Here is a 60948-nt window from a genome sequence, read left to right on the forward strand (position 1 = left end):
AAAAACACTGGAAACACTTTCCAGAGGAGCGTCAAGCGATTCTCTTCTCACGGCTCCGAGCAGGAACTGACAGCAGATGGAGCCACCTGCCACCAAACCATCTGACATGAAGCTTTAAACCACCGACTGGTTTAAAACTGAGACTTCTGAGAGTCTGAAAAACAACATTTCTACCAAAACATGGATTTCCAGGTCTGCTCATGGCTTCTTTTTAAGGGGCAAGTGGGTAACACCTTCAGTCAGTCCCATGATGTGAAACGCATAGTAAGTCACTTTTGAATCATCAGCAAAAATACTGACATGAGATACATCAGGACTCCAGAAACATCTTCCTTTAGAAACACTTGATCTGAAGAAAAAGTAGCCTGATGGCACTGTGTGATGTAGCTTTGAGGAAGCTGTTCTGCCTTTAAATGACAGACCAGAGACATCATCTAGATCAATGGTTCCCAGCCTGGGGGTCCCGACCCCGACTGTGGGTCGCCAAAGCTGCACAGGGGGGTCATGATGTCTTCTTGATTTTAAGAGGTGTAAGAAAACAGTTCATGGAGCCCTCAGTAGAAAAGTACACAGTTAAAACAAGCAAAGAGCTAACGGCTAATGGCTGAGTGTCAGGGAGCAAAAAAACAAAAAAAAAAGCCCATCAAGTTCATACAAATGTTAAAAAAAAAAATACATACTACAAAGAAGTGTATAAAAAAATTCACAGGAAATCAGCCAAATCGCTCATTTTACACAAACTTCCTGCAGTTATTGTGTTCATTATTTGTGCTAACTGTACAGTTTATCATCTGTACTGTTATTGTTATGCATTGAACACAATATGAAAAAACATCCAGAAAACATGTCACTCAGTCAGGGATCGTCAGTTTACTCAGTGATAGAAAAGGACAAAGGTTGGGAACCACTGATCTGGATCATCTGCTGGTTCATCTGTTAGGAGCAGTGCTGATGCTGGATTTTTTGGCAAAGTTGGAAAGTTTCATCAGACAGTCTGTGAATGTTTTTATCCCATTTCTCCTTTTGGATTTGTTATGATTGCTTTTCCCAGAAAGTCTCGTCCTGCTGCGACCTCACTCTGACTTACTTTAGTCACCTCGGGCCCCGCCTGGCTCTTCTCAGATAGTGTCGGCGGTATCTTGACATTTGCGACACCTTTGCCGCTGTTACATTGATACCGAGACCCTTCGATCTGGCTGAAATGGCTTTGCCGTCCACAGATTCTTCCCATGATTCCCCTGGACACCGCTGGCGACAGCATCAGCATGACCACGGGCTCCAGGAAAACATTACAGGAGCTCGTCAGCATTGCGTACGTCCTCCACTCGACGTTTTCCTTCAACACAAACCCCACGATGTGCGAGGCGTTGTAGGGTGCATAGCACACCACAAACACGGCCAGGGTGGAGAGCGCCACAGCCAGGACTCTTCTCTTTCCCATAGGACGCAAATTTGAGTGCCATACCAGGGTAACGCAGCGCAGTGTGCAAAAAGACGTCACAATAAGAGGCAGAAGAAACAAGACGATGGCCATCTCTAGGCGCAGAGGCAGCAGAACAGCCAGCTGGGAGGCGTTGAAGTGGTCGTAGCAGACTACGGTGTCGCCATTAGTGGACACAAAGTGAGCTCCTCCTTCAGCCACCAGAGCAAAACCGAGGTGGAGGAGCACCAAGGCCCACAAGACAACACTGACGAAGCAGGAGAGTCGGGCACGGCGGTATCTCTTGTAGATGATGGGGAATGCGATGCTGAGGTAGCGCCCCACTGTCACGACGGTGAGGAACAGACAGCTGCCATACAGCGAGGAGAAGAGGAAGAAGCTGTAGACAATGCAGATGGCTGCTGGCAGCCTCCACTCCTGAAGCAAAGTCTCCATAACCTTGATGGGCAGCCAGGCCACAAGCACCAGGTTGGCTACGCACAGGTTGAGGGCGTAGACCACATTGGGCGTGGCGCCGCGCTTGCAGGCCTTGCGCACATACACGAAAAGGACCAGCAGGTTGGCGGGAAGGCCCAGCAGAAAGGTGAAGATGTAGATGGAGAGAGCGATGAAATCCTTGAAAGTCAAGTACATCTCTTCAGTTGAAGATGTGGATGCATGGAAGTCCAGTAAAGAGGTAGCACTGCCGCCAATCTACCATGACAGAGGTGAGTCTTACAAACCCAGGCTGAAAGGAAAGTCTGGATGGAAACAAGCAAACAAACTGCTTATTTGAGGAATAGTTAGGCTCTCGGTTCTCCTCGTGTCCTCTCCATTTCTAAACCGCATGTTTCAGAAGAATTCTCCTTTCGTGGCAGATTTTTCCTTTTCCAAGCTGCTGCAGTGGCAGGTTTGTCCCTCCGTCAGGTTCAGACTCAGCTCTGTGACACAGCCCACATCCCTGACAGCCAAACAAAAAAAAGAAAAAAGGAGGCGGTGGCCACGAAGGTGCTGATGCATGTGGGCACGAAGGAGGCGACATCATGACAGAGGTGCAGATAAGGAGACGCATCCACTCATGCAGAAGTAGGGGGGCATTTAGCAGGCACCAGGCTGCCTTAATTGCCCTCTCAGTGGAGGGCAACACACAGGTAGCATCTGGGCCCTTAAGTGAAATGGTTCAGAATAATTCAGCGTGCCAGGAAGCACATGGTCGTCCGCTTCCAGCCCAGGCTGTTTAAATGAACTGGCTGTAAAGTCATAAATGTGCTGAAGTTGATGGTCGATGTGAGGACGGGATGGGTTGGGCTTTGGCAAACGGTGACTTGTTTGTGGCGTGGAGGCGATTCTCACAGCTTTATGGTGGACATTGAGTTCTTTAGTGTGTGTATGTGTGAAAATGGGTGCGTATGCAAAAAGGCTTTGGCGAGGAAAATGGAGCAGAAAATCACTGTGACCATTTTATTGGAGCAGAAATAACATTTTTCCAAGAAAAGACCCGCGGCAGTTCAAAACATGGCTGCTAGCAGTTCGATTAGTCTATTGATCCGCTGTTTAAATGTGTGTAAAGTTACTCTTCTGATATCTTGAGATGAATGTTTGGAAAATAATGACTACATATTTTTTTAATTTATCAGCTGACGTGAATTGAACACAGCACAGCCTTCAGTCAGCTCTAACGTTTCGTCTTTCAAGGCCGTCAGGAGGTCACAGAGGGTATTTCCAAAATGAGGGTCACTTAATTACTCACAGGTGTCAATCACAAAAGCAAAGTATCAGTTATCTCAAGTATCGCTTTGCTCATGTTCTTATCTCCTACATTCAGAATTTAATGTATTTGCCAAAGTAGGAAGCCAGAACCAAACCCTTGAAACTAAAATAACCCTGAAAACAACCCAATGAGAGCCATGAGAGTGAACCAAAACACCAAATGTACAAACCAGACGGCTGAATAAAAAGTTAAACTCACTGTAAGGCTCTGTAAAGTTGAGGTGAGCTGCAGATTCAGCTGATAATTCGTCATCACTTCGACCCGTTCCTCATCGTCACATTGTCAAATCAAGTCTTTCTCTAGAGTGTCTCCACCTTTAAGGCAGGGGTGATTTCCCAGTCACACAATCTCAGCCTTGTAGCTCTCACTGTATTGTCCTTATGCGCCACAAATGGGTTTATTTTGATGGTCCATAATTTCGGCTTCAGCACTCATATTCAAGTTTCCTGGTCATTTCCAAAGAGGTTTCTTTGAAAGAACTAGATGATATGATACTGATAAACTGACCAGACACATTTTTCTGAACAGAAAGTTCATCTGGCTCTAAACCATCAGAGACGAGACAGACCAGACATTTCCTAAAAAGTCTTTCTCTCTCGTCCAAATCCTGCAGCATCTGACACAAACACACCCATCTGAAGACATCACAAGCGAGGCAGGTGAGAGTTGTGGGGGTTTATTATCTGTTTATCGAGTTTAGTGCCTGTTTACCTCAATTTTATCTAAACCGTGTAGACTGTATGAGTCAAAGTTCAGGTCATTATCGCCATCTTCATGCTCCAAACAGCATCAGTTGGTCAAACACCATGGCATGGCCAAACAAGCCATTAAAGCTATAAAAGGTCGATAAAAGCAATGACCTTACCAAACACGTGAGAACTTCCTCTTGTGAACAAAATTCTACAAAAAGATGAATAAATACGTTCAGGTGCCAGAAATGCTGACAAGACTAAAACCAGAGGAAACAAGTACATAACTCATACTGTAGACATATTTAGTACAATTAGGCACAACACAACTAAAAGCAGATTAACCACACACACACAGGGCAGGAGGTGATTTTTTTGCAACAGGAAGACAGTTCTTATTGAAATACACAAAACACAGGACAGCACTGTGCTGTTCAGCACCAATGGAGATGATTAATTATGGATGTCAGTTATAAGCAGAACATTTCAGTGCTTGATGATGGCTGCGGGTTTAAAAACATGAGGCTTAAAACGAATGAATCATCTCATACGTTTGATAACTTCCCCTCATAAACTGGATACGGTCGTCTCACTGAGCCAGCAGCTGCAGGTTGCTCCTCCCACTGGAGTTTGTGAGTGGGACCAGCGGCACCGGAGTCTTATCAGTGCAGGAGGTGGATGAGAGGCGGGCGCGGGTGCTCAGGCTCCGTTGTTCCAGAGACAGAGCTTCCTGTTTCCTGGACAGATCCTGCAGCATGCGCGAGTGATGGAGCCTCATCTTCTGCAGAGAGTGCCTGAGTGAGGGTGAGACGTGAGAAACATGCATTACTTCTGTGGCTTCTTATCAGTACATCCACAGTACAAAGAAAGCATCCCTAAAAGGGTTTTTTCTTCTTTGTTGTAGAGATTCAGATATTTAAGCCCCTTGCTCCCTGATGCATGTTACTGTCCAAATGTGCTTCCCTGTCCTGTATGTGTGTACTTTTTTGCGTAAACACAAATGTGGTACAGTATTAGTTCCACTTGGTGATCATAGGAACATAACTCCAACTCACTGTGCCTCAGAAAGCTTCTGTTCCAGGGCCATGATTGTGGACTCCAGCTGATGGACTTCATTAATGAGGCCGTGCTGCACCTGGAAACAGACAGGAAGGAAAGGAAGCCTCTGAATGTTTTTAAAACATTAAACCAACATTAACCCTCATGACCTACCCTGACCTAACTACTGCTAATATTTATTTAAACCTCGTCTCTGCACAGGTCCATGCCAGGTCTGTTGGTCCTGTTCTCCAGCCTGGTGTGAGCCAGTTTCAGGAAGGCCGTCTTCGCCTGCAGGTCTGCATCCAGCCCGTGGATGTCGCTCTCCATTTCTGCCATTTCATCCTCAGTCTGAAGAGAGTCAGAAACACTTGACTGTAAACAATAATCTCTTGCCCTGTAGGAGAAAGTCTGGATTAAGACCTCTTTGAGTCGCCGTGCGCTGAAGACTAAAACTGTAAGAAAAGGTAAATGTCTGACACTGCAAGATATTAGATATCTTACATTATTAATCTGCCACTCCAGCTCATTGCGGGCCTGCTCTTCATGGTGATTACGCTTACGGAGAGCAAACTCTGTGGCCCTGCGCTGAGTGTCCAACTCATTCTGCAGCTAAGAAATACAGAATAGAAAAAGAATTCATTGCAAACGTGCCATATTTCACACTGCTAAACATAAAGGAAATGAGACGAAGCTTGGTGTGCCAAAGAGGGAAATATGAATCGAACTTATCCTTTAAGATTGTTTGATTTGTTTTCATATTGTGTTTCAGTCAGTCCTGAGCTAAATGACTGTATGAAAGTAGTTTGGTTGTTGTATTGTTGGGATTTGTCATAAAGGACAATACAACGAGGGCAAAAGGGACTTATCTGCACATTATGTACCATATGTTTGCACTACACATGCTATATAGTCAATGCTACAAATACTATACACGCAGGTGAAGTTGCATCATACACACCTGGGCTCTGGTGAGGCTCATGTCCTCCCGCATTTGCTGGGACACCTGCATGGCCTGCTGGGCTTGAGCCACATTATACTGGCTGAACTGGACCCACTCCTGTGGGGTGGAGGAACTATAACAATGACACCATTTGTGCATGTTACTTAACGAGGCATGAATGAACCAGGAAAACTGAAAAAGGAGACATTATTCTAGCGTATTCTGTTTGTAGGATGACACCATCGTTTCTGCTGTTGACCAGAGTTTTAGCGAAATGTTTACCGTGTACCATTTTTCTGTTATTTCATGCCCACCCTCATCCCAAGATTACCCCGATGGTATGCGAGTTGGGTTGATCTTCAGGGAGATCTCGGGTGACTTAATTGTAAGTGAGAGGCAGGACATATCAATGTCCAGGGCGTCCATCTTGTCTTGGAGGTCGGCAGTCAGGTGCTGCCGAGCTTCCTGCAGAAGGCTGGGAGCACGGACAAAGACAGGTGGTCAGAAGAAAACAGAAAACAGTACTTTGGCGATTTTCACACCACGCCAATCGCACCCTTACCACAGTTGCTCAAAGGCCTCGTCTATGTGCTGCTGCAGAACTTGCTGCACTTTTTCAATTAGTGCCACTTCTTTTTTCAGCTGCTCGTCCACGGGGTCAATGACAAGCTCGTACCCGCGCCGTCCGTCCCTCAGTGTCAAGCATTCACTACTGACCTCCAGCGGAACGGCAGTCGCAGCCAGGGCCTGCTCGGTTTGCTCCTTAGACTGTCCCAACACACATAAAGGCAAAGGTCACGCAGATATAAAAGTGCATATGAGTCTCACACTTAAAAAAGGCTTCTGTACTATTATGAACAAAAAAAAATCTCAGTTGTTTCAGAGGTTTTTGGACAAATCACCAGAGTCAGAGCCTCCATTTCTTTATCCACTTTCTGTGCACAGGTTTCTAACGTCTCTTTCCACCGGGCAACATCCCAGGCCCGATCACTCAACCTGCGAGAGGTGTCCCTTTCATCCCAGGTTGTCTACAGAGATAAGTGCAAGAATATAACTAAGAGGACAATGATAAAATGTGGAAGTGTAAAGGAATGTGTGCACGATGGAAGGGGGCATCCTCACAAACCAGAACCCACCTCACAGTTGGTCTTGTCGCGCAGTGACCTCCCTTCCTGCCGGATCACATTAGAAACATCTCGCTCATGTTGTGCTGTGGCGGACAGCTGGTGGTTGTTGCTGTACCACTCCGGCACACTGTGGCGCAGGCCAGGCTTTGCAGGAAGTGCAGACATCCTACTGCTGCAGCAACATGCAAACATCCCGATCACTGTGTTTGCCAAGTACAGCTAAATTGTTTTGGTGACACACTCGCAGAAGCATATTGGTACCCTTGAGTTTCAAAGTAAACACAGGCAGACATGGTACAAGTCCAACAGAGCTACTATAATATGAAGTACTAAGAGGCAGTGAGAGATGATGTAGCAGAATTTACATTAGCTTTCAATATACATTTAACACCCACCTGTTTTCAAATATTATTAACAACCGAGCATCCGAAGTCATGGTGCTACGTTCAAGGAAAGAGAAGCATTTGTCTCTTGACAGTAAAAATCTGAGCACATCATCATTTCCTCTGCGAAGTCTGAATGACCCAGACAACAAGGAAAGCTGATGAATGAGGGCGATGTTCAGAGAGCGGTGAAGGAAATGTTACATTCAATTAAGTGCTATACTTTGAGTATTTCCATTTTGTACTTGTGTGCCACTACAGTTGTTCTAGGGGAAATATTCTATTATTTGGTCCACGATTTGGCGTCTATACAGCGGTCAGTAAGTTAATTTTCAGCTTTCACATAACATGTGATTAACTCAAAAATTCAAACATGCATGTTTCTAGAACTACCCTGCTGTGTATTAAGTATTTAGCACCACCTAGAATATCGCTTGCAAGAGTATAACTGAATACTGTATGACAGTAACTCTGTTTATGTGACTCAAAGATGGGGATAGCATTACCACACATGCACAGTTCATGTATATTTAACTACATATTGATGCGAATGCAGCATTTTAACTTAATGGGCTGTTAGATTTATATTAATATGACAGACATGAGGGAATCCCTTAAACCAGCAAATAACAATGGACATTTTGGAAATAAAATGGATGAACTGGAGAATATTAAGAACAACCAAACATGTTTCACCAGATCACAGCTGGAAACTGACCTCATGAAACGGCCGTCTTGTTTTCACCTTGCCGAAGGGACCATAAAGGCCGTTAAGTCTACGGTTAATTTACCCAAAAATCAAACTTCTCACGCGAGCAACTGCTGCTGTTTACAACGCTGAATCTGAAAAACAGCGACGAGTTTAAATGTCATTTAAAAGTTTGTTTCCGTTGAATTTTACTCACCAGAATTCTAGAACGTTCAGTTAACCGGCGCGTGCACGTCTATCTGGACCTATAGCAACAACTACTCGAGCCGTCTCCAGGCAACGTGACGACACGACGTTCGAGTGTAACTCCTTAATAATTAAAACGCTGAGGCAGCGTTCATGGCGTCTTTGCCACTTCGGACCTTTCTACGACTTCGTCAGCCTTCAGGGAACGTAAAGAAGGTAGAGAGACCTCTTATAATTACAGTTTGCTGGAGTGTCACACGGTATTATACGCAGTTTTTAAAAAGCAAAACTCCCAAAAAGGCATAATAAACACAAAAGTCTCATTTGACCTCCAAGGTGTCTGCTTGCTGCTCAGAGGCAACTTGAAACACACAAAACGCAGGCAACATCGGTGACCAACTCAGGTATAAACACTTCTGTTTTATTGTAGTATCAGAATTAGTCATGCCAGTGGTTGTATTTCCATGCTGTGGTGACTTTCAGTGTAGACAAAAGCCGGTTAGTTAGAACTATCGTCATCCAAACTCCCCTCAGCACATTCCTGACCAGGGTTGTTTTATGGTCGTCTGTCAGCAGCGATGGTTCCCAAAGTTTTAAAGAATTAAATACTGAAAAAAAAAAAGAAAAGAAAAAAAAAGCCACCTCAGGTGTCCACTAAAATGCAGCAGGACGAGTGGGCCGAACAGAGGCCGGTCTCAAACAAAGACCTCTCATGACTGAACCTCCAGTGCATTACACCAGTGACCTATTGAGCAGATATACAAACAAACCATATTTTAATGCCCGGTAAAAATGACTCACACGCTGAAAATCATCTCCATACTCTTATTTATCTGTACATTGCACCTAATGGGGACGTGACAGAGATCTAAGCTCTACATGTAAAGACTTCATTGAGTCTGGGAACCACTTGCCAGTGCACTATCCCATTTACCTGAGCTATGTTAACACCTAGATTCTCCAACAGGCTTCTATTAAGGCCTTGCACTAAAAATAAAACCTCCATGACTGTGCTATTGAAGCTGCTTTGTCAGAAAAAGTATTATAGTATTTGCGTTTACTGACATTGGACTGTGTTTATTAAGTTTGTGAGCTCTGCCTGGTGGTTGGAGTGTCAGTGTTAAGAGGCAGAAATTAAAAAGTTACCTCAACCTGCACACACACATACACACATACACACACACATACACACACACATACACACATGATCCACTAACAGTAAAACTATCCTCAGTAACAGCGATGAGCATCATCAGAGTATCTGATTTGCCCATTATTTGTTGCTGGATCAGGATCAGCTTTTCTTTTCCTTTCTGTGTACACATTTGTTAAAGACTAATAAATTAAAAGTAAATGGGAGCTATCATTTATGTCACATTTAGTTTCAAACACAGCAAATGTCAACAAAAAAAAAGGAACAAGCAGGCGTTTACGGTACAATAAAGAGGTGAAATCATTAAAAGTAAATTTTCTGCGGCAGGTTCATAATTTAAAATAAAAAGAAAGTTTGGTGCAAGCGTGGTGGTGCTGTGCAGAGGTCGTTTTCCTTGAAGCAGAGGCAAGAGGTTCAGTTAGCCACACAATTAACGGATTTCAGAGCGTTCAACCTTTGAACAGCTGGAGGCGGAGGAGGCATTTTCACTTTGCAGTCCTTCAGTGTTCTTCTCGAGCCCTGCATGTGTTTTGTGGTCCAATTTCAGATGGAAATTGTCTCTCATTGTTATTCCTTTCCTGGTATTGTTCAGGTGGGTGGGAGGATGCGACATTGTGTTTGTGATGTTACATGTGTCCAGTCCACAATCACTGTGGTGTTGCATCTCCGTTGACTTCTACACCATGCTGCTGTAGCTGTGCTCGAAGCAGTGCATTATCATTCTTCAGTTCTTCAATCTAGAAAAATAAAAACGTAACGTGACTCACAAAAAATGAATAAGAAACAAGCAATACAGTGAGCTCAGTTTCACCAACTTTCATCTCTGGAAGGTACAACAGTAGTTTAAGTCACTGTGTGTCTATGCGACTCAGACAGATACACAGCGGCCACTGTGGCCAAAAGGGGTAATTACAGTATACGAGCACATTGTATTTACTTATATTTCCCAAGATTCTTCAAGTTCTACAATGTTCATGTCTTATGAGATAGAAGGTAGCAATGGGAAAGATTTCTACATTCACGAGTGTGAGTAATGACTCAAGACAGATTACAAATACGACTTCCAGAAAAAAAGTCTCCTAAATGTAATTACAACCCTAATACCAAATGAATTGGGGAAGGAACAAACTGTGTTTATAGACAACAGTATTCCTTGTGCTGTTTTCAATGAAGTGTATGTTTAAAAGGACTAGCACGTCACCACATTCTGAGTCTGAGTGCACTTGAGGAATGATGTGGGAGGTTAACCTGTTGTCTAAGTAGCTCGTTGTCCATCTCGACTCGCTCCACCTCTTTGTAGCTCTCTTGCAGTCGCTGGTTGCTCTGACGCAGCTCTCGGATGTAGTCGCAGGCTTTGGACAGGATGCCTCCTTTACTCTGAGAAATGAAGCACGATGAGATGTTGAAAAACTTGTTAATAAGTGTCACTCACATAAATCTTTACTGAACCATTTCAGAGCAGTATCAGATTAATAAAGTGAAGCGCTGCCACAGAGCCTCACTTGAACTGAGGCTGACAGTCCTTAGCTGTGGTGTTTCAGTCTGACTTTCAGCATCAGTTATGCAAGCACACATTAGGTGGAAGGACGGCGTGTAGATGAAAGAGGCCTGATTCAAGTATGGAAGTGGTGGTTATGAGTCCGGATGAAACCCTGCTTCAACATGCAAACGAGCAATGTGATGACATGGAGGACAGAAAGCTCCTGTGACCTCATAAAACCTGATCTTTACCAGCAGATTTAACTGAATCATAAAGATGTGTGTTATCACAGAGATCTGACGCTACTGTACACGTTTTGAAAAATATAAGCATCTTTAGAGGATATGATCTCTGCACGGCACTCACCGCTCCAGTTCTGCTGTCTACGCTGCAGTCGGGGATGATTTTTGAAAGTGTGACGATCCAGTTGTTGATCTTGTCTCTTCTTCTTCTCTCCACTGCAAAAAAGAAATCGGTCATATATTCAGTTTTTTTTTTAAACAAGAAATATCTTCTAATCTGAAAACTTTGAGGTGCCTTATATACACATCAACTACAACCAGCGATGACAAACCTTCATTATGCTGCGCTCTTCGCCTCTCATCTCTGGGCGCCCGTGTACCCTCCACCTTCCTGTAAAGACACAGCAAAACAAATATTACAATGAAATCATGAATAAAATATCAGTCTTTCAATATTAACCACATCTGTGACACCTGAACTAGAACACGACTAACAAAATATATTTATCTATTCATTCTGGCTGGTTGATGAGGAGTTCCCACATGCACCGTTAGTCTTTATTAGCCTTGACTGCCTCGTCTGTTGAGGAGGTGCAGGCACAGCTGAACCTTCAGGTCCTCTGAAGGGTTTGTGGGATCCAGCCACTGAATCCAGATGTTTAATTCATTAGCCTTATTTATGCTAACAGGACTCAGGTTTAGTTAACAGCTTTCAGCTAGCAATATCTTCCTTCAGTCAACTTTTAATTCACCATACAACGAAGCTAATGATTGATCAGCGATCCACCAAACGTCTGTCTCTACAACACATGATGGGGCAGGGTGGGGGCGTATGTGAAAGTTCTTCTCACCAGTTTGTACTGCCATGCTGCAACATCTCGCTTTCACCAAGGTCTCTGGGGATGGCAGGTAAGTAGGACAGAGTGTGGTTTTCAGATGTTGGATGTTTTATATGATGGATTTTCGTTTTCTATCTTCATTTGTACACACAATTACAAAAGTGATCATTCCAAAAAGGGAAGGAAGAGATAAAGGACACCGATCCACTGTGAAGTTACAGGGAAAGGGGTGAGAGAATGTGGGGGTGAGAAGTCGGCCAAACACGTGGGGGGAGAGTTATGGTGATTTGGTATCTGCGGGGATGAACGTGTGGGAGCGGTTTGTTACACTCACGCAGTGTAGGTGTGTGTGCGGGGCGCGATGGTACGAGGGGCCGTCGTCTGCAGCACTTCGGGGGGGCTCATCATCACGTAAAACTGGCCTGGAATAGACGAACGAAGAAAAGCAAAGTTATCTTCAAATAGTTGTTTTATTTTCACTGACCAGGAATGTGATCAGGGTCAAAAGACGACAGGTGGCGCTTCTCCCTCCAGGTGATTTAGCAGCGAAGGCGAAGTCGATTTCTCACCTCCCGCTTGTGTGATCGTTGGGTCGGTGGTGGCCTGCACCGACACGGCCGTGGCCGTTCCATCGCTGACGGTGGCGGCAGGGAAATAAGCGAAACGTGTCTCTCCCCCCACCGTCTCGCCGCCAGGACTGCCCCCGTTGCTGAAAGGGTTCTGGATAACAGCCTGGAGGGGGTAGAGTCAGTCAGACCACAATGACGTGGACAGAAACACGTCCTTACACCTGCTTTAGTCTCACAGTGTGTTTACTCACCTGTGCCACGGCCTGCGGGGCTCCGGCGAACGCTGCAGTGGAGACGACGCTGACGGCTCCGGCCCCGTCAGCTGTGGCTTCTAACTGATCGTCTGTCACCTGAACCACACGATAGGTCACCTGGGGACGGAGCAGAGAGCGAGAGTTTCACAAAAGATCACGCTGGGGTTTGTTTTGAAGATGTTTGACAATGAATGCTCACCTGTCCTCCGCTGTTCTCTGTGCGGAACTGGTACTGAACATTGTGGTCGGCGAACGCAGCCTGCGGGACACCGGTGATGGTCACAGCAGTCTGCTCTTCCGACCCCACCGCCTCTCCTGCAACACAGAGGTCAACATGTGTCAAACCTGCGATGCTGCACCATAAAACCAGATGGGAGTGGATGCATTTCTGCACCAGAAACTAAACGTTCTTAAAACAAAACCTAAATCTGCATCACAGCTTTTACATTCGCATCACTTGTCAGGATTACAAGAAATGAGTCTCCCACCTTCCTGTAACTGCACCACCTCTTCTGTTTCCTGTTTGTCGTGACTGAAAACAAAAAGTGAACACCAATGAGTCAATTTCAAGTTAAATCAAACATACAAATTCCTCAGAAATAAGGTCATTAGATGTACATGTGAAGCGAGCTCTGACAACCAGCTGTGGGTGCAGGGCGCCCCCAGGTGAGGGGACGATGGATAAGACATAAATACAGTGATAAATATTTGACGTGAGGCTTGACAGGAATCATGTTTCCTGCAACTTCCAGGAGGAAAATTACAAATGCATGGGAATTTACAGTCCAGTTAGTGTTTTGATTGGCTGCACAAGGCGAGACAAACTTCACAAATAACTATAATCCTCAACAACGCCCCTCCAAATTTGATTTAAGCATTTTAATCCTAAAAGTGTTGCATCAGGCAGAGAAACAGCGGAGTGAAGTCAGATGTTGCAATTAAAACTGGTCACAAATTGCTGCTGTGCATTCCTCTTTCTCGCCATGTAAATAAAACAGTAATCGTGATGTTACATTTGTGAAAAAGGCGCTCAAATTCTGCTGAAAACGTCTTTACGGGTGCCCAAACGCATCACCGCCGCATGCCGCACAGCCCCTGCTTCATCCAGGGGCTAAAAACGAAACAATACACACATATTAAAAGTATCTGGAGCACGCAGGTTATTAACGGAGCAATGCGCTGCAAGGAGAAGAAGGTTTTAGGCCGTGGTGGGAGCCATGGCTGAGCAGGAAGCGGCCAGCAGCCTCTCACCTCGCCGAGCTGTCCAGACTCTGCTCCAGCATATCCATGAAGCTTTTGCGGGTGTAAAACGCCGATATTCAACGACACTGATTTACGGAGATGGAAGCGCTGATCACGGGGACAAACACACGGGTCATGTGAGGAAGACAGTCCAGGACACGTGAGGCACCGACCGGGCAAGGAGCTAAAATGGAGGCCGCAGCCGAGCAGGAGCCGTCTGCGTCTGTGCGGAAACCAGAAAAAATGAAAGCGTCTCCGGGTGTTTGCGCGGCCTCGCGGCGGCGGTGGAGCTCCAGTACGGGGGTTTAGATCGTTAAACTATTTTAGATTCGCTCCTGGATTCACGGATGGGCGATTATTTCCTTTTTAATGTCGCTGGGAGTGTTTTTGTCCTTGGTTTCCTTGTTGTTGCTCCGCTGCGCACAGCTGCTGTTTATCCGCGCAAAGCTGCGGGCTGCAACATGCGCTCAATAAGATACGGAGTGGACTCGTTTGCACTCTTTGTTACGCGGTGAAATTAGTGTTTTTATTCGTCTTAACTGTCGCTTTGACAGCGTAAGAGATCAGATTTTGTCACCTAGTATTCACGTGACTCCTCGGGTGCGAAGAGTTTGTTGGCCAGAAGCTGATTTTCGCTCTGTTCTCGCGTTATTTTTGCCTTAAATCTCACATATGGATGAATTGTTTATTTGGAGATTCTGAGACAGGTGGATATATGTTTTCCAGGCATTCACATTCGGCTGTACAGTATTTATCTGACACAAAACTGACAATCAGCTCCCCAGCGGCGCTTTTTTCAGGTCCCCTGCCCAGGTGACCACAGAGATCCAATACGGGTTTTCCCTCAAACCACATGACAAAAACTGCCGTGTGGTGCCATAAACCTGCTCTCAGCGCTCACACGTTTCTCATAAATCAGCTTTATGTCACGTTTAGCTGCTAAGTACCAATTTTCTCTTCAAAAGGAGACGACAGATCGAGTTGGAGAGCAGAGAGGAGGAGATCATGTCGTCTTTCTTCTTTCTGTCTATCGCTCCATCAAACCCGGCGATGGCGCGTCTGTCAGAGCGCGTGATGTCCTCAGCAGAGACAAACCACCAAAGCACGACTCACATCAAAACGTCTGCCCTTCAAATGTTTCATCAAAACCGTAGATTCATCGTGTTTTTTATCTAACATCCGTGTTCTCTTTTATGACAAGATATAACTTAATTGATCCCACGCCGATGAAATCAGGGTGTTACAGACAGCAAGCAATGACAGCGAGAGTAAAAACGAGACGAGGAAAGAACAATAAAGGCTATAAAAAGGGATGGAAATATAAAAATCAACTATATATATGAACATTACAGTCAAAAGGAATATAAATAATATTGCTAATGGAAAACTTTGAACTGCATGTGGTTTGATGTGGATAATAAAACAATGTTTTGTACTATTGCACACTACTTGTGTTTATTTCCTTATTCCTTTATTACATTGAATTGGCTGCAGTGACCTGCAGAGTCACACTGCTGAGCTGCTGAAATGCACTCAAAAAGCTTTGCAATGATTAATTAATCAATCACTGTCCAGAAGAGTTTGGGAGACGCACAAAGCGATTTGCCCAGCAGAAAACAACAGGAAGCAGTCGTTTACACACAGAGACTTCATGCAGCTTCACGGCCCTCAGAGCTTCATATGAAACAGAGTGAAGCAGTAAACAAGAACCTAATAGACTGCAGACATCAGTGCACCTTAAACACATCCAGATATGATGGTTTCCAACCTGTGGGTCAGGATCCCTCAAGGGGTCACAAGATAAGATGATTAAAGGGCAAAGACAGAACATGTGAATTTAATGTTACTGATATCTGACTGTTCTCTGTCTTCTCCCTTTAACCTCCTCTGGTCTATGAAAAGCTTCGTATAGAACAACATATGCTGCAGTGGTGCCCTTCTGGGTGTGTAATCACAGTGTCGCAGGTTTGAGTCCAGACCTCATTTCCTGTATGTTTCCTCAGAATAAAGAAAAACTAATCAATCAGTCATGTCCACACTGAGCACAAACCCTGTGACAAGGGCTCACAAGCACATACTGGCCTCATTTTAAGGGGCTGCAACCGAGTTTGGGAACCTCTGAGACACACACTCAAAAACAAACGTCCAGCAGGACCCAACATATCCAGTAATTGTAATAATTAAATGTGTTGTTGACTGTCAATAAGAAGGTATTGATTGACTGATATCAGTCAGTCAGTTGTAAAAGCTTTAAAAGTCCCTGTAAGCATGTGTGCAAAAGAAAACTGAACTGTTGGACAAGCTGATGGAAATGTGGAGTAAATACATTTTTGAAACTTAACTGATGTTTTAAAACCCTTAAACATGCAGTGTCCCTCTTTTATTTCGCATTTCTTTGCTCGCCTGCAGACCACTTTGATTTAAATTGACTAAAAATCAATAACAGGTTGTAAAAGAAAACCAGTGATACATAACCGGGGTCTGCTGGAGCATGGGGAAGATTTTTTTCTTGGCTGTCCTACTAACAACCCAGATTCCCAAAAAAGTTGGGATGCTCTGAAACATAAATAAATACAGAATTCAATCATTTCCAAATGGTTTCCAAGTGTTCCTGAGCCCATGTACTAATATCCTTCATCCAATCATGTGTTCACAACGTGGTGAACCTTTGCCCATCCTCGCTTGTGAACGACTGAGCCTTTCCAGGATCCCCCTTTCATACCTAATCATGATACTATCACCTGTTACCAATGAGCCTGTTTACCTGTGGAATGTTCCAAACAGGTGTTTTTGGATCATCCCACAACTTTCCCAGTCTGTAGTTGCTCCTGTCCCAACGTGTTTGAAACGTGTTGCTGCATCAGATTCAGAATAATCTACAAAAACCAATGAAGTTGATGAGGTAAAACATTACATATGTTGTATTTGTACTGTTTTCAATGGAGTTTATGTCAGAGAGGATTAGCAAATGATCACATTTAACCAACTTTTTTGCGTTGAATAAGGCAGCTGAGCATCATGGGGTGGTTAATCAAAGCTGACAGAAGTGTGAATGAAACGCATTCCTGAAACTAAAGCACCCTTTTAGACTTTTCTCATTGACAACTTAAAAAGTCAAGAGTCAGTAGCCCGAGCATAAGACGAGGCTTAAAGCTCTGGAAACTCCAGTTCTGTGTTTAGGGGTTAAAACAATCTGAAACCTCTTATATAACTTGTTCGTTTTAACTTCATGGAGAAGTATCAGAAGTGTGGTTTGAGTCAAACAAACTCAACTCTCGGGCAATAGATCTGCTTAAAATTATCCCTTGTATGTATCACATGGCATTGTGAGTTTCTCTGAGTGGAGAGTGACTCATTCATTCAGACTGCACACCCTTCACAGAGGGAGAGAGACAGAGAGAAAGAGAGAGAGAGAGAGAGAGAGAGAGAGACGAACAACCACCTACCAAGTGCCAAACTTGAGGCCAACCTCTATCCTCTCCTCCCATCTCATTCTTTCCTATATGGGCACTCTCAGATGGATTTGCAGACAGCGCAGTTACAGACTGAACAGTGCTGGAGAACTAAGAGGGACACTCCGACCTCAAGGTAACAAAGAAAATTAACAGAGAAGTCTTCAAATATCGTCGGAGCAGCGTTTTTCTCCTCGTCCGACCAGCTTTGAAACGGTAAATCTTCCCATTGCAGTTGGCATCTTTTGTGCTGGGACATTTCTTTGATTTTCGGGTGGAGTCCATAACCCCTCCCATGTCTTTTGATTAATTATACTTTGTCTTTTGTGTGTTTTATGTCTTTGTGCTTAAAAGAGTTGGAAAACTCTGCGGAATTATGTTTAATTTCCATTCTAAACATGCATTTATGACTTTTTTTTAGAGACACGGAAGTTCACAGATCCACTCTTTTCCTTAAAAGAAAAATCTAATTTCATGGATAAATTAGCTGCCATTTGAACTGGACTTGTTCCAATAATAACAAAGTTAAATGTAGATTTGTAGAAAGACAACTTCCTCCATCCTTTAAAGTTTACATTACAGTACAATGGCAGTCTTTGTATACGTGCATCAGAATTAAAAAATCCTGTCCAGTTATTGTGTATGAAAAACCTTTGGTATAATTAAGTTGATAATCTGTTTTTGGAAAGATTTCAGCATAATGGCGACGCCCAAAAACACTCCCCGAGGTGCACACACACCCCTATCCCCGAACCGCATCACGCGGCTCCAGGAGAAGGAGGACCTGTCCAACCTCAACGACCGGCTGGCCGTCTACATCGACAAGGTGCGCTTTCTGGAGGCGGAGAACTCCGGCCTGCGTCTGCGCATCACAGAGTCAGAGACCGAGGTCAGCCGGGAGCTGACGGGCCTGAAGGCCGCTTATGAGACCGAGCTGGCCGATGCCCGTCAGACTCTGGACTCTGTGGCCAAAGAGCGAGCACGCCTGCAGCTGGAGCTGGGCAAGCTGCGAGAGGACTACAAGGAGCTGAAAGCAAGGTGGGCTGCAGCACATCACTCAGGTCCAAATCTAAATCTGACAGCGTTTTATGTAGTGCCCTCTGTGTGTGCAGGGGTGGAGAAAAAAGGAGGAATTTATTCAAACAGTCAGAAACTACATTGATTAGGATGGGGTGGGGGGTGTGTTTTAAAGGGGTCTCAGCATGTTTGAGGCCCTGAATTCCTTAGAAGCACCGATGTATGTTTGTGAAATCACAGTTAAAGTCAGACTCTATGAAATAATGTTCATAATACTCCTTTTAGGAATGAAAACTGAGTTCATGGGCAACAAAACCCACCTTTATGCAACTTAACACACACACAGCAGTTTTACTGTTGCATCTTCATGTGGTCTGATAGGATCAGCATGGTGGCTAATGTTAGCAAACTAGATAGTTAATGCTGTGTTACTGGCATTGCTGAGTCCCGCCTTTATGACTCTTCTCTGCTTGTTCTATTGTTACACAACTTTATAGCCTATACTATTATCCCTTAATGATCACTTGTGGTCACAGTGGCTGCTGTTCAGCTACAGTAACAACAGAGTCTAGTCAGAATTACCAAACCCTCTGGGAGAATAACGCATAACGCAGCAAAAACTGTTGCTTCCTCTGCAGGACTCTGAAGGTTTTTGTGTCAAAAATAAAACAAATCAGCCTGGTATGCCCTTTAGGAGAAATGAAAAGACTCTACTGATCCCAGCATTTTGTCTGATGATCATGGGAAGAAACAGCTGGCCTGCAGACTTCTGAAATCCCCCTTTTCACTCACATCTTTCTCACTTAAATGCATCCACTGGTCCATTAAAGCATGAGTGCCGGGACTTTGTGATTGTAGTGTTAATATGTAAAACCTTCCTGCACGTGTATCCACAGCAGCAAAACACACACTCACTCATTAGCTCTTCGTAGCTGATGCTTGTGTAACTTACACCGTGGCCCTGCTGCCGGGGGCCACTCCCTAGCTTCAGCATACCCTCCTCATTGCTCACTGACGTTGGACAGCTACGCCGACTCCTTCCCATGCTGCCACATCCAGAGCCTGATGACTAACTCTTTCCCCAGCTTCTCCTCCTTCACCAAAGTAACCATTATGCACACAATACGTGGCAGTGTTTAGAGCGCTCCACTCTTGCCTCCGTAATTTTTCCATAAATATTGAGGCGAAGGCAGCCGTGTGTTTGGCAAAGCCAAGCCGTTGCCATGGCAGTGTCTCAGCTAAACACCAACGGCTGTGGTTTGTGGCTACCAGATACACGGGACTGGACGCAGATCATTGTGGCCTGTGAGTCATATGCACCGAGGTCTTTTCCCTGCTTATATTTCATCCAGGCTACATCCTTATTCAAAAATAGCTCATACTTGTTTCATTAGACTGTGTGGAGGAAACTGTAGTAATTCAGTTTCCACTTGGTTCTCGAGTTACAAAGCAAATGTGGACGTCTGTCCCTCCTCTGTTCGCTGGAATGTCCCCCATCAGTGCTGAAAACCTTACATCTGACATTCTTTTTGTCTTTACAGGAACACCAAAAAGGAGTCGGACTTGGCTGGAGCGCTGCAGAGGCTCAAAGACCTGGAGGCTCTGCTGAACTCCAAGGATGCGTCCTTGACTACGGCTCTGGGAGAGAAGCGTAACCTCGAAGTGGAAAACAGGGACCTGAAGGCGCAGATTGCCAAGGTAACTCAAAGCCGCACTCAGTTTAAAGCTCAGTGGAAACACATCTGGGGTTCATCTTAATGCAGTTACTCTACGAGCTCTGAGTCTGTCTCTCGTGATCCTCTGTGTTTTCACTGGGTGATGATAAATGTCAGCTTATCAAAGACCCAGTTACCCTATTTGTGCCCTCACTGCTCGCTATTTATGTAGTTTTCCGGGGGGGGGGGTTGAAAGGGCCTCACATGCCCGGGCTTACATAACTTAACTGAGTGAAAATAAAAGATAAAAATTCTTGGATTCAGTGTGTGTGTGAGTAAATGAAGAATCTCTTCGCTGACTCTTTCTGTCATGGCTGCTTGAGCTCAGACATTTCGATTAAAAAGCAGCCTCCACGCTCTCCTGCCCTATGTTCACTGCATGTTTCTGCACTCTGCGGCATCTTTATGTGAATGTTTGTGCATTGCTTTTCACTAATATTTTACTTCCTATTGTGCTTTCTTAGCTGGACACCAGTTTGGGAGATGCCAGGAAGCAGCTGCAGGATGAGATGCTGAGGAGGGTGGATGGAGAGAATCGCATCCAGACCCTCAAAGAGGAGCTGGAGTTTCAGAAAAACCTCCACTCTGAGGTCAGACTCCCGGAGAAAAGCATCTTTCTCCGCTTTGTTTTTTTCCTCTTGTCACGTCAGCGCCTGCCCATCATCTCAACAAACACGTATTTATAGCTGATGATTTGGGGAATTCTCCAACAGGAACTGCGGGAGATAAAGCGGCGCCATGAGTCTCGCATGGTTGAGTTGGACAATGGCCACCAGCAGGACTTTGAAAGCAAGCTGGCGGAGGCGCTGATGGAGATGCGGAACCAGCACGAACTGCAGATCAAAATGTACAAGGATGAGATCGAGAAGGCCTACAATGCCAAGGTAGACCGTCACTTTCATGTTGCTGTAAGGTACAAAAACTGTTTGATGCATCAAACTGTTGGTCGGACAGTTTTCATTTGCAGCAGTTTCTCAACCGCTTAATAATAAAGCAAAAGGAGGTTCTGAATGCAGAGTTGTTTGATAATCATATTCCTTTTCTCCCTTGTTGTTTGCTTCTGTCAGCTGGAAAATGCTCGTCAGTCAGCGGACAGGAGCAGCCACCTGGTTGGAGCCGCACACGAGGAGCTCCAGCAGACACGAATCCGCCTGGAGTCCCTGTCGGCTCAGCTCAGCCAGCTGCAGAAACAGGTGATCTGACATGAGCGGCTCACATTCAGGTCTCTGACGCCAGAGGCTCGTACTCATAACGTGCATCATTGTGAATATGTGCCTTTTAAGATTTATAGCAAAAAGGGGCATTACGTGACATTTTTTCACTTTCTGTGCAAGAGAGAAAACTCACTTAAATGTTTTCTGAATATTCGAAACATAAGATTGGTTTATACATTTAGAGAAATTAAGATTTAACAAAATTCATATCCTCTATGAAATGCAAAAGCTAAAAGATCAGCTGTGTAATGTTTTCACATTTCAATTGGATTTTCCTGTTTGCTTTTCATTTTCTTAGAACAAATAAACACTTTCCACCCTCTTTTGGTTGAGCTTAAATAAACCCACATACAGCATAACAGTCATCATGTGGCCAGCGTGCCACTAAACCCTCACCTTCACCCACAATTATGTCAATATTTACGTTGTAGTTGTACTCTGTGTGGTTAGCACTCAGCCAGCTGTGATCAGCCCCTCTTGTTACACTCCTCTGGTGTTTTAAGACTCTAACTTTGACAATAACGGTGTGGTCCTTCTATCTGATCCAGCTGGCGGCCCGCGAGGCGAAGGTGAGGGACCTGGAGGACGCCCTGTCTCGGGAGCGCGACACCACCCGTCGCCTGCTGGGAGAGAAAGAAAGAGAAATGGCCGAGATGAGGCAGCAAATGCAGCAGCAGCTGGATGAGTACCAGGAGCTCCTGGACATCAAGCTGGCTCTGGATATGGAGATATGTGCTTACAGGAAGCTGCTGGAGGGAGAGGAGCAGAGGTGTGCCGTGCACGGGCTCACAATGAGTTCATTCAACAGCTGCTGGAAACCACGAGCCTCCCACATCTTTTCTTACTCCCAGTGAATAAATGCCATCATGTTTGTCCCTGCAGGCTGCGTCTCTCCCCCAGCCCCCCGCCCACCAAAGTGACAGGAAGTCGCTCCTCTGCTTCAGCCACTCGGTCGATGAACTACAGCAGTCAGAGCTCCTCTGCCAAGAGGCGCCGCCCCAACGACACCGACAGCGAGGCCTCGAGCTTTGCAGGTGGAGCTGTGGCCCGCACTCGCATCACCCAGCAGGCGTCAGCCAGCGGACGGGTCACCGTGGACGAGGTGGACCTGGATGGGAAATATGTCAGACTCAGCAACAAAGCAGATGAGGTAAGAGGGTGAACTAACGTGGCAGGATGATTAAATGTTATCTGAGAAAAGCTGCGATGGAAACAAACTGCTCTTCCTACTGTGTGATTGGTCAACAGGAGCACGCTGAATACAGCTCTCACCTTCATTTGAAGCCACAGACACAAAGTTGACTCATGCAGCCTGATTATTAATTCACCATCTGCTGAGGGAGAATATTACTTTAATGGTTTGACACTATAAAAAATGCTTTTTATCCAACTGTCAGGATCAAAACTTGGGGAACTGGCAGGTGAAGCGGCAGGTGGGATCTGGCATTGCCATCGTCTTCAAGTTCCCGGTGAAATTCACCTTGAAGGCCGGCCAGAGGGTCACGGTAAGCAGCGCCTTTCCTCAGCAGGATCACAACAAGCACAGTGATGAACACAGTTACTGACAGCTCACCCTACTTGTACCTTTGCATGGCTGACAGATCTGGGCCTCTGGTGCTGGTGGAACCCACAGTCCCCCCTCTGACCTGGTCTGGAAGACTCAGCCCTCATGGGGCACTGGAGACATGTTCCAGACCACCCTGATCAGTGCCAACGGAGAGGTATTTTAGATTTACCACTCAAACTTATCTGATAGACACTTCATTTAAACCTAAAGGGCTATTATTATATTGAGATTTATTATAGCCACGGTGTTCATGTAAAGTTCAATGTAAGCTTTAAAGTTCACAAATGGGCAATAAAAAAAATGTGTAAACATTATAATACTTTTTCTTCCAGGAAATGGCAATGAGGAAGGTCACCCGCACACAGCTTGAGGAAGAAGATGATGACATGGTGAGAGAACTTGTATTGATAACATATACAGTATATGTGTGTATGCATAACACAGATGATTTTGATGATAAAGGAGTTAAAGTCCACTGAATTAGACCCACAACACCTGAAGAACCAGTGAATGCTGTTATGACGCACACACAAATCATCTTGTCACATGATCCAATAGAGACTCAACATTGGCTGACATCAACATCATCATTTCATATCAGTATATAACAAAAATAACATCTACAGAGAAACAGCTGCTGTAATGTTTTCTGCTGATCAGCTCATCGTTTAGTGAACAGTTCGGTGTCCCCCGAAGGCACCTCTGATTTAAAGTAAACTAACCTTCTGTAAGTGTTCCACTGTGGGCCCTCAGAGTCATCACCACAGGATTATAACAATCAAACATGAGTGAGCTCTCATGAAATGCTCTAACATTAACACTGACTCTTTGCCTCAGCAGGTGGCTCACAGCACCTGCGGGGACAGCGAGTACAACCTGAGGAGCCGGACGGTGGTCTGCGGCTCCTGCGGACTCCCCTCAGACAAATCCAGCAACTGCTCCGTGACCTCAGCCTCCCGCTCCTTCCGCAGCGGAGGCATCTCCGAGGGTCTACTGCCGCACTCCTACGTGTTCAGCACCAGCACTCCTCGCAAGGTGGGCCCCGCAGCACCTGCGGCTGACGCAGGACTTCCTGTTAAACATGGATTTTGAGTAGATTTGTGTGTAACTAATAGCAACTTCATCCATCTGTCCTCTTAGGCTGGAACCAGAATGGAGAGCTGTCCGATTATGTGAGCGCCTGGAGCATCGCTGAAACACTTCATCTCCTCACGTAGTTTTCAGTTATTAGTCCTTTAGCCACCAGTTGTAGTTATGAAGTTCAGTTCATGTACTTTGGAGTAATTTTCAAGATATTTTAGGCAATAAAACTTTATACTGCTTTTTTATAATGTACATAGGCATGCTAATGAAATATTTTCTTGAATTCATTGTGATTAAAGCAGCCGACTTTGTTTGTATCTGTGACATTAAGGGTTGGAGATGTCTTCCAGGCTTTGACCTAGTAGTAAATTATGAGTCTACCAGCAACTGTAACAGCTTAAAACAACTGTTTGGGCTAATTTATTCTAAAAAGTTGGTGATATCCACAGCTGCTGTTGCTGGAAGATAAAATCATACAAAATAAATCTGATTTGTGTTACACTCTGGAAACATACTGACGCAGCAGGGTTGCAGTAAATCCACTATTGTTCACTTATTTTGAAAAAAAAAAAAAAAAAAAAAAAATTCATCTTGAACAGAACTTGTCTCTGGACTTAAATGAATTGACCCAAACCTTGCTACAGACCCAAAGAATATTGTGTATTTTTTACTGATATCAATAAACATGTTTTCAGAATTCTGCCTCATGTGTCTTGATGTGATAGTACACACACACACACACACACACACACACACACACACACACGTTTTACCTTTGCACAGTAATATTTTAATGGATAAGCAATCCTAATTGATTAATTTATATAATTGATTGAATATAACTATAAATAGTCTTTTGTCCTCTAAAGATCTGAGATGACAGAAAGCAGATATATGTTTTGAGAACAACAACAACAATAATAATAATCATAATAACAATAAAAATAATATCATACACTGAAAGGGGACGTTCTATATAATAGGCACCTTTTTGATATTTTAAGTGCATTTTGATAAAGAAATAACCCTTTTACTAAAGTAGCAAGTACTCAGCACTTCTACCTTTGTACCTGGACTATTTTACGGTGTAGTATTTCTACTTTTACATAAGTGGTCTCCCACTACTGTCCATATTCATGATAATAACAGCACTCATAACATATTCCATTATCCACTATGGTACATAGATCGTGCTTTTATTTTGAAATTGGAGCGGTGTTGTTGTTTTTCAAACCCGGAAGTGGTGACACCGTCGGCTCAGGGTGCTTCTGCTCGGCTCTTGTCTTCTGTTAGTATATTATTGCTGTGTAAGTTGTGTCGCTGCTTTGTTTCAAAGGACAAACGTGCATGTGAAGTTGTTTTCAGGAAAAGCTTGTTAACGTGTGGTGAGTTTCATTAATACTTTGTCACGAAGTCGAGCAAAGTCAAGCTAAATAGCAAGTTTAGCTAGCAACTCACAACCATTAAACCCAGCCTGTGGACTGGAGCTGAACTGGAACTTTCTGTGTCAAATCCTCCGTTTACTCACTGTAAAAACAAACCTCTCGAACTCACAATCTCGACTTTTACTGACATATTCATACAGATGAAGTTAGCTTGTTGCTTTCTGCTAAAGTTACTAAATATAACTGAGCAGCTGGATGATGACTAATCAATCGATCGACTGATCTTTTCGGCAGTAGCTCAGACAAAATACTTTGACTTTGAGCTCTGGGAAACAGGAAATAGAAACTTTCAAATATTTTCTGAATCCTGATGAATCAATTAATGAAAAAATAATTAACAGCTGAGTGCAGTAATTAGTCGCAGCCCTGCCTGATGTGATCATTTCAGTCCAGAGTGATTCTGATCACTCAGTCCTAATTAAAAGCTCAGACTCAAGCATTAACGTGCGAAGTTAGCAGACAGAGAAAACGTTAATTTGGCATCAAGAATCTTTGCGCCGTCGCCTCCTGTGAAGTGTGCCGAGCAGGAGCTGAGAGCTCAGGGACGGTGTGTGCTTCAGGGACTGTGAGCAGCAGCCTGCAGGTGGACGGTGTCCGCAGACTGAGCAGCAGAGCTCTCATTAGTGGGAACATGTACATCAACACTGGAGCAGGCTTTCTGAACCATAGCTCACAGGCTGACAGTTCATTAAGTCGTGTGATCAATGTGGGGTCAGACGTCCGTCAGTTCAGGGTAGATCACGTGGTCTCCTCTGTTCCAGGACTGCGGCTCCACCTGGATGTTGAGTGTGCGGGCTCTGTTTGGGATCGGCTTCCTGGTGACCTCAAAGGCCGCGACAGTCCTCGCTCAGACAGGGAGATGTCCGCTGTCTGCCGCAGCTAACAACCACAGGAGGGACTGTTTCAGTAGCAGACCAGCGTCCACGATGGCCCACAGCATCAAATATCTCGGGTGAGGTTTGAACTCTTAAACGTTTTGCAGGCTGTCTGCGTGCAGACTGTCCGGACTGACCTGTCTCTGCTCCTGCAGGCAGGAGGAGGCCCAGCACATTGATGAGGAGCTCTTCAGTGAGTACGGCTTCAGCGTGGACCAGCTGATGGAGCTGGCTGGACTCAGCTGTGCCACAGCTGTGGCCAAGGTGAGATGGCAGTCAGGGCTCTTATTTTGAAATAAAATGTGTTTAATGTAGAGAACTATTTAGAAGTGTGTTGTTTAAACTAAATATTTTTGGGCTGTGGACTTCTGGTTGGACAAAAGACATTAGAAAATGTCACTTTGGGTGATGGAAAATTATAATGAGCATTTTTCATTTTTTTTCCCAACATCTTATGAACAACATGGTTAATTAAATAATCAAGAAAACAGACTAACAAATAATTGTTAGCTGCAGCCCAAACAGTGTACTGGTGAGTAGCCAGTATAAAGCAGGAATCTGGTTCGTTTACATGTTATCAGCCGCTTTGGCATTATAACTGTGTTGTTCTATAATGTGTTTTTTAATGCACGTGAACACACCTTACAGGCCTTTTAGGTATCACTTTGACTTGGTTTCTCCACAAACGGCCCAGTTGTGCTACCAGGAAACCAGGTTTTGCATTAACAGAAATTAGATTGTTGCCTCCAGAGGGGAATAATCAGATTACTCCATCTTCTGACTCCACACCACTGGAAGCATTTAGCTGCTGAGAGAAAAGTCCTCTTTTCCTTGTCAAACACCAGATGTGGTTTAGTGCTGTATAGATTTTTTTTTTTTCTGTCTGTTTTTTCCTGCAGGCGTATCCAATTACCTCCCTGATGAAGGCCAGACCTTCTCTGCTCGTGATTTGTGGACCAGGAAACAACGGTGGCGATGGCCTGGTCTGTGCCCGACACCTGAAACTCTTTGTGAGTGTCACTCAGTTCATTTCAAGTACAGGAATTAAGCAGCTTTCAGGTGCTTTTACTTTACTTGAGTATTTCTATTTTATGGTGTAGTATACCTTTACTCCACTGCAGTGAAATATACTGTACTTTTTACTCCATTGCATTAATTTAACTACTGCTTACTTTGCATGTGTTTTGTCATATAAAACTCATGATTAACTCTGGAATTGAGTTTTATACTTTGATGAAGAGTGAGAAGCTGTACGTGTACACAAGCTGAACAAAGATACGTTTAGAACATAATTTCTACACTTAAAAAATGGTCCATTTGGTGTAACGAGTACTTTTCCGTTTGTTCCTTTAAGCACATTTTGAGATATTCCTACTTTCACTGAAGTAAAGGATGTGAATACTTCTTCCACCCCTGCTGTACAGCTCCATCAGTGTATTTGGCGGTGAAGCAGTGTTAGACCATTTAAAGACCTTCTGTGCTGCATTAATCCTCAGTGGCAGCTTTGAACCAATCAGAATTCATTCTTCACCCACAGCTATGCTATCAAACTCCCCGTGTGTGCAATCAGGAGATTAACTTGACTTGGTCAAACTTGGCGGTCGTCAGTTTTCAAACCGTGCTGATGCTTTCTACCTCCTTGCACGTCCTCTTGCAGGGTTACGAGCCCTCCATCCTCTACCCGAAGAGGCCCAACAAACCTCTGTTCCAGGGCCTGACCACACAGTGCCAGAAAATGGAGATCCCCTTCCTGACTGAGATGCCTGAGGTTTGGTGTAAATCAATTATGCAGCAGCGTTAATCTGCAGCGGTGAAGAAAATTCTTCTGTGTATTGTGTTTACGAGTGTGCTTCAAGCTATGGGAGTACTGTATCACACATTATTACATCTTTCTCAATCAGGCTGCAGTTTAGATCAGATGAAGCCTCAATTATCCCTGTGGGGGAATTAAGCTTTTATTGCAACAAACAGCAGTCTATGATGTAACTGATTGCTTCAGTAATGATGCTCAGTCTGGATTAGTGTCTTTACTGATGTTTTTAGTTTTAAAACGTATTTTTAGCCTTTTCACCAATGGAAAAAATTGATTTCTCAGGCTAAAGTGATCGATGAGGCTTACAACCTGGTGATAGACGCCATCTTCGGCTTCAGCTTCAAGGGGGCCGTGCGAGAGCCTTTCGGTTCCATCCTGAACGTGCTGATGAAGACGACAGCCCCCATCGCCAGCATCGACATCCCCTCAGGTCAGTCCTCACGCGAGAATACGGGTTGACGCGAAAGAAAGATGTGCTTCCTGCCATGTTGGTGATTTTTAATCTTGTAATCGCTTCTGTTCATCTGCAAATTAAATAATCTGTATATTTATTATATTATTATGGATTATTATTAGAGTTAATAATAATTGGGATCTCGAAATTGATCAGAAGAATCATAATGATCATTTTTTAACTGTTTGTCATGACCTCCACTGTGCATATTCACACACAAGAAGAAGAGGAGGAAACCTGATCTGGACTGTGACGTCCTGTTTGTTGTTGGTTTCAAAGGCTGGGATGTGGAGCAGGGCAGTACAGACGGACTGCAGCCCGACATGCTCATCTCTCTCACTGCTCCCAAGAAGTCTGCCTCCTTGTTCAGAGGACGATACCACTTCCTGGGAGGCCGGTTTGTGCCTCCGGGCCTGGAGAGGAAGTACCAGCTCAACCTGCCTCAGTACCCCGACACGGACTGTGTGTTACAGCTGTAGGTGTGAGGAGAGGTTTCAGTGTCGTCTTTAAAGGAACAGTTTGAGGAAGAATTCTCATCTGCCTCTTCTTCCAAGAGACAGATGAGAAGATCAGTACCACCCTCATGTCTGTGATGATTACAGAGCTTGACTCTGGGGGTGAATCTTCTGGTTCAGCATTCAGGCTGGAAACAGCTTGTCTGGTTCTGTCCGAAGCTGGAAATCATGCACATAAGCACCTCTGAAGCTCACAAATGAACACGTACCTCATTTGTTTCATCCATTTATCAACAGAAACGTCAAAATGACAGTTTGTGGTCTGACAGGGATTAATGTGCTGTAACTGTTTCTTGGCATAAAGTAATGTTCAAAGAGGTTTGTCACCACGGTGAGGTTGCCAGATACGGTACCATCGTGCCTGTACAGAGACCGAGACTTAAAACTTGTGTTCATTGACAGAATCTGGCAGATTCAACCTGTTAATTAATGAGTGTTAAAGGAGCTTTAGACAGAGCCAGGAAAGAGGTTTCCCTCTGCATTCAGTCTTCATGCCACGTTAACACAGTCATGAGAGAGGTATCAGTCTTCACATCTAAACTTTGGAAACAAATCAAATGAGTGTATTTCCCTTAGTGTTAAATGATCCCTTTAAACAGAATGAGTCGGATTTTCCTCAGTCATCAGAAACTGTCGTCTCTCGTTTCTCTGTCTATGTCGTGGATGTTTGAAGAGCTGCAGGTCTGTGTCTGACTCAGGGTGGGGCTGATGCACACACACACACACACAGATCACAGGCCGTAGTGGACAGGATGAAACATGCACTTCAGCTGCATTCACACAAAATCCAGCAATGCGGCACCTTCCTGCAGCATTGTGCAGAGCTTTGTGGAGGTGTGGGTGTGTTTATTTGTGCTTTAGAATGAGAACGGTGTGATACAATCATAAAACAATGTTTCTTTTCTCTGATTCACTGCTTCGTTCTCACTGACGCCTCTCTTCGTTCACTCTCTAGCTCGCTCCACCACCGCTGCTCTCTCTCTTTCCTCTTATAGCGGCGGAGGAGAGGCCAGCTTTGAACGGTGTGTTTAAAAACAGCAACAAACCCTGCATAGCATGCCTTAAAATGTGGGAATTTGGTTGGTTCCCGTTGTGTGGATGGTGGTGGGTGTGATCTTAACGTGTGCTGTAAATCCAATAAGGTGTAATAATAGAGCTTTATCAGCTCTGTGAGTTTTCCTCACATGAAAGCACTAAGCTAAGTGATGTCATGGCTGCTTCTGCTATATGAAAAAATAGTAAATAAAAGGATTGGAAGTTGACTACATTGTTATTATTCCTGTAACACCAGCCGTCCATTTAAAGGCTCTAAAATATTTATGAGACGAATCAGCAAAATTTTCACGGTGAGGTGCGTCAACAGAAGACTTCTCCATCACACGTACTTTATCAGTTTTTATTAGTACATCTTATGATTTCGTTGAATGGACAACTAGCAGCTGCAAAGACAGTTTATCATAGTCCATCACATTCTATTTTAGAAATAACTTTACCATACGTGTTGTGTGTCTCATTTTTTATACATTACGTGATGATTTAGTAAAAAGCTTTCTTTTACAACCAGCTTCACAGAGTCCAACAGACCGCCATAGTACCACTTACATTCTATATAAATGTGTGACTACATATACTTAAAGAAATACTGTATGTACAGTATATGCTTCTGACAATGTGGCTCATTAATGCATAATGGTTTCTCATGTAAGTGCAGGGACATGCTTTTGCGGGAAGAATACTATATACAGTGCTGGTACCATGCTCTCTGTATGTCATATCCATTTGTGATCTTTGTCAAGGAAAAGGTAAAATCAAGACTTGAGGTGAAGAGGAGTTTTTCCCTCAAGTTGTCTACATGCAGGTCAAAGGGTTGACGGATGTCTTCTGTCCACGGAAGAAGCCTGAGGATGAAGACAACAGGTATTAATGGATTTAATGGCACTTAAAACCTTTTTTTTTTTTTTTTAAGTAAATCCAATCCAGCAATAGACAGTAGTGCCTCCGCATTCTACACTAAGTTCCTTGTTTTCAGGTACAGTTAATTAAAGCATTTAAACCATCATAAAGGTACAATGTATTGGCCAATGGCTGTATTAGACATTACTTTTAGCAAAAAATGGCATTAATGTGTCAGAATTATCAGTAAATGTGCTGAATTATTTTTTTGATACTGCATTTTTTCAGAAATATACTTCAAAAATCCTTTTTTTTTTCTTCTTTTTTTTTTTTTTTATAACAAAAGACATCAAATTTGTCGCATGATAAACGCTGTCAGCAGCCACACAAGATCTTTGCCTGAATATATTTAACCTCATTTAACTTTTAATTTCACCTGGAAGCATCTTAGGACATATTCTTTTACAAGAGACACCTGGGAAAAATGGGAGGACAGAGTGGTTGGAGGAATACTTAAACATTTTATGAGTTCCATTATTCATTTCGATCGATAGCACTCTCACGTCTGTATTTTAAATATAAAGCAGGAGCCAGCAGACGGTTAGGTTAGCTTAGCTTAGCAACAAGACTGGAAATGGAGGGAACAGCTAGCTTGGCTCTGTCCACACTGAAATCTGCCTATCATCATCCATGAAGCTTACTCATTAACACATAATATCTCTTTTGTTTAATCTGTACTCAAACCAAAGTGTTAAAATGACATTTATCTTATGTAACGCAGCAAGAAAGCAAAAAAAAAAAAAAAGTCCCAGAATAGGTAGAGTACAATGAATGTGAGTGAGTATTCAGTGCCAGCACTGGTGCTACTGTATGGATACCGTCACACAAATGTCATATAAGGCTGTGACTCTTCATTAAATGGTGGATATCTCACTGTGGAATGATGCTGCTGACGTTCACGTTCATATCAACATATGATAACATACCTGTGCTATTCTCCGACCTGCACTCCTGCGCAGTTGTCTTTACTTTCTGAGGCTATCGCTAAATATTCAGCATTTCTGGACGGAGAGGACAAAAAACAAACAGTGGTTATCAGAGTGTGAGACCTTATTTTAGCTCAATGAAATGGGTGAAAAATGCAAAAACAAAACACCACAGCTCAGGTTAAATGACAGGTCTTTGTTTTTTTTGTGTTCTTTTGACTTACAGGAGGGAGGTTTTGGTTTTTACTAGGGAGGATGACGGGACAAGACGACAAACATGACAGACAGACACAGGGCGCGTGAGATGGTAGACAAAGAGACACAGGTGAAAACACACAGACACCATGGACACATTGATATTCTTAAAAATAACGAGGAAAGAGGACAAGCAAAAAGAACCAAAGTGAGGACGAAACAATGTGACGTTGAAGGCTTAAATTAGACTTCAGTAGGAATACATGAATAAAGTCTGGCACTATTCATGGATACACACTCTTTAAAGCTCTCCACATCAAATGCCTTATTTTGAACACATTGTCAAGCATGGGAATTAGCTCTTAGAGTGAAGGCCCTCTCACACTTCTTGTGTGTCAGCAAAATTCAGCTGTGCAAAATATGTGCATCTAGTGGATGAACTACTGTAGCTGGCGAGCTAACTGCTAACAGACTAGTCAGCTAAGAAAATGCTATTTTCTCTGTACTGTGTCATTTACTAACACAGGTATTTAGTCCTCATGATTGTATTTTGAAAAGTTATTGAAGAGGTAAAAAAATGTGCTCCATGTCAATGAACTCGCTAAATATCATTAAGATTGAAAAAAACATTAGTTAGCAGTGAGTTAGCTTGAAAAACATCAGTTAGCTGCTACTTAGCTTGAAACAACGTCTGTTAGCTGTTTGTTAGCTTTCAGTTCACTTGTTATTTCACTTGCAACGGGACAATGAGTTCACTTTATTCAGGAGATATATTTGTACCATCGACCTACATCTCACAACTGCCCGTAAACCATTCCTCTTTGGTGGAGAGGACAGACAGAAGAGGGCTGAAGAAAAGTGGAGCAACTGAGCTAATAAGCTACAACAGCTTCTCTCATGTTGGACTCACAGGTCATAACTGTCAAGACAGCTTTCTGTTGGTAAACAGCTAAGATAAATCACAGTGAAATGAATTTAATTGCTGTTTTAAATGCTTGTGTGACCGGGCCTTAACCCATGTGTGTGCTGTTTGAAGCTTTGCAAGCCCAAGCCAGAAAGATATATCTATATTGGCATATTCAGTGGACAACAAATAACAACAAACTGCAGTATGTTAAGCACCAAAGAATTGTTTGAGGTAATTTAGAAACACTGCTTCCAGTCAGGTTTTTTCAGCAGTAAACTGACCTGTTCAGTACTTTAGCCATTCAGTTTTTTAAAAACCAAATTTAATGGTTGCTTATGTTAAAAACTCATAATGGTCGATATATCTTTTCTGGATTTTTTTAAGACTCTCAAATATCCATTTAGGTATTTTTCTCAAAAATCCAGCACTTTGTTTGGGCGCTACAACACACGTGCATGTATATGGTTTTAATGTTAGCGAATAAAACCTTGTATCTCCAAAGTGATGACGATTTAGTTTAATCACTAAGTTTTGTCACTAAAAGGCTTGCAGTAGTCTAATAAAGAATCTTCTCACCTAAAAAAATCAGCAAATGTATTGTAATCGTTCAATAAAAGAGGAGTTACAAGGTTTTCACATGTCATGAGTGCCATGACATGAATGTGCATACAGTGAAAATACTTACGCCGCTTCCCGTAATGCTTCTTCCCCAGCTGCTGCTATTTTCCTGTAGCAGTATATCATCTCGATGAGGAGCCAGACCTGAAGGCCGATGATGGACACGTACATCATGACCTCGGACACGATGGAAGCTGTTCCTCTGGTGGCTGCACACAGGAAGCCGGTAAATGAAGCACCAGACAAACGCCATAGGGGCAACAAGACAAGGTAGAAACTATCTGGAATGTAGCCATTATTGGGAAATCTACAAACAAATGATGGCATCTATTTCAGGGAGTGAGAGTGAGTCATTGTGAATGTTGATGAAAAAATGATACCAAAAAGCTACCTGAGGACAAGAAAGACCTGCTTTTAATTGCTTGCTCTGTTCCAGTGCTATACACTCTATTTTATAGCATATGCTGACTGTTTTGGGCACAGCGTGCTTTCAAAAAGATAAAAAAAAAACATGCAGCTGAATGAGCAAGGTGACTATCCACGGTGAAGAATGCCTCCTGCTCTAGCTCACGGTGCAGAGAGGGGAGTGAGACCCATTTCTTTAAACCCTCCATCTTTATGCACAACAACCTTATTAGCCACAAGTCTGACTTCCAATCCATCATTATGGTCTGGAAATGCTCAACCTCTTGCACCAAGAACCCATTTAGTCAATTTATAGGTTTTGGGTGCATATCAAAAAAGTGTAAGTGCATACAAGATGCATTTGAGATGGACTGAAATTTGATTGCTCAAACTCAGGAGGCAATTTTCAAACATTATTTCACTCTGCATTAATGTACTTTTAAATGCGAATGCAGTTGACGTACCTTTAGCCACCACGGAGAGGTGGACCACCTTGCTGACGACGGTGTTGTACTCATAGTTAGCGTAGAAGAGGATGCGGTTGAAGAAGCAGCGGTAGGTGCCCGTGTCGTTGAAGGTGACGTTGAGCAGGTATATGGACCCGTCTTGGATGTCGTTGCTCCTCTTACTTCCGTTCCAGTCCACACGGTCCATGAAGTTGTCGTGTTCGATGGTGGGGCCGTCCTCGTTGTAGGTGTAGATCTGGTGCCACAGAGACGTCGAAGTTAAACAAAGTGATTTGCACAAAGTACAAATCATGTGTAAGTATTGTAATGTACTAAATATAATGTATATAGTTTTTGAATGTAATTTCTGTACTGTCTTCTTTTGTTCTATTTATTATTTAAAATGGTTTCCTTCCTCCTTAGCCTTTCTTGTACTGCTGTAAAATGTGAATATTCCCTCTGGTGTGACAATCGATGAGGACTAAGATCCACTGAGTTCCCAAATCATGCATATAAAGGTCTGAGTAGTATTTACTGTCATTCTCTTCATATACAATACTCAGTAAACAGGGAAATAAACACAATAAGGACAGATACAGTTTTAAAAAATGAGTTCAGTGTTCACCATATATGCAGCTGCATCGCCACAGCACGCACTTCAGTGGCAAACAGGGGATCCAACACAAAGTCAATACAGTCATGTGCCATCTTTGGAGCTTTAATGATCTCTGTGGTGTAAAATATCACAATCGATTCCATATGGACCTCATGACTACCTCAGCACTGGGCGCTATCATGTAATCGAGGGCGTACGTATGTGAGGCAGGGAGGGAAAGAGGACAGGAGAGAGCTCGGGTGTGCACTGCATATGCATATATAAATAGCTTGTGCCTTGAGGAAGATAGCCCAAGACAAGTTGGATTTTTTGAGGATGCGTGCTCGGCGGTGTGCTGCGTCAGATGCATTTTGTGCTGGCATCAGACTAAAAATTCTTCAGCAAAGCAGATTCGTACTCACATGAACAAAATCAGCCTCCCCTTTGGCCCTGAAGTACCATTCGACGGTGGCAGAACCATCCACCTCACTCCTTCTCTTGCAGGAGATGCAGCCCAGTTTGAAGCCCCGGCCAGCCACCGCCTCTGTGTCAGAGTCCACCTCTGCACAGGCCCCGTGACACCGGTACACTGTTAAAAGACAGGCAAGCATTACTGTGGTTTAAGATGAGATAGCAACGATGATGTAGGCCACGGGCAATGAGCTCAACTCACCAAACAGGGTGCAGAGAAGAGAGAGGAGCAGTAGGTGCACCGCTGCCATGTCACCAGATGTTACAGGAGCTGTTTTGTTTCAAGAGGGGCCTGAAGAAGTGCGAACTCTGACACTGATGCTCCGAGTATGGAGCTCATACACTGAGCACCTCCAAGTTTGGAATAACTGAACAGATATTTGCAAAGGTTTTCTTTATATTTAAAGAAGTTTAAAAGCTGTTTGTCATTAAAGTGCAGGCAAATATCATATATGTATGAGGAAGCTACCAGCTAAACATGCATTGTAAAGTGCAAAATGTCTCTCGATACACCTTCCTTATACACCTAAATTTGTTTTGGATGTCCTAACAGTCCTGTGGCACCGCTGTTCTTTGGCTCAAGCCAGCAACAGTTTCCTGTTGGTTACAGAATTTATTGCCACAAATTATTGCTGCTTTTGGGGCCCTCAATTATATCTCTATTCAACTAATGCATTCAAGTGGTGGGCGTTCTGCTCTTAATTATCAAGTAGCATATGAAGCAATCCAGATATCCGGTGACTCACAGTGTTCCCCAGATCAACACCCTGAGATTTGATTGTCTTTTTCCCTGAGGTCCTAATGTGAGATGCACAGAGCAATCATCAGACCTGCCTGGGGCCACATGCTCTACTCCTTTATGTTGGCAAATAACAGACAGCAAAGGTACGCAAAGTTGTAATAAATGTGTGTTTATATAATGTGCAACATGCCAGCTACTGACTGAACGTCTACAATACACTTACACGCCAGTGCATATATAATTAATTTGCATGCTCTATGATAATCAAATGGCTACCTCTTACAGGCTACACGCTACCAATATTTAATGCAGACCAATTCGATGGTCTAAAGATAGTTGTCCATAATCGGATCACTGAAATCAGAGCCTACTGTCCTCAATTACAGGCCTCCCCTCCTCGAGCTGAGGCGTCTCTCCGGAGAAAAAAATTTTTTCTCTGTCCTCTCCTGCGATGACAGCTGAATGTGGAAAGACTTGTAATTTCCCCTATCTAATGACCCCGCGCTCGTGGAAGAGATGCTTCGGTCGTGCTGGCATTGCAGAAGAATCTGCGCGAGCGCACGCGGCTACATAAAAGCCCGAGAGAAAAAATAAAAAAAACCCCAAAACAATAAACACGTCCGGCTCCAGCTCACGATGTTTTCTCCTACGCCACAGCGGCACCCCTGTCGCTCCGACCAGAGGACGCTGCAGATGCACTGCGGTAAAACGGCAGTGCGCGTATGACTGTGCAGATGCTGTGTGCGACGACTGGTTAAACGTCTGCCCCGCTGGTTTTTAAACCGACATCGGCTTAGCTTTGTCTGGAAGCTGCTGCGGGGGCTTCGCGTAGCGTTTGCAGCACATTTCACGAGAAAGAAAGGGCTTTCACAATCCTGACAACACGAAGCACTGATTTTCGGATGGACTAGCCCTTTAACTGAACCCCAGCGGGGCGGGGTGATACAATGATGGCATCTTTCTGTCAACACAAGTTCACCATGTTACGCAGGAACAGCCAATAATTTCCTAATAACGGCTTATGTAGTTGTGGGTTCATCTTATATAATTACATTTTGAGGTTATTGCGGTTAAAGCAGCCGGTTAACGAGGCCAGTGTGATGGCATTTCGTAATAACTGGAAGCAAATTTCACACCAAACACCCACTCACGTTGTGTGTGAGGATACTGATGCTGATTTGTCAAGCAGCTAGCATCAGCTACGCCTACGGGCAAGCTGCTGTTAGCATGTACTAGCTGGCTTCTTTTTTTCTTTTTTACACAAACAAGCGATGGTGCTTCGTATCTGGAATTCACGATAATAATGTGCTGCAAATAGCTAGCGACGTTCCCCGTAAAAGTAAAAAGCTCGACATACCGACATATCAAAGGTAACGTAATTAAGCTAACGTTAGCTAACTGGCTAGCTAGCAAGTAGTGAATCCTGGTTAGCTACATGCTAACGCAGGAATGGGCATACATGAACGAATGCTGTCTCGCAGTGAACCAAAAACACGAAAAAGGTGTTTTCTGGTTCCGTAACCAGACTTCATGTTCATGATATTGCCTTTAATGACACGTTTAGTGACGAGCCATGTAACCTAAGGTAGTGCTTCGTACCATAAAAAGCTAACGTTAGCTAGCTAACAGTGATAGTGAGCATCAGGTGGAAGCTCCCTTCATGTCAAATCATTTCAGTGTTGGATGCCCAGACAGGTTATCATTTAATATCTGTATCGACAATCAATCTACTTTTCTTCAATCTGACGCTTGAGTGGAAACGATACATCGATCAATTGATTATATATAGTCTATTGACAAATAAAAGGCTAGCAAGTAATTGAAAGTTAAGCTGTGAAAGTAATCGATTTGTGGAGTTCAGACAGACTTTCCAAACAACTTGTCCAAGCTTCACAGATGTGACAGTTTGCTCCTTTGTTTAAGTTATTTGACAGGGGAGTACGTAGTTTAGGTGGCGTTAATCGGGAAAAAAAAATCGGGAAACAACTGAACTGATAGATGATTAAGACCTAACGATTAATCAATTAAGAAAATAATCGTTAGCTGGACCCCTGACGCTTTTCTACAGGCAAACCTAACTACCATTATATTCTCTACTCAAGTTGAATGGTTTATCTATAAAAACAAGATTCATTCATTCATTCATGAAATTTATTATCATACAACACAAACAACAGCAGGAAGTCTTCACCTGTGCAAGGCTGAAACGACATTTTTGCATTTTTGTGCATGAAAAATATGATCAATCAATCACCCAAATTATTTCAGATAGATTTTCTGTTGATCAACTATTCAATTACTTGAATATTTCAGCTCTGCTGTAACTAATGTACTCTCAATAGAAAATATTCTCATGCATGTAAGTGTAGAAACTTTCTGAATTTAAAATAGATTTCTCCTCACTAGCAATGATTCAATATGAAAACAAAGAAAAGTTTATTCTTATTGAAATGTCAATGTCACCGTCATTATTTGCCTTTTGTGTTGTAGTATTAGCACATACTGTACTTACTGAAAATAAAATATTAGATAAATATTAGGATATTTACCATGCAAGGAAATGCTGTGAAAGGAAGTAGAAGAGCAGAAGCATTGTCTGGAAATAACCTTAGAAAAATACACAACTATATACATTGTATGCATGTATACAAGAAAAAGGATTCAAACACCCAAATAAGTACTAAATACCGTATAAAGAAAGAGAAAAAAAGTGTATTGAGACACAAAATATCATAAAAAGTGGACCGCTTTTACACTTCATAATGTGTTAATCCTCTCTGCAGTTTTGTGTGACCATGGATCCGACCTGCAGTGTTTCTGCTGCTCCAGCTGGTCTGACTGTCCAGGTGTGTTTCCCTGGTGCTCGTGCTGCTGTTTTGGACAATCTGAACCGCCAGCGGGAAGAAGGCAGGCTGTGCGACCTCTCCATCCAGGTGCAAGGTCAAGTGTTCAGGGCCCACCGTTGTGTGCTCGCCGCATCCTCACCTTACTTTCATGACCAGGTAGGCTGGGCTACCTCATCCGTGCAGTTTACCAGGTGTACAGCCATTTGTTTGTAATAGGGTGTTTGTTGTTTGTTGGCCACTTCACTCATCTCACGTTTCTATCCAGATGTAGAAAAACTCAGTATGTCTTTTTTCTGATCTCTTAACAGGTGTTACTGAAGAACGTCACGACTGTTTCCCTCCCCTCGGTTATGGACCCAGTGGCCTTTGAGAGCGTCCTGAGTTCTGCCTACACAGGCCAGCTGAGCATTGTACATGATGACATTGTGAACTACGTCACCGTGGCCAGTTTCCTCCAGATGTGGCACATCGTGGACAAATGCACTGAGATCCTGAAGAGGCCCCGGCCCTCAGTAGAGGTCACCCCTGGAGAGGCTGCCGTAGCTCACCCCGGCACGGCGTCTCGCCAGCAGTCCCCGAGCAGCACCGACTGCTTATATCTGGAAAGGGAGGGAAGAAGGAAGGAGAGGAAGCCTGATGCCTTGCCTCCATTAGCTACATGGAGACGCCCGCAGCAGTTTCCTAGATGGGGGCGTCCACGGCCCTCATCAGCCCAGCAATTAGCCGACTCTCAACTGGACACCCTCCCTGGCTACGTGGATGGTGATTACACCGGCTGCGAGGAGGCATGGGTATCAAACCATGGCAAAACAAGCCACTTTGGTCATGATGGACCTGGTCACAATACCCGGCACCACGGGGGGTTCCCAGGTGGTGAAGCATTAAAGCAGAAAGTCAGATTTCAACAGCGGGGAGCACCGCCGAGTGCTGATAGGCTTGATAAGAATAGAGAGAGCGGCGACAGTGATGAGACACGTGAGAAGAGGAAGAATGACAAAAGAGAGATTGAGGCGGATGAAGGGGTCGGAGAGGAGGCGGTGGAGAATAAGGAAGGCTTTGCACAAATGGGACACTGTGGTAAGAACAGCCTCATTTCACTTTAAACACAATTACTAAGTCTAACAAAAAAATATATATTTATCTTAACCAGACATACTGATAGCTGGATGTAAAAAAATGAATTAAATGCAAAGTTGAATTATACTTTTTCCTTTTACTGGCTCAAATATCGTTCTTTAGTTAAAGAGAAAAAAGTCACTTATGTAGCAGAAATATTCAGTTATTTTTTAATGGTGCCTTATTGTGAGAGAAGAAAAGTTTTATCAGTGTAAAGTGTAAAATCCTACAACAACCAGAATGTCTTGCATGCGGTGCCGACAACACGACTCAGGCCACTTCTTTTGTGCCTCCTTTGCACGGGGACTTCAGCTGAAGGTGGTGTGTTTAGTGAAGAAAGGCAGCGAGTGTGTTACCCAGGCAACAGTTGAAGCAGAGACAAGTTGGCATTGACTCGTATTTTATCCTGTACCGAGGCTTTTGTTTATTTGTTCAAGTTTTAATCATCATGGAGTCCAATACCACAACATTAGAAATGAAAACGTGTTTTCTCAAACAGTTCTAAAATGTTAATTGTTGACTTTTTCACATGCAAAACATTTGCCAAAAATGAATTATTTTTAATTTTAAGTTGATCAAAAAATAAGAACATGATTTTGAATCTGCTCAGACTTCCTCTGCAGTCTGCTCCTCTTAGTTTTGCTCCTCACAGGCCGATTAAGGTCAATACCACCACTAAAGTATTGAGGCGCAGCCTGCAGTGAGGCTGTTCCTCTGTGCTGCGTCTTGTACGCCTTCCTGTTCTGTACATGGCCTGAATTGAAATACTGTCACTATCTGCATTTGATTTTATTACACCTTTCTCCAACAGGCTTCCACCCGATTCCTAATGAGAGCGCAGGTGCCGGACAAGCCACGGGGAAGGCGAGTGTGGGGGAGATAAAGGAAAAAGCGCAGAGAAACTTGGAAGGCAGTGACCCCTCCTCAGGCCTGACCGGCGTTCATGCTTGCCAAACAGGTGAGGGAGTCCTGGGCCCCCCCTGCCCAGGTTCAGCCCGGCTGCAGTGGCAGACGGGTCCTTGGTCTCAACAAGAGCAGAGGCCGCCGGAAGGCGAGGGCGGCAGCTGCAGTAAAGACGAGGAGGAGGACGAGGAGGAGGAGGATGTGGACTTTGAATGTTTCACACAAGGGACCTTCAGCAGAGACACTTACGATGAGATTGAAGACGGCACGGGACAGGTTTCACAGAGGCCTTTAGTGCCCGTGTCCCCCGACTTCACCATGGCAGGCTCGGAGGTGAACTGGCCCTCCACCAGCGCGGGACAGGGTGGCTCACTGACCCCCACCTCAAATCGCAATCCGTCTCCATCCTCTGCCGCATTTCCGCCACCCCCGTCACCCCCAACCCCATCTTCGTCATCCTCGGTGTCCCTCGCCGGCGCCCCCTACACGGGCAAAGTCCACTTCTGCCACTGCGGCAAAGCCTACACCCTGAAGAGTATGCGCGACCGGCACGTGAAGATGCAGCACCTGAATCTACGGCCCTTCGGCTGTCCTGTTTGCACAAAGTCCTTCAAGATGAAGCACCATCTAACCAAGCACCTTAAGACTCACGGAGGGCTGCGGCCCTATGAGTGTGGCCTGTGTGGGAAGAAGGTCATTTGGAGGGACAGCTTCCTCAGGCATCAGGCCCGATGCGAGAGACTGGCCTCCAGCTCGTCCGCCAACAGCAACAGCACAAGCACACCGGGTGTGGATGACAGCTACAGCTACGGATTTGAAGACGGGGAGGCTTTTCTCGCGACGGGAGGACAAGTGAAAGTGGAGGAGGCGGATTTTCACGGGGAGATGGAGGGCGGCATGGGCGGCCTGTTGGGCAGCGTGTCTGGGATTGTGGATCAGTTAAGAACTCAGTCACAAAATTTGAACACCGGCAGTAATGATTTTAAAGAGGAGGCGAGTGAGAGCTTTAGCGGGAATTAAACATTAATGCGAAACCGGTCTGCAGCGCTTAAACTGTGTGTCCATAGATGCATACGAGAAGGACGGTGAATTACATGTTGATTTAAAAGTCCGCAGACTGAAATCACTGAAGGCGTCTTGGAACAGCTGCTTTCATTTTATCTTTTCATGTCATGAGTGTTAAAAACAGAACAATCATTCGCTTTATTCAAGCGGTCCCTCTTGGTTTGTGCAGTGCCATGTAGGCTCAGTTCCTGTTTAGTGATGCTGTAAACTGTCCATCTGTAACCAGCAGTGTTGTGAATGTATTTCTTGAGCCCGAATGAAGTTAATTTTGCACATAAATTATTTGCCATCGATCTGCATCGAAAATAAATACGAGGCTATAAAAATGCTTTCTGTGCTCATTCTGTGTAAAGGAAAGAAATCTTACCATACATGGTAAGAAAAACTTGGTATTTTTCTGATTGGTTTTGGAATGTTTCTCGTAGAACACTCCTTCTAGAACCCCGACCCTCCGTTTAAACCGTTGTGGGTCATTTTCATGGGTCGTTCTAGAACCCTGAGGCTCAGTGTAGAACATTTTTGGTTAATTTAGGTCACTGAAGTGCATTCTTTAACACTGAAACTCATCCTAAGACACCATTCCAGAAGCGTTCGGCTCATTTTAGAACAGGTCCTTTGCAGCACAGTGGTGGAGCACCAGAGGTCTCTCTTGCTCAACTCTGCAGCCTCCCTTTCCTGTGACCAAATTATTCAAAAGGTCTTCACTGACTGTTTAAAGGCAGCTTCCTCCATCAGTTGTGAAACCCTGTAACCTTGAAAGATACCCAGTTAATGAATGCGACTCTTATTTAACCTCCTATACATACACATGTAACACCTGGACATTATACTGCTAATAATAATAACATAGCTCAGATGAGGGAAGAGGGAAGTACACAACAGTTAAGAGTAAATACTCTAAAGTTTTTTGGGTTGAGCTTGTGTGTCATACCAGATGATTCTGTTTGTTTTAAAGCACTTGTGGAGATATTTTCTCGTAGCAGACATCTGTCACGAGCCAGCGTACAGCCGAACGACAGTGACAGGCTTGGACTGTATGTGAATGTGAAAATGTGTCTGGCACAGGAAAAATTGCCTTTCACTTCCCCTTTGTGTGATGTGGGTTTTGCGCCACTGAGCCAATTATCGCAGGAACATTGCATGGAGGGGAGACGGAGCTCTTTGCTAATTGTGGTTTTAGGGGCAGCTGTCCTTGAAATGTTCGATCTCAGCGTTATTTCTAATGATGAGAAACGTTGTTTTTCCCACCTCTGAGTGTGTTGGGATGAATGTAGGACAGAATGAGCAGCACAGTGCGGTGGAGATCATGTTTTTCAGAACACTTTGATATTGGGATTATTGTCTGAGATGGATGATTGGCCTCCAGAGGATATTTCAAGAGTGTGTGGGAGTGTTTCCAGTGGTAGATCATGGGTTGAGGTGGAGGATAATACAGTCCATACTTTACGGTATTTCTTCCCTCTTCAGTTATTCAGCTGACATGATGAGATGCGTCGCAGCGTCATGGTTACAAACATCAGGGTACCATTTATAGGTCAAGTTTGTAGTCGTGATACATTCACAGAAAGGTTTGTTGGAAAGGACAGTTTGTCAGTCTGGAAGAAGAAAAGTGAGTTTGTTCATGTGCTGTTTGAAACAGAAAATAGGTTTCATCTTGTTTTCTATTTCCCTTTTCACTGGGAGCTGCACAGTTCTAGTTTAGTAACATGGAAACATTAATTTTATGAATATGGACGATGCACAATGATTGAGCTTCCTGTTCACATCTGAAACACTGAGGTTAGCGAGTTACCTGCAGAAAGCCTGGGAGACGAGAGAAGAAGCTCTTTACCTGATGAACCGGGGCGACGTACGTTTTGTAAATCCCAGATGTCCATATAAATTAGCTGACTGACTGTCTTAACACCCATCTGCCTTTCTGAAAACCACAGATGTGTTAAAACTTTACGTTTCTTTATGTTCTTTACTCAAAAAGACTGTTGAATTCTGGAAAACGTTCTGACCTCTTCTTACAAACACATTTGTTGCAAGACACACGGTTTGAACAGGTATCTGCTGTCAGCTGTTACGCTGCCATCATCATCTCCTCCTCCTCCTCCTCCTCCTCCTCCTCCTCCTCCTGATGGTAAACAACTCACACAGCAGTAATCTGAACTTTGATACTTACAGCAGAAACCTACAATACCAGCATCTTATTCTGGTGACTGGGCTGGACACTTTTTTACACTATACAAATGACACATATTGTGTTAATTAGTGACCTTTAGAGCTGTTGTTCGGCTGATTGTTTGGACAGTTTTTCCCCCTGTTTCCAGTATTTAACTGTCCCCTGGCTCCAGCTACGTATGCAGACGTGATGGTGATATTACCTCCTGAACTCCAGGCAAGGAAATTATTAGCATATTTACCAAAAGAAAAATAAAAAAAATATATTTATAGCTAACTGAAAATGAAGGTTTGTAAATGTGAATCATTTTATTTTAGCGCAAACATTAGTAGACAGACACACATGCATGAGCTCCTCCAGGTGTACGCATTGTAGAAATGACGAAGACAACAGAACATTTAATAACTGAGAGAAGACATAACATGTTTATTTGCAGTTAGAGTTTTACATTAAGAGGAAACGAAACGCTCAGTTCTCTAAGTATCAGTTCCTGTTCCTGTAGCACCACCACACGTCAGCAACCCCAGAAAACAACAACAACAACAACAACAACAACAACAAAAACGCCTCTACAGTTCTTCTGACTCTTCCATTAAAGTAAACATACAAACAGAGCATGTACAAATGAGCAAAATAAAGTTATGCATCAGAACATTTGAAATCAACATACTGTCCTTCAGTGTTGAACTCCTCGCTCCATCTCAGTGCTTCCACCATAAACCTTTGAACCACTTACTATCTGACCATCGGAAAACACCAACATTTGTCTGTCATCTTCTGAACAAAACACATTAAAACTCCAAACTTAATTAAAGGTGCAGATAACTCACAATAAATGAGATGAAAAAAGAGAGCAGGGCAGTTCTTTTTAGGACATTTTTTAGTTGAATTATTCAGTCGTATGTAACAGTGCATCTGAAAAGGGCATTTTATTTTTTGATAGGCTTAAATGACATCATGCTGTACATGTTTATTAATTACACTGAAACAAAACGGTTACAGAAAAACAACATTAGAGTCCACACTGCTCATATACTGTAGGTTTCCAGTTGTGTTTTCAAAGGCATTTCTTTGCAACATACGTTTCACTCAAGCACAACGACCACAAACAGGACTCACTCGGGTGAGAGCAGCGAGCTACACGAAGCGTCACTCATGTACAAAATGACAGGAGACAAATAGAAAAACGAACATCTGCCATGGACGAACCTCAGACAGCAGACACTAGCACCATCAGACCAAGATACTTGAGTGGGGGATTTTTACAGGGAGATATTTTACCGAAAGCATGACCAAACCTCTTATAAACAGCTAAATAACTACTGACTCAGGATATGTTTGGAAGTAGGATTAAAAACAAAACTGGCACAGTGACCACCTACATTCCTGGAGAGTGGATTTCAGACTGTGTCAATGTGGTGTCACTGTCCCAACATACACGAGGCATGTTAGTGGGTTAACATTTCTTGAGGTTGTGAGTCCGCCGCTTGCAGATCTGTTCCTCCTCCTTCGTCTTGTCCCGTCGGATCTGTGGTTTGTTCCTCGGCGGAGAGCTTAGAAGATGGTGCTCCAGCGTTTAGGGGGTGGACGGGACTTGGTGTCTCCCTGGAGAGAGGAAAGAGGATGATGAGGTGGCTGAGAAAAACATTTATTTCCTGTCCCCAGAGATGGCGTCTTAGAGCAATCTGGGACGGTGGAGTTTTCGGTTAAAACTGTGCTGAAAGTTCAGGAAAGATTTGATTGTCAAATGCTTCAGTTTACTGGGATTCAAAGAGATTATCCACTGAAAATAAAGCCTCAAAAGAGGTCGAGGTAGATGGCCTTTGCAGGAAAACAATCAATGAATGTGTGTGTGAGAGATGTAATATTTGGGTTTACATGTGATGTCACTGTAGAAATGAAAATGTTGCTCTAAGCTCATTAGTTTTTTATGATGGAGGGCTGCCGTGAAAGCGTGTTGATGAAAGGATGAATGAAAAGTAACACAACTGAAATGGTGAGTCATTATACTGTATTTAATTATTACTCACTGATCTTTGATGAGAGCATCACTGTTGCATTTTGGGCAAACACAGACAGGAAACAGCGTTTATGAAGCCCAGTTTTACAGACACAAGGAAGAAACTTTGGGTGAAACGTGGAGGCAAACGTGTGGGAAGCTCACCAGGTTGAAGAGTCTGGACAGTGTGCTTTGGTCTCTGCGTCTTCTGAGTGGCGACTTTGTGCTCTCGGCACGCGGCGACGAGGCCTAGAAAAAATATGCTCTATAAGCACGGATGGAGACCTGAAACCAGCGCCTGAAACCACGTTTGCTGCTTTGTCATGGGTTAACCTTTAACCAGACGTTTAATTCATTTTACACGATGGCCTTTTTCTCCTTACGAGATGAAACTCGTAAAGATTTTTTATCTTAGAGCATCTGAGATCTCCCATTACTTTAACAAAATGCCAAACATAAGAGCAATTGCTTAAAAATGTTATCGAGGGAACAGTTATTGCTGTTGCTGGACAAAAAAAACACATATCCACAAGTCATACGCCCTTCAGAAATGAAGAAAAGACTGCATGCTTCTTTATAAGTGCCGAAACTTTTGCACTTTTTGGACATTTTGCACATATTTCTTTGTTTGCCATCCGTCCTCTTTAATTACGTTGGGACTGACCTTCTGGTGTGTGGACGTATGTTGTCAAATGAGTTTTTAATGCACTTTGCCACAAGCTGAAAAACAACAAAACTGCAGGTATGTGGTTTCTCTGCAGCAGCAGCAGCAGCAGCAGCAGCAGCAGTGTGACGTGGAAGAAACGGGTGTCTCTGTTATTGTGAGTGATTGACATGGACGGAGACATGGAGGAAAACATGGACATGTGACAGGAGCAGAGTCAGTCAACCTTCAGGGGGAAGAAAATGGGTGACAAGACGAAGAAAAGTCCACAGTGAACTGTCCGACACAGAGGACACAGACTCATCATCACCGTCAAATGACACACATGAGGCTGTCCACAGCCACCAGACAGATGAGAAGACACAAAGAACGTGGGAAGACGAAACAGATGAATCGGTGAGTCATCCCAGGCACAGAGGGGATGGAGGTGTTACAGCGAAAGAGAGGTGAGAAAGAGAAGAGGAGCAGGAGGCGGAGGGTGGTGCAGGCCAAGAGGTCCTAAGAGAAAATGTTTACCGGTTGTGGTTCATAAATAGTTGAGCTGTTTCAAAGTCATCCAGAAGCAGTGAGCCGCTCTGGATTGAAGCAAAGAAAATAACTTTACCAATAAAGCCAAAACTTGCTGGTGTCAAAAGCGAATATCTCAATCTTCTCGACTGAGTGAATGAAAGTGATTTTCTGTGGCATCCGTCAAGAGTGAGCTGCTGTAAGCTTTGCCTTTCAGCTTCTGTACATGAAGGCTGGTGAATCAGCTCTCCTCTTGAACGCGTCTCGATTCCACATGCTGAGGTATAAAAGATATTTCTCTTCAAGGAGCAAAGCAGTGAAAGACACAGTGAGAAAGAGACGGGACGAGCGTGAAGGTTAGGTAACAGGTGCGCTGCAGACAGAGGACAAGCTGCAGAGGAGCTCTACAAACAGAAATGGGATCATTGCACCCACACACACACACAGCGCTGCAGTCAGCAGCTGGGCCTTTGTTTGATTCGACAAGGGAAGATTGTGTGACATACCAAACCCAAGACGTCTCTCCACTGGACATGAAAAAGAAACAGACAGTGACATGATGAGATGAGACTGTGGTGGCACCTGAATCTGCCTCAACACGTCTGAGAACCATCCAGCTGAAGACAGTAGACGGCAAGATGAGCCGTGAAGTGGTGGTAAATTAGAGGCAAAGGTGGGGACTCTCCACTGGTGAACAGTCACCAGTTTAATCAAATACTTCATCCAGCTAGTCACATCTATGGTGTCGACCAGTGGTTCCCAACATTTTTGTTTTGCGACCCTTGAAAATGAAGAAAGACTGACTTTCCCCCTTACACTTAACACAGAAAAGGTAAAACTAGTTAAAAAACTAGTGTGAAAGACTAGTCCCTTTTTTCATGATGATACTTATAGGCCCCCCTAATTCCTACACAGTGGACCTTTAAAGCCAGTATGTGTGGAGTTTTTAAGCCATGCCAGCAGTGTGAGATATCTCAGCAACATTTGGTTGGACTGCAGTGAAATTTGGTGCTTTCATTGTCCCCAGAGGATGAAGCCTGCTGACTTCGACGATATCCTGCCTTTTTATCGAGCGCCACTAACAAGGGAAGTGACCAATTATCCAGTGAAATATCACCACGTCTGCGAGAAGCATTACAATGAACATTGGTACGTTCATACTCTCCACAGGATGTATCCTCATGGCTTTTACATGCTGTACTGATGATAGACCAGTGTTTAGTGCTAAAAGCTAAACATTAGCTAAAAAAGTGCTCGCTTCCAATTAGATAAACCATTTTTTGTGCTTATTAGCAAATGTTAGCATACTAACACACAAAACTAACATTAAAATACATTATACATGCTATGCTAGCATCGTCACTGTGAACGTTAGCATGTTGACGTTAGCTTTTCACTAGGCCTAACCACAGTGTGACTGGCGAACCTTGTTTTTTGAGCCTAACATCTTTCAAGTTACGTTGATGGCATATGTCTGTTTGAAAAAATACAAGAGTTTTCGTTGGATGACATCTGCAAAAAGTCCCACACATAATGGCTTAGAGGTACCCAGTGTATACCCAAATATCCTACCACAAGGCGTCCAGTGAAAAAAGCTTAAAACATCATTCAAAATGCAGCTGTAGGACATTAGCACAGACAATCATGACTAATAAGTGATGAGAAGTCTTTGAATTATCAGAGCATCTCTGCATCTTCACCCTGCGGCTACACCTCTGGAGTGATCGACAAAAGGGATATGGTGAAAAAATGAGACTCACCCTGGATTTAGGACGAGGAGAGGAAACCTGAGAGACACCAAGCAACAAACGACAACAGAATGACTGATTGTGCAGGGCAGGAAAGTAGAACAACAAACTCTGTTGTGAAATAAACAAACATTCGAGCTGCTGATTGAAAACGTCCCCCAGCTCCTTTTTTAGCAGTATGGAAATGAAGGAGTCACGCAGCTTTGTAATCAGTGAGGGAGCTGAGGAAAACAGTTTAGCCTGCAGTTTCTGAAACGCAGCCGCACTATTGATGCCAAGAGTTGGATTTAAAGTAAATCAAAAGAAAACAGTGAACGTTCAACACTCACACAGTATAAAACAGAGGAAACTGGTTTGTTGTGTGTTCTGACTTACGCAGCTCATGACAGTCGAATGTACTTAAAACTCTGCTGAGCTCAAGAAGCCGTTTAATTAAAACCAAGGATGTTAGCATGAAGCAACAAATAGTGACTTAATGCACATGGTTAAAGGTATGTAAAACATGATATTATGATATTATAGAATGCTTCAGGAATGAGTCCTAAAACCTGGAAATGAGTTAGCATTGATGCACTTCCGGTTCCCCCTAAACATGTTTTTTTGAATAGGTTTTTTGGTTGCATACCTGAAATAAGGTTTGTGATGAACACATTTTGTTCTACAACGTACGACATTCTACGACATGGTGACGCTTTAATGTGCTTTAAAAAAGGCTGTTGAGAACATGCGGCTAAGTGAGACATTAAACGTCATCACCCTGAACAGGGAAGCTCATCTTCTCGCTAGTCCGCCTTTATAGCCTTCTTGTGTTTATACTCTAGATTTAGCAAACTATTCTAACTCAAAATTTCCAACTTGTAGGTTTATCAGTTGTTGTCGGTGAGTTGGTGTAGTTCACTTATAGCCTAACGTTAGCATCATAAAAGTGGTGTTCATTCGTGGAGTTAATCTTGCTAAACAAAGCATGTAAGTATCCTAAACTTGTATTTGCTCCAGAGCTTCTTTTCTACAATAATCCAAAATTCAATGGAACAATCTCATTGGATATTTGTTGAGGGAACCAGGGCGATGCTAACTTCTGGGCTAGCCTATAAAAACACGTCATCCCTGCTGGAGTCTATTCCAAGACACTTACAAGGCTCCTGAAGAAATGCACCACAGCATTTTCATTGGTCCGGCGGCGAGTGGAGGATTGCTGAGGTGAGGTGGCCAGGTGACCCCGGAATGAGCCCTGTGAGGATCAGCAGAAACAACGGCTTACATCGGGCTTTCAGACCTTTAAGCAGCATGTAACTCAGCAGCACTGAAAACTGTTTTTATGCAGTATATACTCGTGATGGAGTAGCTTTGCGTGAGCTTGAATACCCATCACTTATTTCCTGAAAGTTGGTCTCAGCTGCACCATACCTCCTAATACAATAATTACAGTAATGATTCTAATAGTTTCAAGGCCCCACTGGGTATCACGTCTCACAATGTGAGAAGGAAACCAAATTAAGTTTGCAAATTAAATCAATTAAGGGCAAGTAGGATACTAAAGAGTTAAGAGAGTGAAGCGTGCTGAAGTTGACGACAGTGTGATACTACATTTAAGAGATTTATCAGGTGGAGCTGGCTGATACACTGCCATCCAATATGAGACTGTTCGGTCAGAAGTCTCGTCTGTATGAAAAGTGCAGTTAACGCAACCTTTAGAGCAGCTTCACACATGTGATTATATCTGCCTGCACTGCTGACGACCCAATCATCCTGCACTCACAGGCACAAAATGTCTAAAACCACACTGATGTCTGTTTATCAAGAATAGATGTGTATAAGTATACGAAGTAAAATAACCCTGAGAAGATACCTTTGATGTATACAGATGTCTGTCTTTGTGGATTTCTTTTAGCACTTCACTACATGTGCAGGACAGAAAGCCTTTAATATACGAGGGAAAACTCTTCCTCAAACTCATCTTTCTACAAATTCATGAATACACAAAATCTGACATCTCTGTGCTGCACCTACTCAGAAAAGATGAAAGGGGGTCTGTATGAGAGCCGCTCTGACCCCTGAGGGCCCCTCCCATCACACAGTGTCGAATCTTGAGCTTGAAAGAGGTTTTGTCTGAGACTTTCTATCTGCAGCTCAGGACCAGGTTTGCATTATAAGCTAAATTTACCTGCACCATGGGGGTCATGCATCTATTGTAACTATAGCTCAGGCTTTCCTTCCAAACATTATTTCTGTTAATGTATGTACTGTAAAATGTACAATCTCAACTCATTTTCCAGGTTAATAGTCATACAATAATGATATTATAGTAAATTTTACTATAATTTACTAAATGTTCCAGTATATCAGTGCAGCAACACTAAAGTGTCCCCTTAAAATTCAGTATCCAAACAACATTTTGGTCCAAATAATTAAATGTTCAGAATTTTAAAGAGTTGTTTTCACATGAACCTATATCAAAGATAAAGTCTGGCAAAACTAAATGAATCTTCTATCCAGAAAAACAATGTCAAGAGCATGAAATTTCCTCTTCAGTGACATTAAAATCAGGCAGCATCCTGCTGCTCAGGAGGCATCTTTGCCGCAATATTAAAAAACAGCCTGAAATGAAAAAATCTTTGATCCAAACCTCAATTAAGGAGAGTCTTTTTGGGGAAATGAGCTGTCGGTGCTCTCGGCTCCTTTAAACTGCTACTGTCAGAAAGCCTTTCAGCAAGGAGCAAAACCCCAAACTGAAGAATGTAAAACTAATCACCACTCCTGCAGGATGGTACACTAATTTTCCAAAAAGTGGTACTGATTAATTTTATTGTTATTGTATTTCATGTTCTTTAATGGGTTGAGAAAATTCTCCTACATGTTATTAAAACCTTTACAAACCCAATCTTAAATTTATCATATTGACCTAAAGCTGAAAACAGGGCTTTTTTTTTTTTTTTTGGGAGATATGTGGTTTTCACAGGACAGCAGCAACAACAATCATTATTACTGGTCTGTCAGGTGATAGGGAGGAACTGAAATTCCTGAGTTTTGGTTGAAACCACACTGACTGAGACTTCAAACATTCCCAAATTCATCAAAGCACTTCAAACAGGTAGAATATTTTTCAGTGTTGTCGTACAATGTCGAATTTCAGGGTTTCTAACATGAAGTTGAAGCTTTAAGAATCACTTGAAATGCAGATTCTCACCTTGCTCCTTTTCTTTTTGTCTCCTCCAAAGAACTTGCTAATCTGATCCATGAGACCGGGGTTCTTCTTTTTCCTCCCGAGTCCGAAGGTGCTCTGCCCTGAGGTGCTCGCCGTAGCCATGCTAGCAGTTGCTGAGGTTGGGTGGGGTTGACCTCTCTTTATATACTCAGTAGTCCTCTTCCAAGCCCGTCCACAGCGCCAACACCCGGCTCTGCTGCTCCTTCAGAGTGGTTTGCAGCTCTTTGGGGCCGTCTTTGAAGGTGTCATCCTCTCGGTCCCAGGGCACCATGGGACATGAGGAGGGTCAGCTGGGGGGGAAGGGGGGCGGGTTGCGGTGCAGTTGGAGTGGCAGTGAGGTCCATGGTTCTGGCTCGGCTCCAGGCATTCTTTGGAGCTTCAGTGGCTGTGTCAGTCACTGCCGCCCTCCGCATGGGCCCGGCCATTGTTCCTCTCCCCATCTGCCTCACCCCGGCCGCAGGGACAACAAGGGTTATCTCTGAGTCTGCACTCACACCCTGATGGAAAGCAGCCCGCAGAACTGTGAGGCCATTGTTGGATCGGCCTCATGCATTTTCTTAATGGATTGTGTTTAAATTAGATATATGTCACCCAGATTAACATATGGAGCGGCACAGAAGAAAAGAGAAGCTCGTGCAGAAACTTGCGTGAGCACGAGCCAAGTATCTGCTCTGCACGGTGTAAAATAAACTTTGGTGATTTTGCATGTTCAGGTTTTCTCTGTTTTTGTGTTTTCATATTGAAACCAATGAAATTCACACAGCTCCACCCATTACTGCAAGTTTATGAGTCGTGGAGCTTCAAAAGTTGTATTTTGGACTTGAAAAATGTACAATTTTTCAAAAAAGTGTGTTTTACTGTAACGTTAATCGTAATGTTTAGCAGCTGAATGTGCAAAATGAGTGAAGATTGTTTTGGTAGCTGATGATGAAAAGTATGAACTGTCAGGCTAACATTTAAGCTAACAAAGACAAAAAGGCTTAAAAGTGTTAATGATGATTTTATTGTGAGAACACTTGTTTGAGTCTCTGTCATTGTCAGTCTGAGATGCACGATTTCCAATACCCTCAAATGTTTGTGTAACTTTTTACTTCCATTGCCATTGTGCTGCACTGCAACACGACCAGGAGTCCTGCGTGCGTTGTTTCATCCGCAGCGGCTGCAGCGGCCAGTGAACAAAGCAGGATCTGTTGCAGGGTAAGTTGTGTCAGAAAACACCCATGCAGCATCAGAATATTAATATTTCAGAACAGATGCTTTTTTGTTAAAGCGGCTTCTTTTTCCAAGTCAGAAAGTAACTTTTGGAGAAGAAAAAAAACCTTGCTGTTGTTAAAGGAGGAAGGAGTGAGGCAGCAGATGAGTCTGTTTTCGTGGCTCAGACATATGACAAATGTTAGCGGGGGGAAGATCAGTCACAACGTTTCAGTGGTGGAAATACAGCTGCAAGATTTCACAAATAATCACAGTGATAATTGAAATTTTGACAGATTGAAATAAGCTGATTTGAGATTTGAATTCAGATTAGTTCACGTGGCACACTTTCTGTACAACACAGGGTGTGAGGAGGAGAGATGATTCTGGCTGGATTTGATTGCTGGCCGTATTTCTTCAGATGTGAACAGCTGCTTGATCTGAGACACATCATGAATAATATTCAATCTGCTTTCCATTTGTGGACTCACACAGAGGTATAGTGTGTGTGAAACCTGGACAGGAGGTAGAAAATAGAGAGTGTCACGCTCTGTGTGGGTGAAATATCACTTACAGACACAAACTGGCTGTGATCAGAGGTAGTTTTTCCACTGCCACGCTGTGGTGTAGCTAAGCTTCATTACAGGATAATGTTGGTAGGGTCTAATCATGTTTCTCTCTTTTCCAGTGTCCCGGCTGAGGTCTGCACACAGTCACAGAGGCTGGATACATCAGGACCTATTTTTTATCTGCAGATATGACATGACAGCTGAGGAGCAAAATCTAATAAAACTAACCAGTTATATGTATATACAGCAGGTATTTTGTCATAAGCAAAAAAACCCTGGACAATAGAAATTATATCTAAATATATATGTACACATATACAGTATATATATATATATATATATATATATATATATATATATATATATATATATATATATATATATATATATATATATACAGACATTCATGATTCTCAGATGATGAAGCCTAATGACTTTGTTATCTCTGACTTTTCCCATAGTACCACCACCAGGTCTCAATTCTTTGGTTTCAGGTGAAATATCTTTGAAACTGTTGGATGAATTGCCATGAAATTGAGTTATAGACATTCATGTTCCCCTGAGGATGAACTATTATTTGTAGTATTAATTGTGATGATCCCATCAAAGCACCATCGTCAGTTCAAAACTTCATTTATGACAGAACACCTGCAGGACTCCTATTCCCATCAGCCTCTGCTGTACTTTGTGTCTAATGCTAATTAGCAAATGTTAGCAACTAAGATGCTGAATTTACATTAGCATGTTAGCATTGCTATTGTGAGCGCGTTAGCATGCTGACGTTAGCATTTAACTTGACAGAATTGCCGGGAAGTTACACATTAAATTTAACACAACTGTCATTATATAACATTACTCACGTTTAGCTTAGATAACATTACTCATGTATTTTAGTTGGTGAATCATTTGAATTGGATCTAATACAAACATAAATACAAAATTATTCATCTTCCGTCGGCCGCATGTGGCTCAAACACAGCTCATTCAGCAAAAACTTAGATGCAATGATTCAGAGGAAATTAAAACGCTTGTAAAAGCAGAAAACCTCGAGGCCTTTATTTGAACTCATCCGCTGAGGAATCCTGAATATGAGAGTGGGGGAAACATGTAAACATGAGCGCCCATAACACTGAAGTCTATGGAGCCAACATGGCTGCCCAGTTTCCTGTATACACAATGGGGAGTAAAATGGGGATGGACTCAGAGGGAGACATGTTTGTCCACTCTGCCCTGTGCACAGAGCTCCGTCTGTTTGTGCTGCAGGGCCGAGCCTCAGAGCAGCACCCACGGGCCTGACAGAGGTAGGGTACAGGAATGCAGATAGTGGGCTGACCACACTGCTTGTGCCCTCGTGTCCAGAAGAGCCTTGGATTTGTTCCTGAGCCTGGAAGGTCGAGGCCGAGCGCAGGGGAAACAATAGCGGCCATGCAACAGAGCTGTGGGACACAAACGCGGGAGATATCCTTGAACCCCGGCAGGAATGTTGATCTAGACCAAGACGCCCACCCGGAGAGGCAGCTGAATGTCTATCTGCTGCTGGAGGGAGAGAAAGAAAGCGTCCCTCTGTTCCATCACATGTGCAGAAAATAAACGTATGGGACCGTTTTGCTTGGTTTACAGTCATCAGCTACTCAAAACAGTTTTTATGACTTCTGCAACTTCTGCGAGTGAGTGCGAATGCAGCCTTCGGTCTGAGGGGTTACCAGAATGAGGCCCATGCTGCTTCAGCTGTAACAAGCTGAAGGTCACTTGACTTTTTTGCTTGTTATATAAATTCATACTTTTCAGGACCAGTGTAAACAAAATCGGCTGTTCAGTTCAAGTAAACACTCATGTTTTATTGTCATCTGCACCAGTGGGATCTATGCAAAGAAATTCCTGTATCAAGGCACCGTCGTGCGTTCATCTTGACTCCTTTCACTCCTGTCTCATTAGACAGCAACTAAATCCAAGTCCGGTCTACTGGTGCATCCAAACATCACCATGTTAGCGCTGATACTGTTAGCACATTAGCATTCTGAAATTAGCATTTAGCTTATGCCAAGTCATTAAGTCTGTCCTCCTTCCAGTGAGGACCACCGAAGAGTTTAGCTTCTGATAAGTCTTTGACATGTTACACTTTATATTTGATATCATATACTGTTAGATTAGATGTAGATTTAGATTTATTTGTCCTTCTGTGTCCTTCTGCTCACCTGTCTGTCCCTCGTCTCCCCTTCCTGTTATTTGTCTGTCTGAGACTGGGCGTGGCCTCCTGCGGTCTCTGTTGATCACCTGTGCACCTGCTGTGCATCAGGCTCATCAGACCAGCAGTATATAAGTCTGGCTTTCTGCACCGCTGGTTGCCAATTTGGCCTGATCCTGATTATTTGGTTTATTATTAGTGATTACTGGTTTTAGCGGCTGAGGCAGCGTGCTAGTTAGCTTAACACGTTGTGAGCATGCGATTTGTCTGAATGTGCTCGTTATCTTAACATGTTGTTCGCTGGTTGTTGTTGATTAGCGCTCTGTTGTGATGGTATTAACTGTTGACGTTGTAGGTTGGGATATTTTTTGTCGCTTGCTAAGATGACGCAGCTGAGGATGATCGTTTCTGTGTTGTTTGGTGGGTTGAGCAGCCTGCTGCCAGTGTTAGCAACAATACGACGAGGATGTAAGTCTGGGTGGAGCCACAGAGTATCTGCTCTTTGGTTCAGTGAGTTTAGGATTTAAAGGCAGTCTGAAGGGTAGGTCGGAGTTAAATAACAGTAGCACTTGTCAGAGGGCTCGGGCGATTTGACGGCACAGCCTGATACCCACTGCAGGGCCTAATGATGGGTCAATGCTCACCCAACTTTTGGCACATTTCACCATGCAATGAAAACCTCAAAGTAGCTTTAAAATTGGAATAATGATCATATTCTACATTGTCTGACAGAATCACTTACGGCACATGCCTGTTCTCTTCCCAGTTTATTCTGGTTCTTCATTTATCTATTCATTATCAATCCACCCACACACCCATCTGTGGATCCACATCTATTTAGATTAGTGCAGTTGTACTCAAAGATGAGTGGCCATCAAACGCAGTGAGACCGTTTGTCAGTGTCAATGTGTTTCAATGACAGATTTTCTGTCACTGAAGAAGTAGATTTGCCTCATGGAAACAGATGAAGTTACATAAGTTGATTGTTGATGTGTCGAACTGCTTTGTTCTACTCAGTTCAAGGATATTTCTCTCCAATCCAGCAGGGATGACAGTGACTCAAGGGAAAATACTTGATTCTATCGCGTTCCACTAATTGGCTTTTCGAGTGAAAAGCCTTTGTGTTGTTGCGTCTTTGTCACCCTGGATGACCTCTTCATGTTGCATCCAGTCCCTGTAGCCTATAGATGACAGCATAGCTATGATGCTCAGCAGCTGACGTCACCATCCAGTGGTCGCTCGGCCCAAGAAACATCTGTACTTCCTACTTTCGGTGAAACATCTGATTGTGTTTGATTACATGTTTTGTATTGGGTAAATCACGACAAATAAAGAAATAGCACTTTTAAAGCAGATGTGCCCTTTAAGAACTTGACGTGCTGCTGATTTCCTGAGGCGTTTTGTGTGTTCACTGTCGTCGGAAAATTCCCATTGTTTGGACTAATGGGATCAACTGTAAGATGTGAATGGTTTCTTTTCCCACAGCGTGTCCTCACAGCGATTCCTTTGGCTGGTAAACAACTCAATGCAAATGGCCTGGTGGTCGAAAGCCAATGATTCCATCAGCATTTGGCAGGAGTCGCCGCACAGGGCTCGAGCATAATGCTATCATTTGTTTAGCATCTCAACAATATCTTGCTCTCTTGTTGCAAACGGAGGGATATTTTTGAGGCGCTGCTGCTGTAAATAAAGGGTTGCTGCAAATGGGAGAGTGAGAGAAACGGCTTAAACTTACACTTTTTTTTTCCCTGTTAATGTCTTTGCATCCATCTTTGGAGGTTCTCTACACCATCATATGAAGCATGAAACGTGCACTACAAATAGACCTAATTTCAGGCATCTTTGGCACCAATCTGAAAACATAGATGGCCATAATATACATAAATATGAATCACTTAATATTAGTTCATGTTCAAGATGTGTTTTTTTAATTGACCGTGATTCTTAAAAGACAATTTTCTGCCACATAGAGTCTCAGATGCAGGAATCCCATCCAATTATTCGACTAATCAAGTGTTTCTTCACTTAACATTAATCCGTCCCTACTGTTTTTTCTTCGCTCATTCTTCTTTCTCACACCTGTGAAATAACGTGCAAATGCGATTTTCTCACAGAAACTCACAGCCTCCTTTGATTATCACAGAACATGTGGCACCGTCAGGCATTAAAGTCGTCCACGGTGCTTCATATTCATTAGATTCACTGATGTGTTTTCACAAATGTCCTGTTCTGCACCTGCACCCCACACAAAGACGCTGAGTATGCTGGATCAGAGGGATGTTCGCTGAATCTCTTCTCTATCAGAGCTTCTTGTGATATATGAAAACAGTAAATCAGCATGTACTGCACATGCTCGTGGGTCACTGGGTTTTGTGCAAGTAAAGGCATCGCTGGTGCGTTTCCATGTTAGTAGGCAACCAAGGTCACTGAACAACAAGATGCTTCACAGCATTGGAATAACTGCAATGAATCCATCTATGAAATATGTTGGGCGGCTTTGTGTTCCAGCTCTTCGTGGCAGAATCAACAGCCCTGCTCAAAACATCCATCAGTGTCCTGCGCTGGTTCAGCGATGTGTTGCTGAAAGCTTTGGTCATTTTAACACATTCGTGTTCTGAAACGAAATGCAGCCTCATTGTTGTTGTAATAATACAACTTGGCAATATTTTCAGCTTTCGTGCCAAAAACCGTTTCACAGATTTCTCTCTCTGTGATGGCGAGGTTTTTCCGGGCTCATGTGAAGTGTAGCTGGGAGAACTGGGCCAACTGCCTGTTGTTTTAATTAATTCTAACACAGCAAACATCTGCAGCATCCTGGCATTTGCAGCGACCTTGTCAATTTTTCTGAAGAGGGGAAAATATGTTCAGCTGCGTGCAAAAAAATTGATTTGGAAGACATATCTTGAAATGCATAATCATACAATGCCAGCCAGAAAGCCTTTCTAACACGTGGCTGAGCATCAAAACCACTTGGTTAGCTGTAGGAAAAGCTCACTTTTAGGTCCTCAAAGGGACACAAACCCTGCTCTCCTGGGTCAAAGCCACATGTGCTGCACCTCCACCCCTCTGAGGAGTTTTTTTTTTGTTTTTTTTTGCCTTTTAAACTACGTCACCTTGCTCTGAGTGTCAAAATTGCAGCTAATACTGGGACGTCTCATCAGAATCACAATACTTTATTGATCCCTGAGGAGGAGCTGGGTCAGCTGCATTCTACATTAAGTAATAATTATAATACACAGAGAGGCTAAAGGGTACCGTGTGTGTCTGTCTGAGATGCCGAGCGTGTACATCCAACTCCAGCTGGTTACAGGAATAACAAAAAAACAGCATGGAAAGGAAAAGGAGTGCATCACGAAAGTGTTTGGGGATAATTGGTGTTATTTCGTATCAAGCAGTCTCACACTGGATCTCTGAACTGTGGGTGAAGCAGTCATACATCCCGCTTTTTGTTCATGTTGATGTTTGCCTGATGAAGACCGTAAAGGCTGACACATCAATGGAAATACGACCTCTTAAAATGTGGTGCACAACATCCTGTTAAACAGTTCTGATGAGGACAGAAACAGTTGATTAAGCAGCCAGAGCAGCTGATGAAATACACCAAACATGTCATTTTCTGTTCTGGTAGAGCGCTGTGCATCATGCATCTACTCGCTCTGCCTCCTCTCACATTTGAGAACATGCTGTTGCCTTCACAGCTGAAAATGTTCATTTTTCAGCTTTGCATGGGTTTGACATTTCGAGCAGCTGCATGTTTGAGCGTGTTCCCAGCAAAAAGTCTTATTTCACTTCAATACTTCATGTCGTTTCCTACAGTATGTTGCACGTGGAAGTGGGTGTGTGTGTCTGAGCAGACTTCAGTCTGCTTTTGCTTCAGTGGTGTAGACCAGTCGCTGTGCTCGCGTTGTGTGTGTGTGTGTGTGTGTGTCTGTGTCGCTGACACTGAACACACACATTCAGCATATTTATCAGAGCATGTAAAGGCTCAAAAAGAAATCGCCTCTGGCTCCAGACAACATCTGATAACAGGCCTGTTTGTCTTTGCACCTGACACAGTGTCACTTGTGGAGGATTAATCATGTTATGATGACACAAGCGTGGAGCCAAACCTCCCTCACGCCCCCTACTGCTGGTGTGAGGAACTGCGCCGTGCAGGAAATACACGGCAGGTGGACAAAATATCAGAAACACCTGACGATTTATGGCTTTAAAGGCTTCAGCAGTAGCCTACATTAAGCACTCGCTTTGTGCTGCTGAGACTGTGTTAGAGAGGTGTTGATTAACTTAATGGTAATCAACACCTTTCTGACTCACAGTCTCAACAAAAACT

The 60948-nt window shown here is 43.5% G+C and overlaps 8 protein-coding genes across 19 annotated transcripts; 3 read left to right on the forward strand and 5 right to left on the reverse strand.

The window, feature by feature from the left end:
• Positions 1 to 1006: 1006 nt before the first annotated feature.
• Positions 1007 to 3443, reverse strand: LOC143335291 (free fatty acid receptor 3). Its single transcript, XM_076754590.1, has 2 exons — positions 3390 to 3443; positions 1007 to 2134 (listed from the first exon to the last, which is right to left on the reverse strand). The coding sequence occupies exons 1-2, from the start codon at positions 3441 to 3443 to the stop codon at positions 1007 to 1009; spliced, it is 1182 nt and encodes a 393-aa protein (XP_076610705.1).
• Positions 3444 to 4469: 1026 nt separating this feature from the next.
• tekt2 (tektin 2 (testicular)) lies at positions 4470 to 8455 on the reverse strand. The gene is made up of 10 exons (XM_076755289.1): positions 8277 to 8455; positions 6998 to 7160; positions 6764 to 6889; positions 6424 to 6629; positions 6193 to 6336; positions 5880 to 5994; positions 5423 to 5530; positions 5126 to 5269; positions 4936 to 5015; positions 4470 to 4674 (listed from the first exon to the last, which is right to left on the reverse strand). Exons 2-10 carry the CDS (start codon positions 7151 to 7153, stop codon positions 4470 to 4472), a joined length of 1284 nt encoding a protein of 427 aa, XP_076611404.1. The 5' UTR covers positions 7154 to 7160; positions 8277 to 8455.
• Positions 8456 to 8655: 200 nt separating this feature from the next.
• Positions 8656 to 14690, reverse strand: usf2 (upstream transcription factor 2, c-fos interacting). Of its 2 annotated transcripts, XM_076754458.1 has the most exons (11): positions 14055 to 14510; positions 13292 to 13335; positions 13003 to 13118; positions 12801 to 12920; positions 12550 to 12712; positions 12315 to 12402; positions 11993 to 12037; positions 11474 to 11532; positions 11266 to 11357; positions 10668 to 10796; positions 8656 to 10156 (listed from the first exon to the last, which is right to left on the reverse strand). In XM_076754458.1, the coding sequence occupies exons 1-11, from the start codon at positions 14090 to 14092 to the stop codon at positions 10067 to 10069; spliced, it is 984 nt and encodes a 327-aa protein (XP_076610573.1). In that variant the 5' UTR covers positions 14093 to 14510; the 3' UTR covers positions 8656 to 10066. The 2 variants fall into 2 exon arrangements, with proteins under 2 accessions (XP_076610573.1, XP_076610575.1); XM_076754460.1 differs by lacking the exon at positions 11993 to 12037 and having other exon boundaries at positions 14055 to 14690.
• Positions 14691 to 17592: 2902 nt separating this feature from the next.
• LOC143335206 (lamin-A-like) lies at positions 17593 to 24653 on the forward strand. Of its 3 annotated transcripts, none has more exons than XM_076754455.1 (13): positions 17593 to 17713; positions 18187 to 18535; positions 20056 to 20212; positions 20694 to 20819; positions 20943 to 21113; positions 21297 to 21422; positions 21992 to 22212; positions 22326 to 22593; positions 22841 to 22948; positions 23045 to 23164; positions 23343 to 23399; positions 23848 to 24045; positions 24151 to 24289. In XM_076754455.1, exons 2-13 carry the CDS (start codon positions 18198 to 18200, stop codon positions 24184 to 24186), a joined length of 1926 nt encoding a protein of 641 aa, XP_076610570.1. In that variant the 5' UTR covers positions 17593 to 17713; positions 18187 to 18197; the 3' UTR covers positions 24187 to 24289. The 3 variants fall into 3 exon arrangements, with proteins under 3 accessions (XP_076610570.1, XP_076610571.1, XP_076610572.1); XM_076754456.1 differs by having other exon boundaries at positions 23851 to 24045; XM_076754457.1 differs by lacking the exons at positions 17593 to 17713; positions 18187 to 18535 and adding an exon at positions 19757 to 19819 and having other exon boundaries at positions 23851 to 24045; positions 24151 to 24653.
• Positions 24654 to 25313: 660 nt separating this feature from the next.
• Positions 25314 to 30457, forward strand: naxe (NAD(P)HX epimerase). 3 transcript variants are annotated; one of them, XM_076753857.1, is made up of 7 exons: positions 25314 to 25400; positions 26300 to 26490; positions 26569 to 26677; positions 27313 to 27423; positions 28071 to 28181; positions 28509 to 28656; positions 28960 to 30457. In XM_076753857.1, the coding sequence occupies exons 2-7, from the start codon at positions 26318 to 26320 to the stop codon at positions 29157 to 29159; spliced, it is 852 nt and encodes a 283-aa protein (XP_076609972.1). In that variant the 5' UTR covers positions 25314 to 25400; positions 26300 to 26317; the 3' UTR covers positions 29160 to 30457. The 3 variants fall into 3 exon arrangements, with proteins under 3 accessions (XP_076609972.1, XP_076609970.1, XP_076609971.1); XM_076753855.1 differs by having other exon boundaries at positions 25324 to 25478; XM_076753856.1 differs by having other exon boundaries at positions 25344 to 25381.
• Positions 30458 to 30577: 120 nt separating this feature from the next.
• Positions 30578 to 37129, reverse strand: scn1bb (sodium channel, voltage-gated, type I, beta b). The gene is made up of 6 exons (XM_076753858.1): positions 35914 to 37129; positions 35663 to 35829; positions 34664 to 34901; positions 33862 to 34003; positions 32075 to 32149; positions 30578 to 31093 (listed from the first exon to the last, which is right to left on the reverse strand). Exons 1-5 carry the CDS (start codon positions 35960 to 35962, stop codon positions 32080 to 32082), a joined length of 666 nt encoding a protein of 221 aa, XP_076609973.1. The 5' UTR covers positions 35963 to 37129; the 3' UTR covers positions 30578 to 31093; positions 32075 to 32079.
• Positions 37130 to 37326: 197 nt separating this feature from the next.
• zbtb22a (zinc finger and BTB domain containing 22a) lies at positions 37327 to 42709 on the forward strand. The gene is made up of 4 exons (XM_076753854.1): positions 37327 to 37823; positions 39237 to 39455; positions 39608 to 40376; positions 41227 to 42709. The coding sequence occupies exons 2-4, from the start codon at positions 39249 to 39251 to the stop codon at positions 42336 to 42338; spliced, it is 2088 nt and encodes a 695-aa protein (XP_076609969.1). The 5' UTR covers positions 37327 to 37823; positions 39237 to 39248; the 3' UTR covers positions 42339 to 42709.
• Positions 42710 to 44947: 2238 nt separating this feature from the next.
• On the reverse strand, positions 44948 to 52923 carry mbpa (myelin basic protein a). Of its 7 annotated transcripts, XM_076754260.1 has the most exons (8): positions 52656 to 52920; positions 50604 to 50699; positions 49481 to 49507; positions 48227 to 48247; positions 47730 to 47788; positions 46715 to 46798; positions 46581 to 46601; positions 44948 to 46155 (listed from the first exon to the last, which is right to left on the reverse strand). In XM_076754260.1, exons 1-8 carry the CDS (start codon positions 52773 to 52775, stop codon positions 45999 to 46001), a joined length of 585 nt encoding a protein of 194 aa, XP_076610375.1. In that variant the 5' UTR covers positions 52776 to 52920; the 3' UTR covers positions 44948 to 45998. The 7 variants fall into 7 exon arrangements, with proteins under 7 accessions (XP_076610375.1, XP_076610380.1, XP_076610376.1 ...); XM_076754265.1 differs by lacking the exon at positions 47730 to 47788 and having other exon boundaries at positions 52656 to 52923; XM_076754261.1 differs by lacking the exon at positions 46581 to 46601.
• Between the last annotated feature and the right edge of the window lie 8025 nt (positions 52924 to 60948).

The sequence above is a fragment of the Chaetodon auriga genome, chromosome 17, assembly GCF_051107435.1.
Source record: "Chaetodon auriga isolate fChaAug3 chromosome 17, fChaAug3.hap1, whole genome shotgun sequence".
Lineage (NCBI taxonomy): Eukaryota > Metazoa > Chordata > Actinopteri > Chaetodontiformes > Chaetodontidae > Chaetodon > Chaetodon auriga.

What these genes read in the sequence shown, in the direction of transcription:
- mbpa (XM_076754260.1), bottom strand. Translation starts at nt 52,775, where the DNA reads ATGGCTACGGCGAGCACCTCAGGGCAGAGCACCTTCGGACTCGGGAGG. An exon ending in GGAGAGACGTCTTGGGTTTG is followed by an intron (nt 47,789 to 48,226) that starts GTATGTCACACA and finishes GCTTCAATCCAG; the next exon opens with AGCGGCTCACTGCTTCTGGA. An exon ending in CTATTTATGAACCACAACCG is followed by an intron (nt 46,799 to 47,729) that starts GTAAACATTTTC and finishes TATTTTTTCTAG; the next exon opens with GCCTCGTCGCCGCGTGCCGA.
- LOC143335291 (XM_076754590.1), bottom strand. Translation starts at nt 3,443, where the DNA reads ATGACGAATTATCAGCTGAATCTGCAGCTCACCTCAACTTTACAGAGC. An exon ending in CAACTTTACAGAGCCTTACA is followed by an intron (nt 2,135 to 3,389) that starts GTGAGTTTAACT and finishes CTGTCATGGTAG; the next exon opens with ATTGGCGGCAGTGCTACCTC.
- tekt2 (XM_076755289.1), bottom strand. Translation starts at nt 7,153, where the DNA reads ATGTCTGCACTTCCTGCAAAGCCTGGCCTGCGCCACAGTGTGCCGGAG. An exon ending in GCGACAAGACCAACTGTGAG is followed by an intron (nt 6,890 to 6,997) that starts GTGGGTTCTGGT and finishes TTATCTCTGTAG; the next exon opens with ACAACCTGGGATGAAAGGGA. An exon ending in CCAACTCGCATACCATCGGG is followed by an intron (nt 5,995 to 6,192) that starts GTAATCTTGGGA and finishes TCATTGTTATAG; the next exon opens with TTCCTCCACCCCACAGGAGT.
- zbtb22a (XM_076753854.1), top strand. Translation starts at nt 39,249, where the DNA reads ATGGATCCGACCTGCAGTGTTTCTGCTGCTCCAGCTGGTCTGACTGTC. An exon ending in CACCTTACTTTCATGACCAG is followed by an intron (nt 39,456 to 39,607) that starts GTAGGCTGGGCT and finishes ATCTCTTAACAG; the next exon opens with GTGTTACTGAAGAACGTCAC. An exon ending in TGCACAAATGGGACACTGTG is followed by an intron (nt 40,377 to 41,226) that starts GTAAGAACAGCC and finishes TTTCTCCAACAG; the next exon opens with GCTTCCACCCGATTCCTAAT.
- LOC143335206 (XM_076754455.1), top strand. Translation starts at nt 18,198, where the DNA reads ATGGCGACGCCCAAAAACACTCCCCGAGGTGCACACACACCCCTATCC. An exon ending in TACAAGGAGCTGAAAGCAAG is followed by an intron (nt 18,536 to 20,055) that starts GTGGGCTGCAGC and finishes TTGTCTTTACAG; the next exon opens with GAACACCAAAAAGGAGTCGG. An exon ending in CTGGAGGGAGAGGAGCAGAG is followed by an intron (nt 22,213 to 22,325) that starts GTGTGCCGTGCA and finishes TTGTCCCTGCAG; the next exon opens with GCTGCGTCTCTCCCCCAGCC.
- usf2 (XM_076754458.1), bottom strand. Translation starts at nt 14,092, where the DNA reads ATGGATATGCTGGAGCAGAGTCTGGACAGCTCGGCGAG. An exon ending in CCCCGCAGGCCGTGGCACAG is followed by an intron (nt 12,713 to 12,800) that starts GTGAGTAAACAC and finishes TACCCCCTCCAG; the next exon opens with GCTGTTATCCAGAACCCTTT. An exon ending in ACGAGCTACTTAGACAACAG is followed by an intron (nt 10,157 to 10,667) that starts GTTAACCTCCCA and finishes TTATTTTTCTAG; the next exon opens with ATTGAAGAACTGAAGAATGA.
- scn1bb (XM_076753858.1), bottom strand. Translation starts at nt 35,962, where the DNA reads ATGGCAGCGGTGCACCTACTGCTCCTCTCTCTTCTCTGCACCCTGTTT. An exon ending in TCTTCTCTGCACCCTGTTTG is followed by an intron (nt 35,830 to 35,913) that starts GTGAGTTGAGCT and finishes GTCTTTTAACAG; the next exon opens with TGTACCGGTGTCACGGGGCC. An exon ending in GGGAGGCTGATTTTGTTCAT is followed by an intron (nt 34,902 to 35,662) that starts GTGAGTACGAAT and finishes CTGTGGCACCAG; the next exon opens with ATCTACACCTACAACGAGGA.
- naxe (XM_076753857.1), top strand. Translation starts at nt 26,318, where the DNA reads ATGTTGAGTGTGCGGGCTCTGTTTGGGATCGGCTTCCTGGTGACCTCA. An exon ending in CACAGCATCAAATATCTCGG is followed by an intron (nt 26,491 to 26,568) that starts GTGAGGTTTGAA and finishes CTGCTCCTGCAG; the next exon opens with GCAGGAGGAGGCCCAGCACA. An exon ending in CAGCATCGACATCCCCTCAG is followed by an intron (nt 28,657 to 28,959) that starts GTCAGTCCTCAC and finishes TTGGTTTCAAAG; the next exon opens with GCTGGGATGTGGAGCAGGGC.